The 72,089-nt window shown below is 46.4% G+C and overlaps 1 long non-coding RNA gene across 2 annotated transcripts; it reads left to right on the forward strand.

Annotated features, from left to right (window-relative positions):
- The first annotated feature begins 18,762 nt into the window (after nt 1-18,762).
- On the forward strand, nt 18,763-54,499 carry LOC138288514 (uncharacterized). Of its 2 annotated transcripts, XR_011202426.1 has the most exons (4): nt 18,776-18,895; nt 22,647-22,746; nt 49,458-49,533; nt 53,495-54,499. It is a non-coding gene; the product is annotated as an uncharacterized lncRNA (long non-coding RNA). The 2 variants fall into 2 exon arrangements; XR_011202427.1 differs by lacking the exon at nt 22,647-22,746 and having other exon boundaries at nt 18,763-18,895.
- Nucleotides 54,500-72,089: the final 17,590 nt, after the last annotated feature.

A 72,089-nucleotide genomic window follows, 5' to 3' on the forward strand; every position in this document is an offset into this window, starting at 1 on the left:
TTACCCAAACCTCCTTACCTTCTCAAATCTTGCTGCTGTCTTTAGGGTTCGATTTTCAAGGGAAGGGAAGGGTAGGGCTCAGGAGGGACGGGATGCAGACAGCAATCAACAAAGGGCCTCTCCCATCTCCCTTTGCTCTCAGAAGTGCAGATTGCAGGCGGCTGTGGTAGCAAGGTGAGAAAGAATCCCTTGTGTGCTGCAGCACAACAAAAGGGCAGAGGGCGAGTGTCCTGGAGCCAGGTCACAGGTCAAGTGCAGGGCCAGTATAGGTGGCGCTTTCATGTGCCAATGGCCCTGCGAATTACAGGAGAAGGGAAAATTCTTCTGTCCCCTGGTCCCCCCACCCTTGTCCCCTTTGCCCCCCCACTCCAAAATCTGGGGGGGACATATCCCCGAGTCCCCCACACTTCCTACGCCCATGAGTATGGTAGAATCTCCATGTGCGTAAATCTATTATATGTTTATGTGTTCACCTGCCTGGGCGACTATAAACGCTGGTGGACACGAAAAACTCACAAACATTTGTGCTTGTTCACTAATATTTTGCAGGCGGGTTTTCGACCTAAAAACACTAGTAGATTAAGGGTCAATTAAATGGAACTGTTTTAAGACTACAAAGCCTTCGAATTGCGGTGTGGCAGGCTTTGTGACAATGTACCAAAGGTACTTTGTGAGTCACATTTTTTCCAAATTTCCAAGTTCACTTTACTACTCTTTGCGAATCAGAAGATGGAACGTTTATGAAAGAGGCACCCCCTTCATCTTCTCAATGCATGAATGCTTTGTAGCTGCACATATGGTTACATACAGTTGAAATGTTGCTGTTGGAAAGTGGATTATTGGTAAGGGCATGTAAGTACCTACACTTAGCAATAGGCCACTAACCCCCACTAGGTTCAGTTAGCTCTCAATAAATTAACGCCATCTCAACCATTGGTAGCTTGGCAATGAGCAACAAGACTTAATTTAGGAGGCAAAGGTCATCATGACGAGTCGGACTGCCAGCACCGCCAGGATTTGTCATCCCGGTGGTCTGGCGGTCGCGGCAGTCCTAATCTGCCAGGGCAGCACTGCAAACAGTAATAAAATCCAAAACCCAGTGATAAAAATAGGAAATATTTGTATCTTTAAATTGACACCAAAATGAATAAAATCGGATATGGGGAACCGGAGATATGAATTTTTAAAGAATTAATGTTTTTTAGCACTTACAAACTAAAAGCGCCACTCTGGATATCTGGTCACACCTTGACCGGGTCAAAGTCAAAGTTTGCGGCCGATTGTGATGGAGCCCTGCCTGGCTACAGCAAGCAGGAGGCCTTGGTCAAAAGTTTAATTTCGGACTTAGGCCCTCATTACCACCCTGGCGGTCGGTGATAAAGTGGCGGTAATACTGCCAACCGGCTGAGGTAACTACCACCAAATTATGACCATGGCTGTGATATCTCTGAAAGACAGCCAATATACCACACCGACCGCCAGGCACCACGGTGGCAGCCGCCTACAGCCAGGCAGAAGACAAAGTTCCGCCCACCATATTATGACATGGCAATCCACCACCTTTTCTGGGGCGGTACCAACACCATCAAAAGCCTGGCGGAAACAGAGCTCAGAAGTCAAAAGACTCACCATTGGAGTCACAGGGAAGAACCACGCCGCCATGGAACCAGAACTGCAAGTCTTTCGAATGATCTTCTACATTATGCTCCACCACAAACACCAATGCCGGCGAAGACAACGACGGTGAGTACAGCTGCCTAGCACACATGGAAGGGTGGGAGGAAAACGATAGTGACACACACACACACAACACACACCCCATACACACACCATACACACAGTGCACAAGAAAACAAGTTATCCCCGAAAATTGGCTGAATAATGCAAGGACAAGGCCAACAGGAATTGACTAAAGTGATTGTCATAAGATCAACATCAAAAATAATAAGTCGATGTGGCAATACAACAGATATGTACAAATGTACAGAAAAGGGACACTGCCCAATCCACAGTTCACAGGGGCCACAGGGCAAATTCCAAGGCCCCACTCTATCCCTGCATCAATACGGAGAGAACACTGCAGGGATATCTGTTGGCAAATAGGCAGGCACCTCAGGGGGAGGGGAGCACCTCAACCGGATGTGGAAACAAGACCACTGGTTCTGGAGGGGGCAACATACACTGTGCTTGGTCCTGGGAAGTGATGCGCCACTGTCTCTGGAGTGGGTGACTTGCCCACTGGTTCTGGAGGGGGCAACATGCCCTGTGCTTGGTCCTGGGGAGTGCAAGGCCACAGTCACTCGAGTGGGTGACTTGCCCACTGGTTCAGGTGGTGGCAGGCCGCACAGCAGCCCATGGAGGCTGGATCATATGGTGTCTGCCGGCGGTGACAGCTGCACTGTGGTGGTGGTAGTGGGAGGCTCCTGCTCCACCCGTGCACCCTCTGATGGCTGCACTGTGGTGGTGGTAGTGGGAGGCTCCTGCTCAGCCCCTGCACCCTCTGATGGCTGCACTGTGGTGGTGGTAGTGGGAGGCTCATGCTCAGCCTCTGTACTCACCGATGGCTACACAACCACGGCTGGAGGTGGGGGCTCTGTGACAGCTGCTGGTGCAGGCTCCTTCCCCTTCTTGCTGGCTGGTGCAGGCTCCTTCCCCTTCTTGCTGGCTGGTGCAGGCTCCTTCCCCTTCTTGCTGGCTGGTGCAAGCTCCTTCCCCTTCTTGCTGGCTGGTACAGGCTCCTTCCCCTTCTTGCTGGCTGGTGCAAGCGCCTTCCCCTTCAGTATTTGTGGCCTGGAATCCTTTCCACCACAAGTAGGTGCTGATGAAATTGGGCCCGCAGACTGTTTGGCTGAGGTGCTTGGCTGGGTCCTTGATACCCTGGGCATACGTGCAAGATGGGGGGGGAGGGGTGGGGAAGAGGTCAATCTGGGAAAGGAAAACCGTTTTAGGGGTGGGAAGAGGAGGGAAGTCATGGGAGCGATGAGGGAGTGCTTGTTAGAGGTGTTTGTCTGCTGGATTTGGGTGCAGGTGCATGGGTTGTATGCTGTTGTGAGGTGGATGGCTATTGGGTGTCTGAGTGCTTGCGTTTGTGTACTTTAGGAGGGGGACAGGTATGGTGGGAGAGGAAACAGGGGACATGTGCATGGATGTTGTGGAGGTGTCTGCCAGAGAGTTGTGTATTCCGCTTGGTGTGGTGATGATGCTTGTAGTGGATGTTGATGTAGTGCATGCAGGTGTGAGTGTGGACGTAACTGGGAGAGAGGTGGAGGAGGAGGAGGACGAGGAGGGGGAGACAGTGGAGGCTATGGATGTTGTAGTGTCTGCAAATTAATGGTGTTTGTGTGAGGGCCTGTGGGATGAAGTGTGGTGCTTGTGTTTGCCTGTGACACTCTTGGGTGTTGTCCTGTGTGCATACTCGTCTGGCTGATAGGTTGGGGTTGAGGAGAATGGGACTGGGAAGTGGTAGTTGGAGTGGGGATGGTTGAAACAGAGACAATGGCTGCCATCAGAGAGGAGGCCAGAGCCTGGATCGATCTCTGTTGGGCCACCAATCCACTGTGAATGCCCGCCAGGAATGCATTTGATTGCTGCACCTGGGCTGCCAGTCCCTGGATGGCATTCACAATGGTTGACTGCCCTACAGAGATGGATCTCAGGAGGTCAATAGCCTCCTCACTCAAGGCAGCAGGGCTCACTGGGGGAGGGCCTGAGGTGCCTGGGGTGAAGGAGATGCCCACCCTCCTGGGTGAGCGGGCACGGGCAACTCGTTCAGGGGCTGCTGGGAGGGCGGTGCTGTACCTGTGGCTGTAGTGGGCACAGAGGTGTCCGCCACCACCAGGAAGCTCCCATCGCAGGAGGTATTAGAGTCTGTATTGTCCCCTCCAGTCTCTGCTGTCATGCTCCCCTAGCCCTCCGTCCCACTGGTGCCCACAGCATCGGTGGACTCCGCCTCCAGGGTTCTATGGGATGAAGCTCCCTCCGTCGCCGGTGGCTCTGCTCCTCTGCCAGATGATGCTAATGCACATAAGGACAGGATGACAAAACAAGAGAGGGAGGGAGAGAGACAAAGGATACACTGGGTCAATGACTGCATCAACACCACCGTTGGCATACACAGCAACTTCACACACAGGGTACAGGCCTACACACTATGCTTTGCACTACCAGTGATATTCTAGCCACCAAGGCATGAGGAGGCACAGACACCGCCAACTGTAGCACACCTGGGACCCATGCAGCCCTGACCAGTAATGGATGCTAACAAGCTATGTAGGCAGTATTTCCCCTTCAGACCGTTTGCCACCAGAGAACCTACACTACTATGTCTGGCCTGGCCTAGGGGCACCCACTGACACACACACACCACCCGGATATTACCCCTCCAGCCGTTTCCTTCAATGATGGCCACTGTACTCACCTCCTTGCGGCTGCTGTGATGCCCTCAAGTGCCCATCCAGCTCTGGATAGGCCATCGCCATTATGTGGGTCATCAGTTGGGTCAGGGTTAGACGGGCATCCCTTCCTCGTTGGGAGGCCATCCCCAACTGGGCTTCCACGGTCTTCCGTGCCCAGAGTCTCAGGTCCTCCACTGTTTGCGAGAGTGGGTCCTCTGCCTCCCATAGACCCCCAGGGTCTGCATCTCCTTGGCGATGGCATGCCATATACCCTTCTTTTGTTGAGCGCTGACCTGCAGAGGCAATACAGATGGGAGAACACCATTAGACAAACAGTCCAGCCTGTAACACGAATGACCCACCATACCCGTTTCCATTACTATTGGCACACACATAGCCCAGCACTCAACGTGTGCCCAGCCAAGAGGAGATCCCTCCCCCCTTATGCAATGTCTTCACACACACCTCCATACATTCATGCCACATGCATTGTGCCCACGGTGTACTCACCTGTTGTTCTGGAGGCCCATACAGCAGTCCGTAGGACCCCATCCACCAGTCTCTCCAATTCCTCTGACGTGAAGGCTGGGGCCCTTTCCCCGGTCATATGGGCCATGGTTCCAGACACAGGTCATAGCAGCAAATGCAGTGTAGGTCCTCTCCTATGGAAGGTCAGGAAACAAGTGAGGGATCAGATAGAAAATAGCAGTCACGTCCGGGGTGGTGTATACCGTCACCGCCGCCGTAGATCACCATTGGCCACTGTACCCCATAGGGTCCAATATTAACCAATGAGGAATTGCAACGGCGGGTCCAGACCGCCTCCCGCCATGGCGCACAACATCAATGAGATTACCTCACTTCCACCTGTCCCTCCACACAGGACAGACGGATGCCTTTTCGGGGGGAGGCAGGCCTATGGAATAATGCTGCATCACATAATAAATAGGCACATACTTGACATATCACACTGTCCCATAACATGTTTACAGATTGCAGATTACTGTTGTGGATCCATTGTTCAGTTTGTGACAGCCTCCTCACTCTTTTGTCCCTTAGATACCTACCACTGCGGATGAATAGGAGATGGAGGCATACCCCTGTGTACAGACCCTGGTAGACTTGGCAACACTGGAGGACAGGCACATTATCCCAACCTGTAGACTGGACAGGGCCACAATCACAGAGCTGTGTGCCCAATTGGACCCTGACCTGATATCTGCTATCCGTCACCCCACTGGGATCCCCCCTCTTGTGCGAATGCTATCTGTACTCCATTTCCTGGAAACTGGTTCTTTCCAAGTGACAGTGGGCTTGGCAGCAGGAATGTCACAGCCAATGTTCTCAATAGACAAGAGTGCTGTCTGCCCTGATAAAACACATGTGCAGCTACATTGTTTTCCCCCAGGTTGAAGATTTGGCCACAGTGTAGGCCAGATTCTTTGCAACGGGACATATCCCCAACATAATTGGGGCGATTGATGGAACACATATTGCATTTGTCCCCCCGCCAGAATGAGCAGGTGTTCAGGAATCGTACGAGTTTCCACTCCATGAATGAGCGGATGGTGTGCTTGGCGGACCAGTATATCTCTCACGTCAATGCTAAGTATCCTGGGTCGGTGATGATGCCTTTGTCCTAAGGTATAGTAGCATCCCAAATGTGATGGCCCAACTACAGAGGCACAAGGTGTGGCTAATAGGTGAGCCCTGGTTCCCATCCAGTATATGTTGGTGTATGCCTATGGTGTTGGCCATATAGGATAGTGTGTGTAGGTAAATGTTGTCCCTCAATATTTGCAGGTCCTCTAGTTACCCAAACCTATCATGGCTGCTGACCCCTGTGAGGAATGCCAGGACAAGGGCAGAAGAACATTATAATGAGGCACATGGGCAAGCCAGAAGGATAATTGAAAGGACCTTTGGCCTCCTGAAGGCCAGGTTCCAGTGCCTCCATCTAACAGGTGGATCCCTGTGCTTCTCACCCAAGAAGGTCTGCCAGATAGTGGTGGTATGCTGCTTGTTGTGCAACCTGGCCCTCAGACGCCATGTCCCTTTTCTGCAGGAGGAGACTGGAGATGCCCCTGCGGCAGCAGTGGACCCTGTGGACAGTGAGGATGAGGAGGCAGAGGATGAGGATGTGGACAACAGAACATATGTAATCTGTCAGTACTTCCAATGACACACAGGTGAGACAGTGCAACTTTACATTTTAATGACTTTGATTGTATTCTGTGTGGCATTGGCATGCTGGTATTTCCCACTTCTATGCCCACTTACTGTTCCCTCTGGCTATTCATTTTGCAGATGTTGGTGATTTGACAAATACTCCTGGTGTGATCAGCCAGCTACAGGTCATTAACTCTATGCTCATTCTATGTACAGTTAATTTGCAATGGTTGTACCTGTTTCAATCAATACATATTTGAAATACATGACATACTCAAAATCGATCTATATCAAAGTGTGTTTATTGTAGTGCCAATATATAGAGGGGAAAGTGCAATGGGATGGGGTGATGATGGAGGAAAGTCCAGGGTATTGTTCCAGTCGGATTGTAGCACGGGTGTATTGCCCTGTGTGGCATTGGCATGCAGGTATTTCCCACTTCTATGCTCACTTACTGTTCCCTCTGGCTATTCATTTTGCAGATGTTGGTGATTTGACAAATACTCCTGGTGTGATCAGCCAGCTACAGGTCATTCATTCTATGTACAGTTCATTTGCAATGGTTGTACCTGTTTCAATCAATACATATTTGAAATACATGCCATACTCAAAATCGATCTATATCAAAGGGTGTTTATTGTAGTGCCAATATATAGAGGGGAAAGTGCAATGGGATGGGGTGATGATGGAGGAAAGTCCAGGGTATTGTTCCAGTCGGTTTGTAGCACAGGTGCATTGTCCATAGGGACATAGGAAGGGGACCAATGGCAGTTCAAGGTGGACAGGGTGATTGAGTGGAACACAAGGGGGACAACCAGGAGAGTCTCATTTCCTGGTGGAGGTCTTGGCAAGTGTCTCTGGCTTCTGTTTGGATTGCAGGGAACGTTTGTGGGGTGGTTCACCTTCTGCAGGGGGAGGGGTGCTAGTGGCCTGTGAGTCCTGTGGTGGGGCCTCCTGGCCACTAGCGGAAGCGGAAGTGGAAGGCTGTTAAGATGACTGGCTAGTGGCAGAGGCCCACTGGTGTGACATTACCTCTCTCATAATGTTGGCCATGTCTTCCAGCACCCCTGCTGTGGAGACCAGGGTGCTGTTGAAGGCCAGCAAGTCCTCCCTGATCCTGTCCCTCCTGCAGCCGTCTGTTCTCCTGCACGTTGTCTAGGATCTGGCCCATCATGTCCTGGAAATATTGATAGGCTCCCAGGATCTCAGAGAGCACCTCCTGGAGAGTCGGTTCCATGGTCCTGTCCTCCCCCTGGTGCACAGCAGTCCTCCCAGTGTCCCTGTTGGCCTGTTCCTCTGTCCCCTGAACTGTGTGCACACTGCCACTGACCCCAGGTCCCTGATTGTCTTGTGTGCGAGGTGTGGCCTGGGGTCCCTGTACAGGTGGGCACACTGCTGATTGACGTGTCCTGGGGACAGAGGTTTGGGGACGCTGGGTGGGTGCTGTGGTGTTGTTTCCTGATGGGTGAGGGTCTGTGGTGGTCTGTGACTGGGCTTAGGTAACCGGCTGTCCAGTGGTCCCTGATGAGCCAGGTAGATGGTCCAGATCCTGAAGACCAGAGTTACTGTCATCACTGTGTGCCTCTTCAGTTGGGGGACTGGACAGTGCTGGCACCATTGGCTGGGGTACCTGTGGGGATATAAATGATGTTTTATGGTTAATGTGTATGACATATTGTACATCCCTGGCTTCCCCTCTATGGTTGGTGTTACAAGCTTTTACTTGTGTGTGTTGGTGTATGGTGGGATTGTTAGTTCTCTATGCTGTGCATGCTCTAGTGATGAGTGTCCATGCAGAGCTGTAAGGGGTGTCCATGCATTGGTACAGCATGCAGGGCTTGGAATTTGGATTGAGGAGATGTGATAGTGGAGAGTGTGAGAGGTAGTGGAGTGCTGGGAGTGAGGGTGAGAGTATGTGATGTCATGCAAGTAGGGGGTGATTATTGTTAAAAGTTGACTTACCATAGTCCAGTCCTCCTCTGACTCCAGCCAGGCCCTCAGGATGCAAAATTGCCAAGACGTGCTACTCCCATGCTGTGAGTTGTCGGGGGGAGGTAGGGGTCCACCGCCAGTCCTCTGGATAGCGAGCTGGGGTCTTGCTGCTATTGAATTTTCCTTCCCCGTAGGTCATTCCACCTCTTCCTGATGTCGTACCTTGTTCTAGGATGCTGTCCCACGGCGTTGACCCTGTCCATGATTCTCCGGCATAGCTCCATCTTCCTGCCTATTGATATCTGCTGCACCTGTGCTCCAAATAGCTGTGGCTCTACCCTGACAATTTCCTCCACCATGACCCTTAACTCCTCCTCAATGAAACAGGGGTGTCTTTGTGGTGCCATGGGTTTTATGCGATTTGTGTTGGTGAGGGTGTGTTGGGTAATGTGTTGGGGTGTGTGAAGTGGGGTGCGTGAGGGTTGTATGGGTGTATGTGGTGTGTGTATGTAGTTGTGGTAGTGATCTTGGTGTCAGTCTTGTGCCAATGATTTGTATTCGTAAGGGGTTGTGGGTAATGTGGGTGTGTGTTTTATAGTGGTGTGGGTGTGGTGTGTGTATGGGTGTCAGGTGTGTGTTATTTGAATTGGCCAATGTGGTGGTGTTTTGTCTGTGGGTGCCCATTCTGAGCGCGGCAGTATGTACCACTAATGGTTTACGGCCATTAAATGTCCGCTGTGGTGATTCGTGGGTCATAATGTGGCGGGCGTTGTTCTGTTGGCGTAACGGTGTGGGTTTTGGTACCGGCACTTTATCACTGACCTTTGGTCTTGCGGATTTGTGCTTGTGGCTGAATTCTGTTGGATTGGTGTGTGTGTGTGTCATAATATGGTGAACGGATATCTGCCGCCGCTGCGGGAAGTTGGCAGCCGTCACCGTGGGGGTAAGCGGGATTTACCGCCAGGGTCATATTGAGGACCTTAGTTTTTTTCTTGAAGATTTTCTGCTGCAGGACGAAGTCACCAATCTGATCTGACCTCCCTGGAGCCCTCTTCGTATACCCATTGCAAGAGACCTCGGAAAATAAATCTATGTTCAGACTTAGACAATTTTTTGGGACGAAAATCTTCTTCCGGGCCAAAGCTGAATCTTGATCGAACATCCCTGGAGCCATCCTAGGATGCACTGCGTGGAAGTCCCAGTCAACATTTTACCTTCAGACTTAGTAATTTTTTTGGAGCTTTTTCTCTCTGATGTCGAACGACCCTCCACAGCAAGCCGATATCGAGTCAACGTCATTTGATTGCCTTTCCGGGAGCCCACGGTGAAATCCTGGAAGTCTGGGGCTCTGGAGCTTTTCACTGGGACAAACCTGCAAGTCAGGCCAGGTCAGGGTCAACGTAATCCGGCTTGACTCTCAACAGGCGGGTCAGTCCCTTTAAGTAGCTTTTTACCACAAATTCTCTAATCTTCTCCAAACTTCTGGATCTTCTTCCAGAAGGTCATTAAAGGTCCTTTAGGAGTCCACAACTCACCCCACAGTTCCAAAGCTCTGAGTTGCTCCATGAGGGCTAGGCCTCCAACTCACAGAATGCACCTGGCTCAAACTCCAAAATGACCACTGGACAGTGGTCAGCTGGTCAGTTTCTTCTGGATTTGATACAGGGGACTTTTTTTCACCCGTAGCAAGCAGGGAGTCCTTTATTGAACCATTTGAAGCTAGGCAAAGTCCTTTTAGTGGTAAAGCACAAGTGTGCAGCTGGTGCAGTCCTTGGGAGTGCAGTGCCAAGGTGCATGTAATTTCCCCCTTGGATAACCACTTCATGGGAAGTGTGGCAAAAATCAATCCCAGGGAGCAACATTCTTTAAAAAACCAACATGGCTAAAACAGATTTTTAGAGGTTAGGTCTGGCTGAGCCCACCCACTGGTGAGGCTAAAAATCCTAAACACACCCCTCTACTGCCCTTTGCTAATCTAATCAAGAGGGCACCTAATTGACTGGGGTTTCAGGAAATGGGGAAGGTCGTGAGCTGTTCCAAATGTCCTTCCCTTTCTTTGAAGATCAGTTTGGCTGCTCTCCCCCCAATCCTCTTTCACCATCTGCTGAGGCAAATCTCCTCCCCTCAGTCACATCCTTTGTGTTCACCCCAGGCCACTTCACACCTCATAAAGGCAGCTTGGCCAGGCTGCCAGAGGCTGGCCAATCAGTAAAGGGCACTACAGAGCTCAAGTTGGCAACTTTCAGGTAGAGTTTTAAACCTCTTAACCTGAACTAGTTCTATTAAATCCAACAATGGCAAGTTGTGGGATTTATTATAATAATTCGTTTGATACTAAACTCAAAAATACCTGGCTCTTATGGGGCCTTTTTTAATTAAAAAAAAGTCTCCCCATTTTAGCCTATGGAGGCCATTCACTACAGTGAGGGAAAACGCATTTGGCTATTTTATCTCACCAGGGCTTATGAAACAATTTTTATAAGGTCCCTGCTTATAGTTACATGGCACCCAACCCTAGGGGCAATTAGGGCACACCTTAGGGGTGATTTATATGTAAAAAAGTTTGTTTAAAACTTTAGAAGTACTTTTGATTCCAAAGTCGAATTTGCATATAACTTGAGTTTAAAAGCAGCCAGCAAGACAAGCCTCCTTTAGAATGACACTGGGAACCTCAGCAGTGCACCCATGCTGGGGTCTCTAAACTTATATGCCCTTCCATGTACTAGGGACTTATAGGTAGGTTGATACTGGCAATTATAATTAGCCTAATTTGCATATCCACTTTACACAGAGCACTGGCCCTGGGACTGTTAAGGAGTACCCAGAGCCCAGCCAAAAGTCACCACCAGTATCTGTCCAAAACGTTTGGGGGTGACCAGGGCAAGAAGGAGGACTTTCCCACAGTAATCATCCTTTCGATGGAGGTGGTATTGATTCTCATACCGGAAGTACTCTGTGGCGCAGATCTTTCACTCTGCCACAGGTGGGGGCCTAGGGGAAGGAGGTAGTGGTCCAGCAGACCAGTGCATTTTCTCAATGGGAAGGGTAAAGCACACCCCTGAAACTGATAGCAGTGAAAAAATGCCTTAATGTAGAAAGTACAAAGGCATTCATTTCAGCATACATACTGTACGAATGCATTTGTTGGAAGGATGCAACAATCTCGAAATTCTAGGAGTACTCCTGGAAATGGTAAAGGTCAGAAACTGATTCTTTAACCAGGAATAATAATATGGAAGAGAATGTCTAAATCCTCATTATAGCTTTCTGAATTGGACACTTTACAACTGATTTTCAGCAGCTTTAATATATTTCACTGAATTACTGAAGGAAATAAACGCCACAGCAAGTGGAGCTTTTCTTAAAAGCCTCAAAGTGAAAGGCTAAATGTTGATGTCATTGTTATAGCCATAAATTTCTTTTATTCAGTCATTCAGAGCAACAAAGAATTCACGTTTATTCTGTAATTTAATCTAAGATGGTCACTCTTGATAAAATATATGAAACAATCCAGACTGCATGTTTTAGGGCCAGATGTACGACTGTCAGTGTTTGTGACTCACAATTTGCAATTTGTAGTGACTCGCAAATTGCGAATCACAAACACTGATGTATAACAGTGTCAGTGACACAGTTTGCACTTCCCAAATGGGTCGCAAGGGACCTGCTTCATTAATATTCATATGACAGGTCGCAATTTGCGACTCATTGGGAATGACCAGCAGTCACAGCTTTTTATAAATAAAGCAGTTTTTCTTTTTAATTGTAGCCCATTTTCCTTAAAGGAAAACGGGATGCGTTTAAAAAATAAATTGAAATGTTTTCTATTCATCTTTTTTAGAGTGGACAGTGGTCTGTGAGACCTCTGCTGCTCTGAAAAAATGTTGGTGCCCCCATTCACAAGGGACCCCTTCCCGTTTCCGAATGACCTAATCTGCAAATGTTTTGTGACCGCATTCCCAGTTGCAAAACATTCATACATATCAGTGCAACTCGCTATTAGAAAGGGTCGCCCTTTGCACACCCCTTCCTAATAGTGACTCACAAACCCTATTTTGTGAGTGGGTAATTTTTTACTGACTCGAAAATTAGGGTTGGTACATAAGAAATGCATTTTACTAGTCGTAAATGGGCGATGGGCCGTTTGCAACTAGTAAAATGCATCGAACATCTGGCCCTTAATCTCCTCTGAACGAGTCTTCTTACTCTATGCTACTAAAAATAAATACAGGCACGGCCCAATCTCAGGTTTGAAGACCAATAATGGTGTAGATAGACAAAGCATCTCATTTTTTAATTTCTTTCTATTTTTCTGTTTATTTGATTAACTACCAAGAAAAAGATGATACAATATTTTCAACATTCACACATAGAATTTGCAGACATGATTAGTCCTCATGAAATGTTCTACAATAGTGATATATTTTAAGTTCTACAGCATTTCAAAAAATGTTTTTAAGTTGAATATCCATTTCCACCCATGAACAAATTCTGACCTGGATCCAATCAATGGCAGAAAAATAAAATTCTTTTTAACTTAAAAACCTAAAAATCCTGTGTGTAGTACTGTTAGAGAGCAAACATTAAATAAAAATGAATCACTAAAGTGTAGAGGAAAATAACGTGTATTTTAAGGCCTAACTGAAAAACTTGTGTTAGAAAAATAAACATGCACTTTTAATATGACTGACATAATGGACACCATAAACAATGTGCATTATATGAAATGATAATATCTAATGTAAACATATTTTTGATTAATCATAATTATGTGTACTAAAGAAAAATAATTATTAAGGAATTTTAAAATTAATGTTTGAAATTATTACTAAAATGTTTATTTTATTTATGCCTGTTATCAGTTAAAAGGCCCACGTTTTATAATTTTCCAGAAACACAACGTTTAAATGTGTGCTAGCTTTGCAAAATAATGTTTCTTTAAACATTCTGAGCGACTTGTATTTTTCTGTCTTGTGCTCATGTTTTATTTTGTGTACTTCCTCAAGTGAATTATTATATCTTTTTAACAAATGGCCTTATTCTTTGGCAGGAAGCGACATGTAATATTTTTATGTAGTTTAAAATATAGTTTTCTACTGAAAATGCCGACCGGAGAGAGGAGTGACAGCAAGCGTAAACCAATCCGAAGTATGCTGGAAGAAGAAAAGATACATCTGAAGCACAGATGAAAGTTTATTGGCTGCACAATAAACCCCTTCATAGTCTTGTCCAATAGAGGCTTAGCTAGTCACTTTTTGGGACTTTTTTGTAGCAAAGTTTTAGGTGATGTAAGTCAGGCTTTTATTCAGAGCTATGCAGTCAGTTCTCAATTTTCTGAGCTTCTTTCAGTTCTGCATTTTTAGTGATTCTGTTCTTGTCTATGATTCTATCAGTTCAGATACATTAGGCTCATCATTACTGAACTGTTTCCTCTTCGTATGCTGATGCTGACTAATGAAGATCTGATGTTCCTGTGCTCTGCTGATCAAGACACAACTGATTGCTGATCCATTTAGGAGAGGTATAACCAATGTGCATGTGTCTTTCTTGCAGGTTGTTCTCCCTTAGAAAATCCAACCACATGTTTTTGGTTATCGCCATAGTTAGATGATTTCTAAATACATTTTTGTCCAATTTATATAATTGCATGAAGCCCACACATGCTTTCCAATTAGAGTAATAGTTATGGATGCCTGACCCAATGTCTAACTTTGTTTAATAAATGATTGTGATAAATTCAACTGCAGAAACTAAATGTATGCTGCTTCTATTTTTCATTTGATTCTGTTGTTATTTTGCATTGTTCTCTTGGAGTATCTAATGATAAATGCTTCGTCTAGTTTGAGAGTTTTCAGATGCTTTGGACAATATGGGGGTCATTCTGACCCCGGCGGTCCTTGACCAATGGCAATGGCATGGGCACTGCAGGGGCCCCCGTAAGAGGGCCCCACAAAGAATTTCAGTGTCTGCTCAGCAGACACTGAAATTCGCGACAGGTGTAACTGCACCCGTCGCACCTTCCCACTCCGCCGGCTCCATTCGGAGCCTGCTTCCTCGTGGGAAGGGGGTTTCCCGCTGGGCTGGCGGGCGGCCTTCTGGCGGTCGCCCGCCAGCCCAGCGGGAAACACAGAATAACCGCAGCGGTCTTCTGACCGCGGTGCGGTATTCTGGAGGGGGGAACTCTGGCGGGCGGCCTCCGCCGCCCGCCAGCGTTAGAATGACCCCCTATGTGATGTATCTGTATTGCTACCATTTGTTCTTGCGTATGATTTCCGTGATCTTAGCATTGTTAATCTAAAAGGCGTTAAATGTATAAACTTTTCTAAACTGGGGTGGTGATTCATGGCCACATGGGTCATGGTGTGTATAAATTACTGACTCTAATTTGAATATGTTGATTTGATTTTTGGATGATATATTTGATGTTTATTGGTTCACAGTGTCTGGCTGGATGTTCTCTTAATCCTGTCTGAGTCCAAAGGTCCGAGTTGACCTCTTACGTTAATAGCTGACTTATCCTATTATGTGACACCTTATCATAATAAAATAAAATATTATAAGGTCAGTCATGCCCACACTACCTAATAATGATGCTTCCTTAAAGTCTCTAAGTGTGCAATTTATCAGGTGCTATTAGGAGCACCATGCAGATTTTGGTCCACATGACTCGCTAAGGCCTACCCCCCCTTCAAATTCCAGCAGGTTTGATCTGCAAAGACTGAAGGCAAGGTGCAAATTTGATGATAAACATCACAGCACTTACATCTGTGATTCCTGCTGTAAGAAATTGGGTTGCTAGTTGCTAAGGATGTGAGACCTTCACTAGTAATAAGTCTACAACTTTCTATTTTCTGGGAACCAAGTACTCCATTATAGTACTCAGCTCTTTCGGGGTAGCAAAGCAGAACAGTTCAACGCCTACTCAGGGGAGGGATGTGGTCTGATATTAGACGTGGGTAAAATTTAAATCACATCGGCCTAATTTTGGCAGTTTGTGTAATTACGTGCTATTTATGATAGAAGTTTGTGACAAATGTGTCATTCACAGTAAAAGTTACCTGCGAATGCACAGGAACAACAAAACACAAACTGCTGCCGCTTATGGTGCTTATATTTAAATGCAATCTTGTGCCAAAAAGTGACATGAGGATGAATTTTGCACTAAATTGTAGCATGAAATGGAGGATCTACATTTCATATTATTTTACCTTGTTTCACAGAATTTTGCCAACATTTCAAATGTCAAGTACTTATGTAAAAGCAAATTATGCATATTTTGCACACCCAGCTTGCTTGTACGCAGCAACAACACTCAATAAATCATTGTGCATTTATTGCCTTTTCTTATGCTAGGACCTACTTAATGCCAACCTCAGTGAGGATGTGCAGTAACGAAGGTGCATCAAAGGCAAGCCTGTCTGCGCATGGACCACGCCCAGCACCAGGAACTCGGATCCTGCCCCTCCAACCGCTACCTTGCTGTGACCCTCCGTGCCCTCAGACCTGGCCACTGCTCCACACACTGCTACCTCACCGCACCACTCAAAACTGAGGAACTGGGAAAGTGTTCTCCTGCTACTCCTACAAGTTTTTATGCACTTACCCACACCCAACACTCACTGCACCAAATGCACCAAATGCACCCAACGCCCCAGTCTCTCAGACTCACACAGTCCTGCAACCACCCCAAAACACTCCACACTCACAGGAATGCTCCTCAAAACCCACTCACTCAACAGTCATGCCACAGAGATCTTTGACACGCACTATGACAATGCTCTGGACCTACTTTTGCTCACGGAAGCCTGGCTGAAGCCAGCATCAGCACCTGACATCACCACAGGGATCCTGTCCAGCTACAAGATTGCCAGGCAAGACCAGCTTCACAGGCCCGAAAGCAGAATTGCCATCATTCACAAGAACACCATCGGCTGCATTATCTCCATGGACACGTCCTCCTCCTACATGAAACCCCTGTCATTCAAGCTCCATGTCACAACTAATTTTATTCTAAGAGACACTCTCATCTACAGACCTCCTGCATTTTGGGATGAACTCTTCACACACATTTCTTGGCTGTGATGATTGCTCCTAACAAGAGTCTGTCAACGTCCTATGATTAGAAGCAAATACAGTAATGGGTACCTAGCACCCTATCTATACAGAGAGACAGAGGCTATCTGCCAACGTCTTGTAATCACTGACAATAATAATACATGAAATGATTTTCTATAGGATTATTATTTGGGACTGCCCGTCCCAAGGAACAATCGCAACCTTAAAACCACTAAATTAACCTAAGCTGAACCCCCTTGATAGCTATTGCACAGAGCAGGCAACTTAGGGCAATGCAATGTGTAAAATATGTATGCAATACCAAAACAGTAATAAAGTCAAAACCCCAAGCAATAAAAAACCCAAATCAAATTAGAATCATAGAGTAAAATGTGATACACAAAATGACACCAGCGCAACTAAAATCCAATAAAGGGAACTGGAGATATGATTTTTTAAATGTTTTGAGTAAAAATAGGCAAAACGCGCTAAATGTCAATAATAATCTATGGTTGCATTAGACCAGAACATTGGCATGTTTGCAGGCTAACTGCAGTGGAGTGCAAGTCAGGTACACAAATCAAGTTAGTCCTGGTTAAAGGTTTTACCTTCTGACATTGTCTTTTAAGTCTCAACCTTTAAATGTTTCCTGGACCTCAAGTGCAGCACTTAGAGATAAGGACTCACTCCAGCTGGGACCGCCAGCAAGGTCCAGTCCAGGGAAAAGGCCTCTGGCAGCTTGTTGTGTCCCTGTAGTCACACAGGAGATCAGCTAATCAACATTTGGAGTCCTCTTCTCTGTTATGGTTACAAGGGGGGTGGGCAGGTCAATTCTTTCAGGCCACAGACAGCAAGTCCAGCCCACTTCTGTTCTTCCACATGTCCAGAAATGGTTCTGTCCAGCTGCCTTGGGCTGCCACATTTATGCCTATCAACAACTAGTGGGTGGGATTACTCATGGACACTTCCTAATTAACATGAGGTAAAGGTTCCTAGGGGACACCCTGGCCATATTTTCAGTAGTTCCTGTTTTCATCAATGCAAAATGCCACATGTCCAGACATTTTCAAGATGGCAGAAGTCTTTAGCCATACTAAACTTGGGCTCTGAGTGTTGTAGGTATGTAAAGAAGTACACTTTGGTAATCATTACTGTCTACCCACATCTAACACTGAAATCTAGTTTGAAGCAGCCACTGTACCCACAAAAAACCTAAGACAGAAGACTGATAGGACAAAAGTAGGCTCCTTTAGCAACCACATAGGGGTTGGACCAGAATTTTCCTGGCATCCTGTTCTCTCCCTTTCAAGAGCACCAAAGTGTCACAGGTGGCTCAACAGACCTGTCAAGGATTTGATAGGGTGTTGTCAACAGACTGCCCACAGACCCCTACCCTGCACTTTATATTGAGCACAGAGTAGTCACCACTGGTCAGATCAGCATATTGTGTACTCCTGCTAGAGAGTAATTGCAAATTATCCTTCAGGAACTTAATCCAGGGAAAAAACAACTTTTTAAAAGTTACTTTTCCTTAATATTTATAAAAAATCTGTCTTTACCATTGAACTTGATTTTCAATACCTACTAACATTAGCTGTTTAATGATTTTTCTAGTTGGTCTCATTTCCAAAACACAGTATTACTATTTTTAATCCGTACTCTGATTTTCTGCACAGGACAGTTAAGGCTACCACAATGAAAAAAAACTTTTAGGGCCTTGTCACTGTAAGGACATGGTAATATTATTTTTCTCAAGGTAGAACAAAGGGGGCCTGATCGATTAAATCGGTTCTAGCACACATAGTCAGGAGTGGCAGTAATTTGTAAGATAAAAACATCAAAATGTAATTCAAAACTGTTGCTAAACCTCTGTTATATAAATGTTTACTGTGAAAGTTTAATAATTGTTACATTGTTTAATGTCTGCATATTGCTTTTAGCCAAGAGAATCTCTAAAGGCTTTGTTTCCTTTGAATAATGTATTTCCTTTGGTTATCTCTGAGTTTATTGTAAAAAAAAAAAGTGGCAAAACACTTAACATCTCAAAACATGGACAAGGAAACAAAATGCCAATGACTCATCATGAAAGGCCCCAAATGCCTTGAGCCACGTGCCATGTGAATGACTCACCGCACTGCGACAGGAAATTGTACTAAAAGCCCCACCCAAAACAGCAAACCAGCTTTGTGTTCCAGCTCTTCTTTTCTTGCCTCAAGCATTCATAGAACTCTGAAGATACTTACCGGAGGAGGCAATACAGTTCCCATGAAGTCAAGCGGTCCTCAACTTCTCATGCAAAATGGTACCTGTGAAGAAGGGATAAAGAAAGGAAAAAGAATTGCAAGGTAAAACAAGGCAGCAATGCTGCACAGTGTGCAACATCACGAACAAGACAGAAGTCTTTTGAAAGGCAGAAGCGTGTGTTTGGATTAAAGTGCATGATCACGCCCTTGACTTTTGACAGTTTGCTCGCATTTGCCTATCTCTTTTAGGATCACACGTACTGCATGATAATTCAGAATTGGGTTATATTAGAACTTGCTCCGATGAGTATTAGTCGGATTGTTTCTTATGTGATTGTATCTGTTTTGATGAACATTGAGAACTTATGACTAAACGATTAGTGATGGCTTAATAACTTTTTGTAAAAAACTAATGGTAATGTGATGAACATTGTTTAGGGAGAAAATTAAAAGAAAAAATATTCAAGAAAGTTATGGAAGTGAAGGTTAACTTCAATGCTACCAAAGCTCGCTGGGAACAACAGAAACGTGTAAGATACACCGGCGGACTTAGGTCACTTCCAACTGTCCTGTGCAGCAGGCCAGGCAGCTGCCATTTTATGCACATATCATGCCTTACTGTCCCTAAATAAATGTGTCATACACATTTATTTCCAAACTGCGGAGTAGGCCTATGTAATGCTATCATAGTTTAGCTAATCCATGTGACATGCATGGAACAGTGACGCTTCTGCATGCCCATAAAGGTATGTGTCAGCAATGTAACCAATGCGTACAGTATTAGACGTGTGCAATGATGACATGTTCTACTTATATGTGTGAAGTACTTATCAATTGGTACATTTTCTACTCTCTATCCTAGATACCCTGCCATGAGGATATTGAGAGATGCTCCAGTGTACTGATCACTAGTTGACCTTGCAACCATGGAGGACAGGCATATCATCCAGACCTATCGTCTGAATTGTCAGATCATCATGGATCTATGTGCCCAGTTGGAGCCTGATCTATTGCCTGCCATATGCAATCCCTATCCCATCCCTCCCACAGTACAAGTCCTGTCAGTGCTACACTTTCTTGCCATGTGGTCCTTTCAGACTACAGTGGGCTTGACAGCAGGGATGTCACAGCCCATGTTCAGTCTTGTGTTGAAGGACGTACTGTGTGCTTTATTAAAACACCTGGACAGTTATGTCAGGTTCCCCCAACGTGCAGATTTGGCCAATGTGAAGGCAGACTTCTGTGATATGGGACACATCCATCATTTGATAGGGGCCATAGATGGCACCCATAAAGCCACTCCCAGTGCCAATGAACAGGTGTATAGGAACAGGATTAATGTTCAGGTGGTGTGTCTGGCAGGCCAGTATATCGCCCAGGTGACAGCCAACTTTCCTGGATCTGTGCATGACCCCTACATTCTGAGGAACACTAATGTCCCACACATGATGGCACAACTTCACAGAGAGAAGGCTTGGCTCATTGTTATGTATGCATTTGAATGTGTGTCTCAGTTATGGCACCTATCATGACATTCTTCCCTGTGGCTGTACCTGCAATTGTAACAGTTCCTACCTTTATGCACACATGTGACTCTGTCTATCCTAACCTTACCTGGCTGTTGACATCAGTAAGTCACCCTTATATGCAAGGGGAACTCAGTTTCAATGAGGCCCACGCAAGACGAGGCCAGTAATCAAAATTACATTTTGCCTTCTGAAAGCCAGGTATAGGTGCCTGGATGTCTCTGAAGGTACCCAAAAGGTATGCCAGATCATAGTTGCCTGTTGCATGCTCTACAATCTTGCCCTGAAACATCAGATACCATTGCTAGCTGATAATTACGATGCAGCTGGACCAGTGGCTGGTGATGCAGATATGGAAAGTGATGAGGAAGCAGCTGAGGATGGTGCAGCTGACTCTAGGACTGAGCTCATCAATTAGTACTTCCAGAAACATACAGGTATGCTGACTGTGTATTTGCAAGTCATGTATGTCTACAGTGATTGCTGACAATGGTCCTCCTTATTAGAATCATCAGTGGTGTTGTGATGTGTTTCTATCCCTATTTGTGTTGGGGGAGGTGACTGCTTGGATGTAAGGTGCAGACTTCACATGTATCTTTTCTTACATGTGTACTCACTGCAGGTTGCTTCTTTCACATCTCCTATGAACAGACCTGTGTTCAGCGATGTGTCCTGCATTCTCCTGTTCTCATGTAATTCCACCGACTGACTGTGTGATGTTACTCAATGCCTCTGTAACCTATGGCTTGAGGCATTCATGCTCATTACCCCGTTGATGACTGTTCACAGAATGGAGTTTTGCACATGACACATGACAGATACAATGTATTGTCATGTATTTCCTGTGACTAGGGATATAGAAATGTTATCTGTTGTGCCTTGCTTCGGTGGCAATCTACACTAAGCTGGACAACTATGTACTGCACATGTGCTTTGTGTGGCACCATGCCTTCTATCCTAATATAGCTCTCTGTCATGGTCTCTTTGGAGGTTGGATGCGTGTATTACTTTAGTGTGTGCCTGGAATAGTGACTACCTGACATCTGCCCTCGGAAATATCTGGTGTAGTGTGTCTCCTGCAGTGGATGCCCCCCTGTCCTGTCCATGACACTGCCTGTTGGTTTAGGGGGCCATACCCACATAACATTTTGCATACAACACATTTGTATTTGTTCAAATAAAGACACGTATGCTGTTGCTGTGATCAAAAGAGTTTATTGGGCATACAGAGGAAATGTAATAATAAAATAAATGGTGAATATAGTGACAAACAGTTGATGAGTGGGGTCATGTTAGTTGGAATCATCAGAGTATGTGGCAAAGCTGTAGGTAGCACAGGCCCAATGCCATGGGCAAATGGAGTCATGTACTTGAACAGTCAACAGGGGGTCTCAGTGGCACAGAAGGGAGAGAAATCAGGAGAGTTTCACTTCCTGGCAGTGGGTTTGATCTTCGCATCTGCTCCAGCTGGATGTCTGGATGGGCGTCCACGTTTGTGGGGGGGGTTCAGCTACAGCGAGAGGGATGCCAGAGGCCTGGGGTTCCCCTGGAAGGGCCTCCATTCCATTAGCGGTGGCAGATGTGGAAGGCTCTAATGTGATGTGCCTAGTGGAAGGGGCCTGCTGGTGGGTGGGGAAAGTACGCAGGTTGGTGTTGATGTCCCTGAGCACCCCTGCAATGGAGGCCATGGTGGCATTGTAGGCCTGCCACTGCTGCATGACCTCCTGGTGGTATTCCCTCTGCAGCCTTTGGTTTTCCCCCAACATGGTAATGATCTGGCCCATCCTGTCCAGGGATTGTTGGTATGCTCCCAAGACTTGGGAGATGGTTTGCTGGTCTGTTGACTCCCATGGGTGCCCCATCCTTTGGCCTATAGGTTCCCTCTCACGTCCCCTACCCCCAGTTACCTGGGCCCCTGGCATGGTGTGCCCACTCCCATTGTTACCAGGACCTTCATTGTCTTGGGTGTGAGGGGTCGACTCAAGTCCCTGTACTATGGGGCACACTACTGATTGAACTGACCTTGGGGTGCAGGATTTGGGATGAAGGGTTGGCTGTGATGTTGATGCCACAGAGTGGGGGGGGTTTGATGTTGGCAGGGCGAGGCAGGGATAGGTGGACAGACCAGGTGTCCTAGATGGGCCAGGTAAGTCGTCAATGACCAGACATCCAGAGGCGTTGTCCTCACTGGGGCCTTAATCCTGAGGAGGGCTGTCTGTCTCTAGTAACCTCTCCGTGGTGGCAGTGGTAGGGGTACTTGTGGATGGAGTGAGAGATAGTTAAATGGTGGACATGTGATTGGTTATCTTTTTGTCTGATGCATACAGGGGGCTTGACATGATTCCCAGCAATGCCAATGACAGATGCAGCACTGCAAACATTGTCTGTGGATAGTGGATTGTTACATATATACCATGCTCCATTGAGGTAAGTGTCAATCAGGCTAGGTGACTTTTGCTGGGTGGGTGGGTTCAGGTCCTGTGTGACGGTTCACATGACAGGTGTGCCATGCCAGCTTGTGGCAAATCAGGCTTGCTAGATGTGAGTTGGGTTGGTTGTACATTGCAGCATGGTGTCCAAGTGGGAGGAGGGTATGTGTGTATGCATGGTAGCTTGTCTTGTCTGTGCATTTGGTGCATGGGGCATTACTTCTTACTTTCAAGCCATGATCAGTCCATTTCAGGGTTGTTGATCTGGATAAGTGGCGATTAGGTTTGGTGACAGTGCTGTGGCTGTTTTTGGCCATGTTTGTCATTGTGTAGTGCCGTTGCATTGTTCTCATTGCCATGTAGTGGTCCTCAGTCGAAGCATACAGTTGGTGTAGCTAGTGGAATAGTCATACATGCAAGAGATGTACTGTGAAGAGCACTTTGTAGGTTATTTGGTTGGTAGGCTAGTGCTTTGTGGGAGTCGTAGTGACTGTAATTGGCAATGCTATCCGCGCATTTGCCAGGGATTGTGTGGGCATTGGGGCTGGGTGGTGGTGTGGCATGCAGGAGAGGGCCAACAGGTGATTATGTGGGAGTTGTAGTGGGAGATAGAGTGAATTGGGGAGTGTTTGGGTGGCTTGGAAGCATGCTGGACAGGACGAATGTGTGACAGGAGAGTGGAAATTACTTACCAGAGTCCAGTTCTCCTGGTATTCCAGTCAGGCCCTCTGGGTGCAGTATGTCCAAGACCTTCTCCTCCCACGATGTGAACTCTGGGGGAGGAGGTGGGAGCCCACCACCAGTCTTCTTCACAGCAATCTGGTGGTGTGTACTTCCACCTCTTCCTGATGTCCTCCCTTGTACGTGGATGGTTGCCTACTGAGTTTACCCTGTCAACAATTCTCTGCCATGATTCCATTTTCCTGGCAATGGATGTTTGCTGGTCCTGTGCTCCAAACAGTTGTGGCTCTACCCTGACAATTTCATTAACAATGACCCTCAACTCATTGTCTGTGAAGCATGGGTGCTTTTGTCTGGACATGGTGGTGGTTGTGTTGTGGGTGTGGATGGGTGTTGTGTGCTCAAGGGTGCAGTGTAGGGTGCTTGGTGGGGTGGGGGTGTTAAGTTGTATGTGAAGGTCGGTTGTGGTGTTTGCATGTATTCATTATGTGTGTACTTTGCTGTTCATGCAATTGTAAGGTGTGTGCAGAGTGAGATGTGTATGTGTGCCTATTGTGTAAAGGTGGTATCTGTCAATTTGTGCCTGCTCTCGGTGTATGTGATTGTCGTTTTAGTCGCAAAGGATTGTGGGTTGTGTGGGGGTGTATTATATGGTGCAGTGAGTATGAGTGTCAGGTGTGGGGTATTCGAACTGGCCAATGTGGTGTTGTGTTCTGTCTGAAGTAGGATTGTAAGAACGGCTGTTCACACCGCCAGTGGTTTGCCACCATGGTAGAACCGCTGTGTTGATTTGTAGCTTGTAATCTGGTGGGTGGAATTGTGTCGGGCTGGCGGTGCTGGTGGTGGAACCACCTCTTTCGCGCCCACCTGTGTCCTGGCGGTGTCAGATTTGTGGCTGTTTAGTGGCAGTCTCCAGTGTGTGACTTTTAATTCGGCTGTCTGATTACTGACAACAAGGTGGTCTTTTGGCAGCTGCCACCGCAGCGACCTTCCAAAAAGACCGCCAAAGTTGTAATGATGCCTAATATGTTGGCTTCACAAAAAGGAAACTGAAGGAGAAATGGAAGGAACACATTAGAGCAATTAAGAATAATTACACCAAATATCCAACGGTGGTACATTTTAAAAAAGAACATTCTTTTTCGGAATTGGATAGGATTAGATTTTGTGGTTTCTGACAGAAGAGGTGGTGATATAGAAATACATAATATAGAGAAAGTCAGAGTAAGGGAGATGTTTTGGAACCAAAAGGTAAAAACAGTGCATAGAGAATTATACACACTGCTTTAAGTATTGAATTATGGGTGTTATTGAGAAATGCAGGGATCGAACTGATAAATTTGCAGGCTTGAGAAATAGAAATATGAAAAGCACTGTAATCCTATGGGGGTCCCTCATATTTAGGGTGGCGAGTTCTGATTGTGTTGTACATGCATTTGAAATGTAACATAGAGGAAATACACAAGACTGCTAATCTGACACTTGATGGGGTTCAAGTATTAAATTTGGATTTAAAAATATTAATTATTTTTGTTGGGAAGGTACTGGTATTTAATGGTTATTAGCTGCCCATGAGAATGAAGAAACCGATTAAACAGAGCTTTGCAAGTGTTACCTAGAAATATGACTATGAGAGTTCATGCAATTTCATGGGGCCCTCATATTCATGGTGGTGATTTCTGATATTTTAGTATTTGCAATGGAAGAATGGTTCTGAGGAAATGCAATGATATTACATAAATAGCCTTGAGAGGGTTTGAGTATGGAATACAGACTTTAGAATTAACAAAAACTTTGTGTAGTTACATTGGACGACTATGTTGCTATATATTTTGGAATATTATGAATGTTTATCCCAAGAGTTTAAACACTTTTTTAACTCAGCACAACATAGTTTGAACATAACCAAATTCGTTTTAAATTTTTTTATGGTTAATTTGAACATAAATTAACTGGTTCTTGTTACTAAGTTCTTGCTTCCTAGTAAAATCGGGAGACCTTCTAAGGAATTATTTTTGAAAAAAGTGGAAGATAATAAACAAATAAGAAACTCAACCCAAAGCATTTGGGCCCATATTTATACTTTTTGATGCAAAACTGCACCGCCGCAGTTTTGCCTCAAATATATCACCCCTGGCTAACGCCATTTCGGTGCGCCGTGCGGGTGTCAAATTTATACTTTGACGCCCGGCGGCGCAAACCACAGGTGTAAGTCATTTTTTTTTACGCACACCGCAGCGTCAAGTCGTAAAGCAAAAGAACGTTTACCCAGCGGAAATGACTGTGGGTCGATTTACGACACCGCACACCGGATATGCAGTGTTTTTGACGCAATATCGTCAAAATTCCCCGCAAACAGCCATTTCAGCAGAGGAGAGCCAAAATGGATCCCAGATGCCTGTACAGACCCCAGGAAGATGACAACAGACCAGGAACCAGCCAGGAGGACCCACACAAGACCCAGGACAGTTTTGAGAAGAAAAGAAAGTGTAGCTTCAGTGCAGAGGAACAGGAAATTCTGGTGAAAGAGGTGACGGAACACCAGCACCAACTGTTTGTCACCTCAAAGTTGCCAATCAGTAGGAGAGAGGCTATGTGGCAACAAATTGTTGACAAGATTAACAGTGTGGCAGAAGTACGCAGAACAGTCATCGAGTGCAAGAAACGCTGGCATGACTGCAAGCGCAGGACCAAGGAAAAAATGGCCAGGAACAGGAAGGCAGCACTGTAGACTGGAGGTGGGAGTCCAGCACACCAGAAGGCCCTGGACCACATGGAGGAGATGGTCGCAGCTGTCATCCCTGAGGAGATCGTCACAGGGATTCAAGGACAGGACAACGCAGACTACCAGGAGACAACGCACATGCAGGGTATGTCGCATGAGGAATTATAATGCACTAATGTCAACTGTAAGCAGGGGGGGATACCGACCACAAAATGCATGGAAGTTGTTGGACTTCTTGCCTTGCACAGGGTCATCCCCAGTCTTTTTGCCTCCTTCCTCCTGGTTTTTCTGACCTCTCGCTGTTGGCTCTAGGACTCTGAGCACTTTATCTCTGCTGACCAGTGCTAAAGTGCAGGTGCTCTCCCATCTAAAGTTGGTATGATTGGCTTATACCTAATTGGCATATTTAATTTACCTATAAGTCTCTTGTACAGTGGTATCTCTATACCCAGAGCCTGTAAATTAAATACTACTAGTGGGCCTGCAGCTCTGCTTGCGCCACCCACTGAAGTAGACTTTCAAACCTGTCTCAGGCCTGCTAGCACAGGGCCTGTGTGCGCAGTTTTCTGCCACAGGGACCTGGCATCTAAACTTACTTGCCAGGCCCAGAACTCCCCTTTTACTACATGTAAGTCACCCCTAAGGTACACCCTAGCTAGCCCTATGGGCAGAGTGCCATGTGTGTAGAAAGGCAGGACATGTGCCATATTGCATGGCCTGTCCTAGTAGTGACAAACAGCCTAACTTGGTGTCTCACTGCTGTGAGTGCTGCCTTCTCATAGGATTGCATTAGAAATACCGTGCCTTATGTGTAAGGGGTATTGTCTGAATTATGAGGGGTAGTGTAGGCGTGTTTGGTATGGTTGTGATGGTGATATTAAATGCTGCTTACTGTTGTGGGTGTATTTTTTATTACTATCACAGAAATGCCACTTCTAGAAAGTGCACATTTATCTGTGATTATGACACTGGTGTTTTGCAGCTTGACTCCAATCCACGTCTGGGCAGAGTGACAGTTGGGGCTTTGTGCATACTTTTCAGACAGCCTGTACACAGGGAGGGTGGAGGTGTCACAGAGGTGCATCTGCATACTGAATAGTCTTCCTGGGCTGAGAGAAAGGAGAGGCGGGGCACACCTGCATTTGTAAAGACTGTGCCCTGGCCTCACACAATAGGGTCGTTAACCCCCCACTGATGTTTTGAGCCTGTGCTAAAAGGAGAGAGGGGGCACTCCCAGAACCAGTTGTAACTGGCTGGAACCTCCTCTCCCTACCATTGTAAAACACTGTAAGAACTCACTATAAGTACAGGGGAATTTTCCCCACAATTGGAACACTCTTGGAAATTGAACCTGGACACAAGATGCTGCTGAATGGACTCACCAGGAAACCGCCTTGGACTGCAGCTGCTGTGCTAACCTGTGACCTGCCTGGTCACTAGGAGGAACTGCCATCATCTGCACCCCTTGTGCTGACCTGTAGCTGGACCCACCAGCCTTGTGCTCCTTCCTGCTTCACTGTTCCCAGGGGCAGGGTGCCGTGGCCCCTGACCCCTATAACTTTTCCCTGCATAAGGAGTGCTGCCTTGATATCCCCTTTGCGCTGAGAGAGCGCTCTTCTGTGCCCTCAGGCACTTCGAGGCACCTGTTTCATGCTGGAATCACCACCGCAACCCGGGCTATAAGTATGGCCTTAGCGCTTTGAAAAGCGCTTCCTGGATGGCCCCCAGTAATCACGGTCCCCGGAGTGGCCCGTCAATGGTCTAGAGGAGGTGCGTGCCCCCCTCTTCTCCTCAAAAGGATGTCAGAGGCCCTCATTTTGCACATAGGAGCGCCGGGGGCAGACACTGAAATTCGCGACGGGTGCTACTGCACCCGTCGCACCCTTCCCACTCCGCCGGCTCCATTCGGAGCCGGCTTCCTCGTGGGAAGGGGTTTCCCGCTGGGCTGGCGGTCGGCCTTCTGGCGGTCGCCCGCCAGCCCAGCGGGAAAGCCAGAATGGCCTCCGCGGTCTTTCGACCGCGGAGCAGCCATATGGCGGTTCCCGCCAGGCGGGCGACGACCGCCGCCCGCCGGCCTCAGAATGAGGCCCTTTGTCTGATTTATATGTTGCCTACCTGTTTTTGATGGTGTTTCATAGGCATATGCAAATGTTCCTTTTATGAGCATGACTTGCTAATATGTTTCCCTAACTTGCCATATTTTTTCTAATGTTCCTACTATGGGCGTTTTATGATATACTTATGACAAGTGTTCTAATGTGATAACGTGTTTCCTGACTACTGCTTATGTTGCAGAATACTGAGTAACCTGTGTGTTATGTGTGACTACTGCTAATTTGCAGAGTAACTAATGTGTAACGTTCTGACAACTGCTAAGGTAGCAGGATAGTACTGATATGTGATGTTTGGTCTGATAATTACGTTGTGTACAATACAGTTTATTTTCATATGATCTGGTGTTGTGTTTACTTTGTGGTGGGGATATTGCGTCACATGTGTGTGTGTGTGTTGTGCAAATGCTTTACACATTGCCTCCGGGTTAAGCCTTACTGCTCGTGCCAAGCTACCAAGGGGGTGAGCAGGGGTTATCTTGGACGTGTAACTCCCTTGCCCTGACTAGAGTGGGTAAGTTCTGCCTGGCTGAGGTGCATACCCTAACCAACCAGAAACCCCATTTCTAACATTGGTTGTCAGCGGTGTGGATAGGACTTGCGCTTGCACAATACCATTGTGACTCATTATTTCACTACAAGGATTGCGTTTAGACCATCACATGTTTGGCTTCTCTTAACTTTCTCTCTTTGGTCATTTTTTCTGTTTTCAGTTCTCACGCTTGGGTATTGTGGTTGTCACATTTGAGTTATTTGTACCTTTTCAAGATGGGGCTTACCTTTGATTTAGAGGACCTGCCGTTTTACACGCAGGAGGAATTAGAGGGGTTCTGTAGAGAGAGAGAGGGCTGCCTGTAGAAGGGGACCTCAGGAGATCTCTGAATTTCTTTGAAAGGTTTGTGACATATACCCAGGCAGGGAGTGTGCTTAGGGGGTACCCAGAGGATCCTGAGTGTAGCGAGGGTTCCCAATGGGAGGGCTCCCAGACCTCATCCCTAGAGAGTGGTAGAGAGACTGATCAGGAGGGTGAGAATGACCGGGTGGGGACGCCAGTTGACAGGGAAGGCCCCAGTGATAGAGAGTCCCTTACTGGGTCCAGTGTAAGAAGCAGGGCTACCTCTCATTCCTTGACGCCTTTTGAGCTAAGAGATAGACGGGAAGAGAGGGATCTGAAGTTGCAGTTAGTGCGCCTAGATGTTGAGGAGAGAAGGGCTGAGGTAGAGAAGGCCTTAGTACAGGAGAGGATGGCAGAGGCAGAGAGGGCCTTTGCCAGAGAAAGACTCGCTCTAGAGCGCAGTCTGAAGGTTCTGGACTCACCAGCGCTGCAGGTGGAGTCCAGTGGTGGCAGCAATGTACAGTGCTGTAGCAAAGATGTTCCTCACATACCCATAGATCTGGTACCTAGGTTCCAAGAGGGGGGTGACATACGTCAGTGGTTAAAGGAATATGAGAGGGCTCTGGTAGAGCGCAGGATCCCTGAGAAGGATTGGGGAACTGGCCTAGGGAGCTTTATTCCTAAGGAGGGGAGGGATGCCCTACTGACTGTAGAAGAGAGTGACAGGGAGGGGTACTCCACTGTAAAGAATGCACTGATTGTGAAGTATGGTTTTCCCCTGAGGAATACAGAAAAAGGTTTAGGGGTGGTAAGAAACTGTCCCATCAGTCTTGGGAGGAGTTTGTGGAGGATTGCTGCATTGCACTAGATGGATGGGTGAAGGGTAGCACAGTAAACAATTTTGAAGGGCTGTTTAATCTGATTGTCAGAGAGCACCTGCTTCGTTGTTGTTTTTCAGAGTTACGCCAACACTTGTCAGTGTGTGAGCTCTCTGACCCCAGGGAGCTTGCAAAGGAGGCAGGCTTCTGGTTGCGTACCAGAGGGTATGGTGTGGCATTAGGGGGTGTTCCTAATGAGAGTGGTCTAGGTGTTTCCCAACCAGGTGTGGTGGAAAAAGGCTTGTGTCCAAGGTAGGTCCCATTGTATTGGGCCGGGTAAGGCACCCCATGTCCAGTCTCAGAGGAGAGGGAATGGGGTTGGGCTGAGGCCCAGGGTACCCAAGCTCAATTCCCAGGTCCTGGAGGGTTCCATGAGTGAACGCCAGGAGGTGAGCCTAGCCTGTGCCGTACGGCAAGCTGTTCAGAAGGATCTCATTTTGTCATTAGGACTTGGGCGGGTGGCTGGTGGTAGCGTTCCGCAGGTCCTGGTGTCTGGTAGTCTCACTCTACAGTGGAGGAGGCGGAAATCCAGGCATAGGGTTGAGAGAGGACTGCGGGCCCCAGTGGAGAACCTGGAGGGTCAGGGGTCAGCTCTGAGAGCAGAGCCCCCCAGGAATGACCTTGGTGAGACCATTTCTGGGCTAGGGGGGGATCCAGACTCTGTCAGATGGGCAGAGGTCAGGAGACCTACGCCAGCCAGACTCATGTGTGGCCCTTGGGGAAGGTGTTTCCCTGGTGGGGGGTAGGTGTGCCCCCCAGGAAGTCCTGGTGCACCAGGCAATGATTTAACCGCAGGGTGGTGACTCTGGGTTGGAGGTTCAGGGGGTAAACTCTGACCTGATGGGGAGTAGGTGTGCTCCCAAGGAAGTCCTGGTGCTCCAGGTAGGGGTTCAACCACAGGGTAGTGACTCTGGGTTGGATTGCCAGATTCAGGGGGTAAGCTCTGATCTGGTTCGGGGGTAGGTGTGCTCCCAAGGAAGTCCTGGTTCGCTGGGCAATGGTCCACTCTAAGGGTGTCGTCCCTGGACTAGATAGACAGGTTCAGGGGGTAAACTCTGACCTGGTTGAGGGGGCGGTTAGTGTGCTCACCCCGTGTGAAACTTCTGGTGGCTTTTCCTGAGGTGGGGAAACGCAGGACTCTGGAAGTGGGGTTCAGGGAGGGGGAAGCTCGCCCCGGACCCCGGTGCAACCCAAGGGTGTCGTCCCTAGGTTGGGTGGTCAGTCGCCAGGTAGTGATCCTGGGCTGGCGAGAGAGTTGTGCAGGGCTGCTGTAACCAGCACCCTGGCAAGTGGGGATTCTGGTGATACCCCTCCTAGGAGAGGAGGGCGGGATCCTAGACGGAGGGGTAGAGGGAGGAGAGCCTCGCCTCTAGCCCCTGTAGAACCTATGGGTGCGGACCCTAGGTTGGTGGATCAGTGGCAGGGTAGAGCTCCTGAACTGATTGGAAGTGGAGTGGAGACAGGTTGCTTTGCACCTCGGGCTACCGCCCCCCACTCGTTATGGTTTCAGAGACCAGAGGCTCCTAGATGGCCTGGGGTCTTGTTCTGGCCATCGGCAGCTAGAGAATCCCCGTGGGTTGGTCTAGGCTGCCTGGGAAGCATTGACAGAGAGATCCAAGTGGAGTCAGGAAGGCGTAGAACTGGAACATGCCCCTGCTGTTGTGGGCCTGGGTCCTATTTCTATCGCCCCAATCAGGGAAGTACATCAAGGTATTGATTGTTCTCCCCTGGCTTTTGGCTGGTAGGGGGTTGTGTTGGACTCTTTGCCTTGCACAGGGTCATCCCCAGTCTTTTTGCCTCCTTCCTCCTGGTTTTTCTGACCTCTCGCTGTTGGCTCTAGGACTCTGAGCGCTTTATCACTGCTGACCAGTGCTAAAGTGCAGGTGCTCTCCCATCTAAAGTTGGTATGATTGGCTTATACCTAATTGGCATATTTAATTTACCTATAAGTCCCTTGTACAGTGGTATCTCTATACCCAGGGCCTGTAAATTAAATACTACTAGTGGGCCTGCAGCGCTGCTTGCGCCACCCACTGAAGTAGACTTTCAAACCTGTCTCAGGCCTGCTAGCAGTTTTCTGCCACAGGGACCTGGCATCTAAACTTACTTGCCAGGCCCAGAACTCCCCTTTTACTACATGTAAGTCACCCCTAAGGTACGCCCTAGCTAGCCCTATGGGCAGGGTGCCATGTATGTAGAAAGGCAGGACATGTGCCATATTGCATGGCCTGTCCTAGTAGTGACAAACAGCCTTATGTGGTGTCTCACTGCTGTGAGTGCTGCCTTCTCATAGGATTGCATTAGAAATGCCCTGCCTTATGTGTAAGGGGTATTGTCTGATTTATGAGGGGTAGTGTAGGCGTGTTTGGTATGGTTGTGATGGTGATAATAAATGCTGCTTACTGGTGTGGGTGTATTTTTTATTACTATCACAGAAATGCCACTTCTAGAAAGTGCGCATTTATCTGTGCTTATGACTCTGGTGTTTTGCAGCTTGACTCCAATCCATGTCTGGGCAGAGTGACAGTTGGGGCTTTGTGCATACTTTTCAGACAGCCTGTACACAGGGAGGGTGGAGGTGTCACAGAGGTGCATCTGCATACTGAATAGTCTTCCTGGGCTGAGAGAAGGGAGAGGAAGGGCACACCTGCATTTGGAAAGACTGTGCCCTGGCCTCACACAATAGGGTTGTTAACCCCCCACTGATGTTTGGAGCCTGTGCTGAAAGGAGAGAGGGGGCACTCCCAGAACCAGTTGTAACTGGCTGGAACCTCCTCTCCCTACCATTGTAAAACACTGTAAGAACTGACTATAAGTACAGGGGAATTTTCCCCACAATTTGAACACTCTTGGAAATTGAACCTGGACACAAGATGCTGCTGAATGGACTCACCAGGAAACCGCCTTGGACTGCTGCTGCTGTGCTAACCTGTGACCTGCCTGGTCACTAGGAGGAACTGCCATCATCTGCACCCCTTGTGCTGGCCTGTAGCTGGACCCACCAGCCTTGTGCTCCTTCCTGCTTCATTTTTCCCAGGGGCAGGGTACCGTGGCCCCTGACCCCCGTAACCTTTCCCTGCACAAGGAGTGCTGCCTTGATATCCCCTTTGCGCTGAGAGAGCGCTCTTCTGTCCCCTCAGGCACTTCGAGGCACCTGTTTCATGCTGGAATCACCGCCGCAACCCGGGCTATAAGTATGGCCTTAGCGCTTTGAAAAGCGCTTCCTGGATGGCCCCCAGTAATCACGGTCCCCGGAGGGGCCTGTAAATGGTCTAGAGGAGGTGCGTGCCGCCCTCTTCTCCTCAAAAGGATGTCAGAGGCCCCCATTTTGCACATAGGAGCGCCGGGGGCCCCATTGTTCATCTTCTAGGCACTGGAGGTGCCTTCATCAAGCCAGGTACTGTTAAAGGAACAATATATAGAACACAAGTTCTTACTAGAGACTTCGTCTGATTTATAGGTTGCCTACCTGTTTTTGATGGTGTTTCATAGGCATATGCAAATGTTCCTTTTATGGGCATGACTTGCTAATATGTTTCCCTAACTTGCCATATTTTTTCTAATGTTCCTACTATGGGCGTTTTATGATATTCTTATGACAAGTGTTCTAATGTGATAACGTGTTTCCTAACTACTGCTTATGTTGCGGAGTACTGAGTAACCTGTGTGTAATGTGTGACTACTGCTAATTTGCAGAGTAACTAATGTGTAACGTTCTGACAACTGCTAAGGTAGCAGGATAGTACTGATATGTGATGTTTGGTCTGATAATAACGTTGTGTACAATACAGTATATTTTCATATAATCTGGTGTTGTGTTTCCTTTGTGGTGGGGATATTGCGTCACATGTGTGTGTGTGTTGTGCAAATGCTTTACACATTGCCTCCAGGTTAAGCCTGACTGCTCGTGCGAAGCTACCAAGGGGGTGAGCAGGGATTATCTTGGACGTGTAACTCCCTTGCCCTGACAAGAGTGGGTAAGTTCTGCCTGGCTGAGGTGCATGCCCTAGCCAACCAAATCAAATCAAATCAAATCATTAACATTTATAAAGCGCGCTACTCACCCGTGCGGGTCTCAAGGCGCTAGGGGAAAGAGGGGGTTACTGCTGCTCGAAAAGCCAGGTCTTTAGGAGTCTCCGGAAAGCGGAGTGGTCCTGGGTGGTCCTGAGGCTGGTGGGGAGGGAGTTCCAGGTCCTGGCCGCCAGGAAGGAGAAAGATCTCCCACCCGCCGTGGAGCGGCGGATGCGAGGGACGGAAGCGAGTGCGAGGCCAGAGGAACAGAGGAGGCGGGTGGGGACGTAGAAGCTGAGGCGTCGGTTGAGGTATTCCGGTCCCTTGTCGTGGAGGGCTTTGTGTGCGTTGGTGAGAAGTCGAAAGGTGATCCTTTTGCTGACTGGGAGCCAATGCAGGTGTCTCAGGTGTGCGGAGATGTGGCTGTTGCGGGGTACGTCGAGGATGAGGCGGGCCGAGGCGTTTTGAATGCGTTGCAGGCGATTTTGGAGTTTGGCTGTGGTTCCAGCGTAGAGGGTGTTGCCGTAGTCCAGGCGGCTCGTGACGAGGGCGTGGGTCACGGTTTTTCTAGTGTCGGCGGGGATCCAGCGGAAGATCTTGCGGAGTATGCGGAGGGTGAGGAAGCAGGCGGAGGACACGGCGTTGACTTGCTTGGTCATGGTGAGAAGAGGGTCCAAGATGAAGCCGAGGTTGCGGGCGTGGTCTGCGGGGGCCGGTGCGGTGCCGAGGGCCGTGGGCCACCAGGAGTCGTCCCAGGCGGACGGGGTGTTGCCGAGGATGAGGACTTCCGTTTTTTCAGAGTTCAGCTTTAGGCGGCTGAGCCTCATCCAATCTGCGACGTCCTTCATACCCTCTTGTAGGTTGGTCTTGATGCTGGCGGGGTCCTTAGTGAGGGAGAGTATAAGTTGGGTGTCGTCGGCGTAGGAGGTGATGATGATGTCGTGCTTGCGTACGATGTTGGCGAGGGGGCTCATGTAGACATTGAAGAGTGTCGGGCTGAGTGATGAGCCTTGGGGTACGCCGCAGATGATCTCGGTGGGTACTGAGCGAAACGGAGGGAGGTAAACTCTTTGGGAACGGTTTGAGAGGAAGGAGGCGATCCAGTCCAGGGCCTGGCCTTGGATCCCGGTGGAGCGGAGGCGGGTGATTAGGGTGCGGTGACAGACGGTGTCGAAGGCAACCGAAAGATCGAGGAGAATGAGGGCGACTGTTTCACCGTTGTCCATCAGGGTTCTGATGTCGTCTGTGACTGAGATGAGGGCGGTTTCCGTGCTGTGGTTGGTTCGGAATCCAGTTTGTGAAGGGTCGAGCAGGTTGTTGTTTTCCAGGAAGGTGGTCAGCTGTTTGTTGACGGTCTTCTCTATTACCTTGGCTGGGAAAGGCAGGAGAGAGATGGGGCGGAAGTTTTTCAGGTCGCTCGGGTCAGCCGTATGTTTCTTTAGTAGGGCGTTGACTTCGGCGTGTTTCCAGCATTCGGGGAAGGTAGCAGAAGAAAAAGAAGAGTTGATGACGGCCTGGAGGTGCGGGGTGATGATGTCGTCGCCTTTGTAAAAGATGAAGTGAGGGCAGGGGTCCGAAGGGGCGCCGGAGTGGATAGAGTTCATGGTGGATTTGGTTTCTTCAGTGTTGATGTGGGTCCAGTTGTTGAGGGTGATGGTCGGGGGTGCGGGTTCGGTGGTGTTTGGTTGGGTCTGGTGTCCGAAGCTGTCGTGGAGGTCGCTGATCTTGCGGTGGAAGAAGGTGGTGAGGGATTCGCACAAATCCTGTGAGGGCGTGACGGCGTTGGCTTTGGAGTTGGAGAACTCCTTGACGATGCTGAAGAGTTCTCTGCTGTTGTGGCTGTTTTTGTCCAGTCTGTCGGTGAAAAAGTTCCTTTTAGCAGCGCGGATCAGGTGGTGGTGTTCGTGGGTAGCGTTCTTGAGGGCGGTCATGTTGTCAGCTGTGTGGTCCTTGCGCCAGGCCTTCTCGAGAGCGCGACAAGTTTTCTTTGATTCTTTGAGGGTGTCAGAGAACCAGAGAGGTTTTTTGGTGTTGGTCTGTCGATGCGTGCGTTTGAGGGGAGCAAGGTTGTCTGCACAGTTGGAGATCCAGTTTGTGAGGCTGAGGGCTGCGTCGTTGGGGTCGGTGGTGAGGGTGGGTTGGTTGGCGGCGAGTGCGGAGAAGAGTTGCTCTTCGGGGATCTTGTTCCACTGTCGACGAGGGATGGGTTGAGTGCGGAGGTGGCGGGTCTCGCGTCGGAATGTGAAGTGGACACAGCTGTGGTTGGTCCAGTGTAGAGCGGAGGTGTGGCTGAAGAAGATGTGTTTGCTGGCGGAGAAGATAGGGTCGAGCGTGTGTCCGGCGATGTGGGTGGCGTTGTTCACCAGTTGTTTGAGGCCGAGGTTGGCGAGGTTGTCGAGCAGGGTGGTGTTGTTGGGGTCGTTGTTTTGTTCCAGATGAAAGTTGAGGTCGCCTAGGAGGATGTAGTCCGGTGAGGCGAGGACGTGCGGGGAGATGAAGTCGGCGATGGCGTCGCTGAATGGGGCACGCGGTCCGGGAAGACGGTAGACGAGGGATCCTCTGAGGGTGGTCCTCGGGTCGGTGCGAATCTGAAAATGCAGGTGTTCAGCGGCGAGAGGGGTGTCTTCGGTGGAGGTGGTGACGCTGATGGAGTCTTTGAAGACGATGGCGATACCTCCTCCTACTTGGTTGGTGCGGTCTTTTCTGGAGATCTTGTAGCCTTCGGGGATGGCGGTGGCGATGTCTGGAGCAGAGGAGGCGTTCATCCAGGTCTCCGTGATGAAGGCGACATCCGGGGCTGTGGAGTCCAGGAGGTCCCAGAGTTCAACGGCGTGCTTGTGGACGGAACGAGCGTTGACCAGGATGCACTTGAGGTGGTTGATGGCGCGTGGGCTTGTGGTCATGGTAGTTGCGTGGTGGAAGATGCGTTTGCAGGAGTTGCAGGCGAAGGGTCCATGGGTGCGTTTGGGGTGAGCTTGGAAGCAGGTGTTGGAGCGTCCTGGGTTGAGGGCGTGGAGGGTGGTGGGGTCGTAGCGGATCAGCGGGGCTTGGGAGAGCTGGGGACCAGGGGTCGTGGCGCTGGGCGCGGGCCAGGCGCCGACGGGCGCAGACGGGCTTGCCTTTGGCGCACCTCCGGCCGCCATATGAGGTAGGAGGGGGGGAGGGGTCAGCTGGGGGCGAATGGGAGCTGGGGGCGGGGGCGTGCAGGAGGTCGCGGCGGGAAAGCGCGAGGGAGGGGGGAACAGGTAGAGTGAGAAGAGCTGGGGGAGGGGGGTTTAATGGTGGAGGGGGGTAAGTGTTAGGAGGTTTAGGAGATTAGGGAGAAAGATAGGAGTAGGGTTGTGAAGATAGGGGAGGGGGGTTGTAGAGGTGGGTGAGGGTGAGAGGTAGAGTGAGAGGATAGGAAGATAGGTAATAGAGGGGGTGGCGGGAAGGGGGGAGAGATAGAGAAATAGATACAGAAAATCGATAGATAGAGAAATAGATAGATAGAGAGATAGGTAGATAGGAGGAGGTGGAGAGTGAGGGAGTTAGATAGTGGGATAGAGAGATAGAGAGATAGGTAGATAGGAGGAGTGAGGGAGGTAGATAGCGAACGGGTTAGATAGGGGTGATAGAGAGGGGGGAGGCGAGTGAGGGAGGGGGATGAGGCAGGAGCAGGAGGGCAGGCGCGGGGAGAAGAAGACGGAGGAGGCAGAAGAGCCGAAGGCAGAAGATAGAAGACAGAAGACAGAAGAGCAGAAGACCGGAAGAACAGAAGAACAGAAGAACAGAAGACCGGAAGAACAGAAGAAAGGAAGACCGGAAGAACAGGAGACCAGAAGAACAGAAGAACAGAAGAACACAGAAGAACACAGAAGAAGATACAGAAAACGAAGAACAGAAGGCAGAAGACCACAGAAGAAGATGAGGAAGAAGAGAAGAAGAGAGAAGACGGGTAAAAGAAGAGTACAGAAGAAGATTACAGACGAGGAGCGAGGAGGAAGAACAGAGAAGAAGAAAAGAAGAAAAGAAGCAGGAGCAGGAGAGAGGGTGAGTAGCGCGGGGCAGAGCGAGGGGCTGGGAGGTGGGGGGTACTTACTGTGAGGTGGGTCTCAGGAACTCAGGAACCTGGAGGAGCTGGAGGAGCTGCAGCGGCAGGGGGAGCGACCTACCATTGGGTCAGGAACCAGAAACCCCATTTCTAACAGAAGTCATCATATACATGGAGTGGCATGGGTAAAGGGGTATGGCATGGGAGCATGGCCTGCACAGAGAGATGCTGGAGCACACCATTACACTACACCAACAACAGTCCCATGGGGGCATGCTGCCATGCCAACGATGGACCAAAGGTAAAGGCACGCTAGGAGGGAAGGGCACAACGTAAAACTTACATCCCGGCACACATCAGCCACTATACCCCCTACATTAACTAGGGCCCCATTAACAACCTCTAGCCATACCGACAACTGGAATGTAACAGTGACAACAGTTGCCACTACCACCTCTACTCTGTGTGCAGCTCAAGTTGCCAATGGCAGTAACGTCCCCATGGATCATACACACCTAAATGAGTGGGTTGAGGATGACAACTTTAACAATCCCCTGAAATAAGACAAAGGCTCCAGTCCTGTCAAATGTGAATGCCCATAGTTGCCACAAACATCAGCCAATGCCATCAACAGTAGGAGCTACACAGCACTAAGGATACACCCATGCTGCATATGCCAGGGTCCATCCTGTGCCTGGGTCACAATGCAACATCCCAAATGTCATACTGCTCAGACAACAGCATTGAGGGGGAGGACACATGTAACTGGTCACTGACATACACCTGCACAGTCAGAGGAGGAAATAGGACACTGCTACGACTATCAGGGCAATCCAATGTACCACACATTCCCCAACATCAGCTGTACACATTGCCAATGCTAACATCCATATCGTGCCATAACAATGCTATGCATAGGATACGCTACATGTCAACTACATATAAGTGGATGTGAAAGATCAGAGACTGGTGCAGGTCCAGATTGTTAAGTGTGTTGCTAGTGCCATCAGAACACCCACAGCCAGTGAAAGGCCTCACCATTAGAATGGATGTAGACTGAGGCTTGAGTAGGACAAGAAGGTGGTAATTCACGATTTGGCCTAAAACAACACTAGAGGAGATGATGGTGACAAGTCTAATAACTTAATACAATACATGTAACATGCAGGTGGGCCATAGGCCTGGGAGAATGCCCATCTTAAAGACTGGAGCAATGAACAGGAAGCAAGATCACAATGTGAAAACATCACAAGGCAGGCATGTCACATCACCAACGCCACAACACAGACATACTAATTGTACCCTCTTTCATTGCAGAGGATGATGGATCTCCTGCGGATATGCCTGTCCAGGAATACCCTGATGACATGGATGATGAGCTGACACACATCAGCCACCAGACCCTCAAAGATGTCCTTGGAGCCCTCCAAACCCCACCTTCTGTCACAAGGAGGAGCTCAGAACAAGCAGCCATCACAGAGGACCCACCCACAACACCAATTGTAAGACCTGCCAGCTCCAATACAGCTGAGGACTCAGACAACACAGGCACCAGCTTTGAGAGAACTGTAGTCGGAGTACAGCGGGAGCTGGCCAAGGGGGTGCGGGTGGGGATGCAAACTATGTCAGCCAGCCTAGAGGGGGTGCGTTGGTGCATGATGTCATCTGCAGGTCAGATGGCAGCCATGCAAGCCCTAAAATCCATCCTGCAAGGACTACAACAAACTGTCAAGGAATTCACCACTGCAGTAAGGGAGTTGCCACAACACCTTGCACCCCAAACCTTCCACTGCATGCACAAATACAATCATGACCCCCTCAGGTCCCAGCTGGCTGCCTACCATCGTGATGTGGCTGCTATTCTTAAGAATCAGCAGATCCTCCTTGCAGCAGTACTGCCCTTAAGACCTTCACAGGTAGCAGCAACCAGGATGTCTGGCTCCACGTCTTCTAACACTGAGGTGTGTGTTGCCCCTTCACAACCACCACCACCAAGGACAGAGGAGGCAATACATACATCAGAAGAAGAAGGCATGGAACAGATCACCTTCACACGGAAAAGTACCCGGAAGCACTAGTCTCTGCCACATGGCCAACTATTACCAAGGTCCAGCGCTTTGTAACATGCCAGTCTTACAACAACTGTACTCAATGACTGTTCTGCAAACCACTGTTTATCTTGTCATCCTGCCCAGTGATTGTCTCTCACTTACTCATTGGCAAATCCTGTCCCTCTGCACTGTCTGACACATCACCCCAGCATTTCAAATGCATTTTCCTTTACCACTTGTGTTGGATCACAATGGAAGATGTCACTATAATGGACTCACAATCATGGACAATGTACATATACCACTACAGCACTTTTGAATAAATAGCACTTACACAACCACTTTGTCTCTGTGTAATGTGACACATCAACTGTGCAGGAGGTAACTGAAATGTGCCTACTGTCAAATTACGTAGCTTGTCAATACAAATGTCCTGACATTCTGTCGTCTGATAACTATGCACAGTGGCCTGGATTGCACCATACTCTGCCCTTCCTGAGGGTAATATCTAATGAAAAGAGAAACCATACACCATCATGCTGTGTTGGAGGACAGAATAATGCTTCCTCAAGGGATATCTAAGCCATCAAATAGTGGCAGCAAAATGTTGTCACCATGCAATTCTAACACATATAACAGTGCCCACAAATCTATTAAACAGTAAAAAATGCATGAATGAAGGTGTCTGAGTTAACATCGGAATAAGTAATCATGCTGAAAAGTGTCACAAATGATGTCTGTGAGTCATGAAGATGATACTAGAAGAGTGCTTACGACCACTCACCTTATATGGGTTTCCTTGAACATCACACTGCAGTCAGACATAAGTTTTCCCAATACCAAATCTGGAAGCACTGTTTGTTACTTTGAAAACATACATAATGAAAAAAACACGTTGGGATCCATAGTAACTGTGATTGGTGGTTGAAATTAATGGTGGAATCTTTGCAAGGTAGCTCTGGGGTAGCTGCCAATCTTACAACTCAGTTGAGATTTGTTCGTAGCATAGGACACATATGTAATAGAACAAATTTCATGTACACTAATGCCAAGGCCCTGATCAACAAGCATTTAACACATACTGTAAAGGGTTCACTATATATTTATTAAACGTAAATAACAGAAGAGGAAACTCGGGGAAAAGTCTTACCTACCCTAATCTACCTTAACTACTCATTACCCACAACTGTCCCTAACTAACCAAAGCTAAACTTACTTATCACATGTAACAAAATGTTCTAAACATCAACCCCCCTCCACCCCCCTTATGTGACGGGCACATGGAGGACAAGAGATACTAGCCTAAACACATACTATCCTATACTAAACAAATATATATATGTTTTTCTAAACACACAAGAACCCCAACATAGCCCCCCACCCACACACTCAAAACGAAAAAATCGAAATAATCAGGACTCCCCACCCACTAACACTAACTAAACTAACAGCCTGTACTAATCTAACACTAATCCCCCTAAGCCCACTAAGTATAAGAACAAGGAAAGAGGAGGGAGGGGAGGGAATCATGTCCATTAACAAAGTCTAGAGGTTGTCCTTCTGGAGGGTCCGCTTAATGGACCGCACACGCCTGTTCATATGGCGAACATCCCGGCTCAGGTGACTAATTTTACGGAGGACACGGTTCATTTTGCGCTGCATGTCCTGAAAAGCTGCAGGGTCAATTGTAGCAGCTGGGGCGGTCTGGGTACCAGCTGAGGACGTGTGTGGGCGTGTATTGTCAATGCCTGTGGGCTGCCCTGAAGGTGGTCCACTACTAGGGCCTGGAGCACTTGCAGATGTTGTTGGGACAACAGTCCCAGCTGTGGGTAGTGCCACCTGGGTGGAAGTGGTGGCGTGCTGGTGGTGGCTGTGGTGGGCAAAGTATGGCCACCCTGTGGGAAAGCCCTCCAGGCTCCAGAGGCACGTTCGGTCCTGTATCTTCGGGCCATCCTTCTGTACCCCGACTCTACCAGCAGGATATGCTGGTAACGCATTGCCTGCCTCTGGAGCTCACGGTCCTGGATGGGTGTCATGTTAGAAGCTGTGAAGACAAAGGCAAAAAATTACATTAGGAACTGCATTGTGTGAAATGGCACAAGAAGTAGATCAGACAGTACATCTACTGTACTTGTAACAGCTCCTATCATCATGCAGATTATTGAATGTCCCTGAGGAAGTACATGGCAGGCCAGCCTACAAAGGTCGTATCACACATAGCACATCCAAACCCTACAAGATGGGTAACAACTGGCATTAATTTGGCATCAGAGTTCTGACAGTTGTCAGCTAACAATCATGCAGCACATCCTCCGCCAATGCCAGGGCTACAAATGTCAGTGTACGGGATGGAAATGTAGGGCCACATGATCTACAAGTTGTAAATGGACTTGCTAGTATAGTACTCGTGCTATACCTGAGTGTGTATACTAGGTTCCGACCAAAGATTCACTGATTTACATGTCTGTGTAACATACTTGTATCATCAGTCCTAGGTACACTATTCACAAACCCATGCCTGTGTTTGAGGGTGGGGGTGGAGAAACAACTAACAATTTCAAACAACATGGACACCCAGGAAGCTTATGAAAGCTGGACATGTGTTTGGCTCTACACACACACCACAGGTAAGGTGTATCTACACATAGGAGACAGCAAACCCTTGACCAATCCCAGTGCCACACATGTCTGGAAATGCAGACCTTTGTCCACATCATATACTTCCAGTAAGGCATGACTTACATCAGACACAGAGTTGCAAGAACACCCCTGGCCATGATTTGCATGCACACCTAGGCCATTGCACTCAGGTGCCACATACTTGTAGCACTACATGTGGAGCTACATGCTGCTAGGAAGTTCACCCCACAGTTTCATAAGTACATTAGTGATTAGGGAAGCAGAAGTCTGTGGGTAAGCATTTTGTAGCCCCCTTCTGGGAGAATGTGGGTCTGACAGGCAGACTAAATCTGAGATTAGGTCCAGTGCTCAAAATCTGTGCACTGACCAAAAATTCTAAAGACAAAAACTATGTGTAAGATGACATAAGTAAGTAAAGCCACTCAGACATGATGATACTGCATCCGATATAGCACGGCTAATATGCACATAGCATGGGTCTCCTATGACAATTACACACATATCTGCACACATGCAGTGGCCCTAACTATCATGTGGTGGCAAACATGCTCCTTCATTGGAGTGAGCAGACATAATAATGGCATGTGTTCGTCTCATCATGTGCATCCAAGAGAGACATCCAAAGCCTGTTTACTTGATGAGTGCATTACCAATCAAACAGCCATTGTGGCGATGACACGTTTATGACACATAGGTACAATGTACAGAGGGGCAGGGAAATTTGTAAGCCCTCATGTTGTTAAAGTTTCTTCATTTGATGTGGCCCAGCTATGGTGATTTTCACCAACCATAGAGATATGAACCCATGTGCATACCCTTGGCCTGCCATCCCTGAACGAAAGGTGGAACACCAAACACCAAATACCAGTGTAAGATGTTAGCTGAGGGCACCTTACACTTTTTCCCTATGTTTCCAAATCCAGATCTGACATGTATCCAAAATGATGAAGGACCACAATAATCCCTAACATTCATAGAACTTCCGTGAACGCTTTCCTTACACACTCACCAGACACACATGAGACATATGTCTGGTCACATTGCTATCATCAATTGACGTGAAGCCTGCACTCAATTTCTGCATCATGTAGTGTTTCTAAAGTCTGTCTAGCTGTTGCGTCAACAAAGGTTGCCAATATTTTGGAAAATCTATACTTCACTGGCAAATGAGACTTATATAGAAATGATTTGCTCCTAATTTGTGTTGCTGTCTGACACAAAGGCGGCACCAAATTACATTAAGCAAAAGTATTCAGTAAGTTTGCAGAGCACTTGCTTCCTGACAGCTAGCAATTGTGGTCCTTCACATAGTCCATCAATGACCCTGTATGTTTCCGAAGCATTCCACACACTCAACAACATAGCCGGCAGATATTGTACAAATCATCTGATGTCACTACAGAGCTTTTAATTGTGCACATTTACATGATTTGTACTCACCAACAGGGCCACCAATCACTATTCCCAGGAGGTCCAGCAGATCTTGCTCCCTGGTGATGAGGTCAGTCCAGCGGTGCTTCAGCTGGTGGTCATTCTTCTGGCTCTGATACACGTGCTGCAAGTGATGCAGGACCTTTCCCCACCGGATTCCACGTGCCTCGGTGTGATACCCCTGTATCACCCTACCCCCTGCCTCAATCATCAGTGGGAGGAAATGGCACACCAGCCATATAAACCCCCCAAGCTCCTTCTCACCCATCTTGCCAAGACGTGGCCTACCCAACATCTTAGCACCGAAAAGGGGAATAGGGAATAAAGAAGAACAAAGAAGAAAAGGGGGAAAGTAGAATGACAAAAACGTAAACGTAACAACTAAAAGAGCCCAACTATCCCCAAACTAGCACTACCCACAACAGACTCCCACAAAAAACAAAGACAATACAATACTGGACAATTGTACACAATAAACACTCAGACAGTATACAACAACAATTTTAAATAACAAACTAACAAGTAATGGAGCACACAGAAGACAAAAACACAGTTTCACTGGACAAAACTCAGAACACAGCCACACAGTCTAGAAGAATCACAGACTGCAAAGTGAAAGTGTAAGAACACCCACTATACATATTCTGTAAACAGGATATCCTATTACATCACTTCCTGGATAAAATGGCCGCCATTTTTATCGTTATGCGTCATATAATATGTGCGTATTTATTTTCGACGCACAGGAGTAAAAATTAGGCCGCATCCATATATTTGGAAATAGTCTTAACAGTTAACCAATTTTAAGGGCATAATGCGTAGTTTTTCGGGCATGAGCATCATTTTTTGACGCGTGTGCATCATTTTTTTTCACGTATGCGTCAAAATTTCAGGGCAGTAACTGGGTTTGGGTAATTTTGCCTTTTTAATGTAATGCTACATTTGTGACACAACTGAGATAGGCTGATTGAACCCACTTTGATGTTGACGGTGTATGGGCACATGTGAGACATCATACTGCTACAGACCATGATCCGCTACTTCCTTAACATGATTCTCACGCTTGGCTGATGCACTAGATGGCCATATGTGTGGCCTACATATATGTATTGCACAAATTGGGCATGTTTGGTGTCAGGCGAGGATAGCAAGGTGACGCACATAAGTACAATACCTCAATGCCTATGGCTCAATGTGTGTGCATTGGCTACTAATGTAGTTGTTTTTTTAGAGGTGTATGTTGTCACAGTTATGTCCAGGTCTCATCATGAGTCAGTTGTGCCTATTCCTGTATCTACTGAGTATCCTTTTGAGATCAATGGAAGTAAAGTCGATGAGGATATAAGAACCTACATGGTGATGGTCCCACCCTGTCACTGCAGCCGTGTTATGAGACTGTCAACAGGACAACCTTGGTGTGCTGAGTGAGATCATATGTCAGGAGTCATGTTCCAGCAGGTGTCATTACAACATTTGTACACAGGTTGGCCTGTAAACTTCCCACTGCATCTGGGAACATCATAGCCCCTGTGTTGATTAATCTTGCAGCTATTCTCTACGCACAGCCCATCAATATTTTGTGAGCAATGTGATTCTGCATGTGAACTGTCGGGGTCCTAACATGTGTGGACTTTTAATGCACATTATCTGAGGTTGCTGCTTCTGCTGGAGGCACCATACCCAATCCCTGCATACGGCCCTGGTATACTGTCACACCTTGTCGTTCATGCATTCATGAGAGCCAGACAAGGGATAGGCCATGATGTTGGTATTCAAAGACAATTTTACTAATATGGTACAGTTAAAAAGCAGATGATGCTACACAATGTATTTGGGTATGCAATGAGGAAGCACCTGACAAAATACCCCCTGAGGAATGTGAAGTTTGGTAACCCAAGTGTGGTACATATGTAGCCACAAGGGACCTTTAGGGTAACGCACAGACAGGTGCCAGTCAGGCTGACAGGATGCAGGATCAATCAGGATTCTGCAATTTCACCAGGTACATACTCAGTGGTCTGACTAAGAATGATCGGAGGAAGAACAGGGCAGTTGACAAGGAAAACTGTGTTTGTCCTGTGTTTTTGAAGGTGACACATAAACCCAAGGGCTGTGTTACTAGTAATGCATAACAGTGTATTTGATAAAATGGCAAATTCTATGCTATTCCAATCATCTGCATGGGCAGTGCATGTTGAAATGGGTGGTGTGCATGGAGGTGATCACAGGTGTGTGCTGCATCAGTTCATCACAAGTTCTGTAGGTGAGATCCGAGTTCAAATGGGCAACGGTACCTTTCACACGGGAAGCAATCTACAGGTGATAACAGGGCATAGAAACTACAAGCCAGTGTATTAATTGACCTGACGTCCATGCAGTCAGGTGTACTATGACAATGGCATAACATAGGAAAGGGTGTAGCACACTGGATGACTATTGTTAGTCTGTGTGTGTGGAGGAGGGAATATCAGGGTACACATATTACTATTCCAGGGACCTCTTCAGACAGGTGGGTTGAGACCAGGGGCATGGGTGTGTCAGGAGTTAGGAAATGGGCTGACATGTACATGTAATGTGATGTGCGCAATGCTTGTCATAGGTGTGGCACTTGTGCTGACTATGTTCTGCTTCTATGGAATTCTAGTCACAGATAGTCCTTGCAAAGATAGGTGCTGTATGACTTACTGCTGTGAAGGGTCTGGTCATACATTCCTGTTACCGATGCAATAGCACATCCACTGCATCATGTATGAGGCATTTTTTGACATTTAGTGACTGATGGTGTCTTAGTTGTGTGCCATATGCTGCGATGAACCATGTTGCCAACATGTATGTGTGAAATAGATGTGGTCCTCTGCTATTGCCCTTCAAAGGTAAAACGTACAGGATACATGTCATTTACATTGTGTGTATATGTGACTGGTGTATGATACGCATCACAATTGCTCAGGAAATTTCAGTGTCATGATCGGTATATCAGCAATGCTCCATGAGGCTACACTATTATTATGATAGTTAGAAATAAAGGTGAGCAAAAATGATTACCCAGACCATGATATGGTGATTATTATCTGTGTTTCTTTACATTAGTTAATGCAGTGGTGATGGTGAGTTGTTTTAAAAGAAATTGTTCACAATATGTTGGCGCCTACGCACTCCAGCAGCTGTGTTTTGTTGTTCCCCCTCATGTTGCAGGCCAGCATCCTCCTCTTCAGGCATGTGTGGCTCTGGTTCTAAGAGGTGAATGTTCCTTCGTATGCAAATGTTGTGCAGGATGGCACATGTTAGAATGATCCTACAGACCAGTTCTGGGGAATATAGGAGGCTGCCACCAGTGATGTCGAGTCACCTGAATCTCGACTTGAGGATGCCGATGGTCCTCTCGACTATGCTGCGTGTCCTCCTATGTGCGTCATTGTAGGCACGCTCTGCTGCAGTGCTTGGGTTGCCAAATGGTGTCATAATCCATGGCTGGATCCCATACCCCTGATCAGCTGAAAAAGAAAATGAATGGGATCATGTTGATGTAGCTTGCCCCATTGATATCAGATTGCATGGCAGTAGTTGTCTGTGACTCTTTTGTGTTATTGTGTTGATTCCTAGTCTTCTAGGATGTACCATCTGCATTGGGTTGTTCCCTTGGCTGAATAATTGTTTGCCTACTGACTGGTTGTCAGCAGTATGTTTTGGTATTTGCAGTACAGTGTGCACTCCCTCGCATTGTTACTTGTGATACAGGTGTCCCTGTGTCTTCACTGGGGGTGAGATGATAGTTCCATACACAGATTCAAATTGACAGTGGTGGTAACACGTTAGCATCTATGTACCCTGGACATCCCATACCTTTAGACTCATGCAATGGATTAATTTAAACATCTGTGAGCCGCTTATATTTTGCAAGGTGACAATTGGCCAAACCTCTCCATACGTTGTGATCATTGACGTCTTAACATTAGACTGTACACTAATTTCAGATGTGTGACAGGTTCACTGCAGACCTATAAAACATGGCTAGTGATGTCACGACCTCAGTGTGTTCCTGTCCACATGTTGCTGTCATGGTGTATGTGTTGTGAGTCCTAGAGGGTTGCAGTGCTGTGTGTATATAAGTAGGTTTTTGTACTTACCAACAAGTAGTCCATTGCCATGTCGTCCATCCTAGAAGTGTTGATTGATGGTACAGTGACGGAAGATGAATGAGTCATGTACACTCCCTGGATACTTTGCCACGATGTTGGTGAACAATCCTTGGTGATCCACAATGGCCTGCACATTGATGGAATGTGTGTGCTTCCTGTTGCGGTAGAGGTGTTCAGTTGCAGCAGGTGGCACAAGGCGTACATGTGTGCAGTCGATGGCACCAAGGACATGTGGGAAGCCACTAATGAGGTAAAACCCCTGTTTTGTCTCCTGCTGCTTCTGCTGTGTGTTTGGGAAGCAGATGTGGCGGGGTGTGAGACCAATGATGGCATCCAGTACTTTGGGCAAGAAGGCAGAAAATGATGGCTGTGATATTCCGCCAACCAGGGCGCCAGTGCTTTGAAAGAAGCCACTTGCCAGCATGTGAAGTACAGCTAGCAGCTTGGTTTCTGTTGGGATGGTGCGGGTGTCAGCAAGGTGGGTGCCAACTGTGGCTCTATGTTGCGCAGCAGCTGCTGAATGGCCTGCCAGTTCAACCTGTACCTCTGGATGATGTCATGTTCTCTGAGGCCATGAAGGGTTGTTCTGGTGTGGAATATTCTCTCCTGCCTTCTGCGCTCCCTTTGGGGTCCCTGATGGTTTTGTGGTAGCTGCTGTTGTTGTTGCTGGTCTCTGCGTCTGTGTGCACGCTGGATGAGAAGCACCTCCATGTCTCCCTTTTGCTGCTCTGCTGTTGCTTCTGTGTGTTCTCATTAAATACAGGTGTGTTTGCCCCATTTTAACGCCTGCCCTGACCCAGGCATTAATTATTTACACAAATCAGGCTGTGCGTCATTTTACGGCTCCTCCTCCCAGCCGTGCAGCATTTTTGCCCTGAAGCATGAATACGACGCACTGCCGTTTAAGTCATTTTTTGGACGGGAACACCTACCTTGGTTTTACTTCTGGGGATGAACCATGTGGAGGTTGTTTGGAGTGCAATTTTGAATGTAATATATAAGGAGGGCCTTTGAAAAGGCTTGGTTTACCATGTAGGGGTCAGATCATGATTTTACTGCTTAGAAACAAAAGTGAAAGATAATATATGGTATCTGCCCATCTGAGGTTCGGTTAGATTGGATGAAGTTTCGGTGTGGCATTTATTTATTGTGCGTTTTCCTTTTTATTTTACAGCTTTCCCTGAACATGAGGTCGGCATATTATATTGAAGACTGAACAGAAATGGCTAGATTGAATAGTAAGAGATCGGGTAGGTGTTTGAAAAATCTTTTTAATTTAGCAAGAATAAATGGTGAGATTTCAGGTATGGTTTTGAATAATCCTTTTAATTTAGCAAGAATAAATGGTTTTCAAAAAAGTTAACTAGTGAATGCAGATTAGGTGTTGGCGTGTTTTTTTTAAATATTACATTGCAATCAAGATTATTTTTCTCAGTTATTGTAATTAGGAAGCAGAATTAGGTTGTTTCAGTGTACTTAAAAGCTGTTTATCAACCCTGAAGAAACAATGGTGTCATGAAACATGGTTGGCTGTATTAAGTATAAATGACTGTTTGAAGAAATTATATTGAAATCATCATCCTGGATTTGAACACTAGATGCTCAAACAGAGTAAATGATATCTATAGAATGGAAGTGGACTGAATTAATTTTCAATCAGTGAAATGAATGAACAGAATAAGTAGAGATTAACTTTTCTTTTTCTCATACATAATTGTATTATTTCCATATATTTATTAAACACAGTGGCAGTTGCCACTGTGTAGTTATAGTTAGGTCAGAGGTGCCATAGGAAGAGTGATTTTTGTCCTCTGATGAATCTGCACAAAACTTTACAAAAAGGTGAATCCACTGCAGCTTCTTCCTGGAAGGTTTTGCACCAATCTGCCAATCATGGCCTTAGAAAAACCTGGGGTCCCAAAACATTGGCTTCCCAAGTTAACACCACAGGAAACTTTGCTCTCTGTTACAGAAAAAACAGCTGAGCTGAATTACACCAAATTAGGCAACACATTACAACTTTAATCAGAAGGTGAGCTTTTCTGGAGTTAGTGTAAATCTGTATAGCTGTTTTTGAGAAATTCCCTACTAAAGGGGTGCTCAAGTTGGGTCAATACAGGGCTCAGAGACTCTGTCTTGGTGTCTTGAAAATATAAACAATAAGGTATAAGGGGCAGGTATGGTTAACCTGAACCCTTCCTCACCCTCCGCATGCTCCGCAAGATCTTCCGCTGGATCCCCGCCGACACTAGAAAAACCGTGACCCACGCCCTCGTCACAAGCCGCCTGGACTACGGCAACACCCTCTACGCCGGGACCAGAGCCAAACTCCAAAATCGCCTGCAACGCATTCAAAACGCATCGGCACGCCTCACCCTCGACGTACCCCGCAACAGCCACATCTCCGCACACCTGAGACACCTGCATTGGCTCCCAGTCAGCAAAAGGATCACCTTTCGACTTCTCACCCACGCACACAAAGCCCTCCACAACAAGGGACCGGAATACCTCAACCGACGCCTCAGCTTCTACGTCCCCACCCGCCTCCTCCGTTCCTCTGGTCTCGCACTCGCTGCCGTCCCTCGCATCCTCCGCTCCACGGCGGGTGGGAGATCTTTTTCCTTCCTGGCGGCCAAGACCTGGAACTCCCTCCCCACCAGCCTCAGGACCACCCAGGACCACCCCGCTTTCCGGAGACTCCTAAAAACCTGGCTATTCGGGCAGCAGTAACCCCCCCTTTCCCCTAGCGCCTTGAGACCCGCACGGGTGAGTAGCGCACTTTATAAATGTTAATGATTTGATTTGAAGGCACATATGGGGGTCCAGAGGGACTGTCCCGATGAGCTCAAATAAAAAAAATAACTCAGCAGGTTCTACTGCACTCGTGGGAGCATGGGCGATCTTCCCATAAGGTACAATGGTACTCCCTCAGGAGCCACCTTACAAGCTTCAACCTACACAAGCTTCACACCCTATGGTTCTGTGGTTAAAAAATATATAGAGTATGAAATGTGGGATGGGTGTCTGCCAGAGGACAGGCTTCATTGGGGGATGGGTACAGGCGCTGTGGCCATGCAGTGTGCAGTGGGTGGATAGCTACAGGAGTTGAGTGCAAGACCTCTCATCATCCAACCCCCTGCTGTGCACAGCCTTCTGCCATGTAAAGCGAGGCTTTGACCACATGCAGGGAGTTGGCTGCTGCTGGTGGTGAGGTTGGGTGTGGAGTGCACACAAAAACATTTTTCTTCAGCTGCTGGCACTGCAGATGGCCCTTTCACATGAATACTAAAGAAAGTGAAAGCGTTTCTTCCACAAAATGACTTCTCTTCAAACCCTCATACTCTTGCTTCCAATGATGGAAATGCTCTGCTCCATTGCTTCACAGACTTCACACTAGAATCCATTAAGGGCATCCTACGAACTGTGGCACATTTCATCCAGTCATCCAAAGCTTGAAGAAATATGATCACATCACTCCTGTCCTGATGGAACTGCATTTGCTCCCCTTGCTGGCACCATCTTCAAAACATGCTGCATCATTGCAAAGACTCATGACCAGCAACCCTGCTTATCTTTCCTAGAAACTCACCATTGTTGGTCGTTCTTAGCACTTCAACAGCCAGAAAAAAGGAAAACCTATTCATCCAAGACCTGGAACTACATGCCTGTATCCATCAGAACCACCCCAACACTGCTTTCATTTTTTAAAGAGCTGCAGTTACAACTCTCAAGGATCACTACTTCACAATGTATTAACAGTATCTCTTATATTAATCTTAGTTTTATACTTGTTGACCCTGTACAATGCTCGGTTGGCTTTTGATTAAGTTTCTGCTACAGAAATACCACATACATACAAACATAATTCCAGTGCTTAATTTGTATATGAATAAGTGCCAGAGCTTAATTCTTGCTCAGAAGTCTAAGGGCAGTGGTTCTAAAGGTTGTAATGCTGAATACCTGGACTTCAAAGTCTTGGTTTCACCTCATACCTCTTTAATCTACCACCAGACACTTCTTGCTTCTTTATATAAATCTTGCATGCTATTTTTCAGGGGTGGGTGGTAAATTGCGATCCAGCGGCAGATTTCACAGAGTTTTATCCAATCGAAGCTCTGCTTAGAACACAGATTTCGGCTAAAACTCTGACATCTGCCTCACGGTGGAGTTTATCGCCCACCCCAAGTAACAAGATGGCCTAGACAGGGGCAAATGCGGATTTCATAGCAAATCAGCACTTTGCAATTCTCTGCGTCTTCAATCTGATTGGTTGAAGTACTCTTGGTGTTCCAATCGTAGGTCACCTTAAACATTATTATTTAACAGTACCACCCACTCACAGATGACTCTGATGATACCTTCAGCCACAAAATTGGTTGATGCACGACTCGGTAGTGCCCACGTAATGGACTAGTGACATACACTGAAAGATTTGGCACGTAGAGCACAAATGGTTTTACAGAACAGCAGGTGGCATAGAGCGGAGCCAGGGGGGATTAGGACAATTAAAAGTGAGTACTGCTGTAGATTGATTCTATCTTTATTCAGCCCTGTGTCAAACTCCAAAGTGAAAAAAAAACCTTTGTAATGGCAGCAGGTCTACCTTGATTGTGCAAACAGAGCAATGTGCACATGTGCACCGGAATTTGTATTCTGTATGTTTGTAGTGCTTATGCTAGCTTGGGGAATAAAAAGAGTGTACAGATATCTGAGGCTCAGCATGAGACATTACACAGAGTCGCAGTACTAATAATGTGCACATTTGCATTCATGTAGAACAGACACTGCAGAACTACAGATTTTGAGTTATGATTTGGTTATGTTGTAGTTGCTTTAAATTGTTTACTTTTTTCCGAAAGCTGGAGTTTTGTTCTTAGCTGTTTTACTTCATCTAGCTGTCGGTGCCATTGTGAGGCTGTGAATGGAAGTGAGAGGGCGTAGTTTAATATTACATATTATAGACGTGAAATGCTTATGATTAACAATGCTGCATTAAATAAAATATTCATTGAAACACATTCATTAACGTAAAGGATTTTCATGTGTGTAAACTAATGTCAACTGTAAAAAATAATCGTTCATAGATTGCCAAAGCTGTGCACATTAAAACGCATAAGACTGCATTCGTTAGAATCATATATCTTAAGTTAGCGTGAGTCAAAGGAAAGCTGTGTAGCTCTCATATTAAAGCGTATTTTTCTGTCTCTTCAGTGTACTGACTTGCAAAAGACCATGACCCAGCGATTGTTCTTTTCTTCACTAGTTTGCAACATCCTCCAATTCTCCCATCCGCATGTTAGTAGCTTCTAGCATAACAGATATATACTTCGAAACATTAATGGACACTTCCAAGGACGATGAAGCGAGAAGAAGAGAACTTTTGACCTGATATGTGCAAAGTCGATGAAGTAACCCCGGATGAGCCACCTACGAAAATACGTCAATTATAAAGACCAATTAGAGTTTAGGAAAGTATCAAGAAATGACAAAATGCATTACTTAATGTATAATTTGATAGGTTACCATTGGTGGGGTGTATTGACTGACCAATAGAATTTTGGGGGAATGTATCACGAAAAAGGGATAAAAACCCATGACACAGGAGACAAACGACATTAGGTAGGGAATGATATCGATTGCATCCCGAAACTCTGTCACTCTATTTGGTGATTTGAGACCTAGATAAAACCATCCTTGCCCATAGACTGCCCCATTACACTTTTCTCCTTATGAGGAAAGTGACCCTTGCCTTTAACTTAGATAGACTGACGGTGATCTAACTGATGTCCTGAAGACGAAGACTGATCCTGTATGCTGACCTATCTTGAGGAGGGTAATGATAAATGTTGCTAATGAAATCTACTTACTTGCTTTTCTTTCTAGGTACCAACTGCTGTATGTTTTTTAATTAGAGACCTTAATTAGATGTTTTTCCAAATTGATGTTCTAAATTGTTTTGCATGAAGTCCAACATGCTAATGCTAATTAGAGGTTAGATGAGGCATCCATTTCGACTGACAAACTGACGTGACTGACTTGGTGCTATGCTGAACTTGTATCGCTAGAAGGTTCTATGTATTACGATCTGCTTATAGCCAACTGATTGTTTATGTTTCTGATCTTCTCAATATTGAAAGTCTATCATGATTGTCATCTTGTGATTATGCTTATTTGCTTCTTGATTTTGAGATTGACGCATTTGCTATTAGATTGTAATCAATAGGGAATAAAACTCATAAAACTTCATTAAGGTGTGATTATTCATGACTGAAAGGTCATGGTTGCGCCAAAGGTTTATTAATGTCTAAAGTGGGATATATTTTGGTACTAACTATTGATAATGTTATTGACATATTAATCGATATATTGATCAGTTGTCTCGTCCTGCGGTGTCTCACCACTGGGTCCAAAGATTCATCGGCCTAAAACGAGTCCTGATGTGTAAAAATTAACATAGACGGACGCGTTAACAGTTCTGGTAGCAGAGTACGGTTTGGCCCTTGGGGGGGCACTAGGACGGAGTTTCATTGTTTAATTTGTTTTTCAGTGACAATGCAATTTGGAGAGATGATGAGTTGCTAGATTCGCCATGGCTTTCCCGGGATCTCGGAGCCTGCCTAAATGAGTTGGGAATGTTCTCGGCGCCATAGTATGTGTGGTTAGGGTCTTTGCGCTTATTAAATCTTATGCATTCTGCAGGTGGTTGTGAATAGCGATTAGGCCAAATTAAGTGTTGTTTAGAAGGAGTAGGCGTACTCCACAGTATGAGAGTAGGGAAGTCGGCGTACTTCATGTGAATGCAGCGCTTATTGCTCAAAATTATCCACGTGGTTGGTTGTTGTATACGGGCCTATTGAGGTCTAAGACTCCGGAGTATGATGTTAAATATGGTTTATGTTGTAATCTGTGCGGTTTAGTAGGTCAATCGGGCGTGGTTGACAAGTCAAGTTTCGAGTTATGATGCATGTGTGAAACCTTCAATGGAGATTTGACAACTTCTAAAGTGCACTAGAAGGAGTCATTGACAAGTCGAGAGTAGGATTTGCAGGTCGAATTCTGCTTGCGTATCAGGGAACTGAGAAGGAGACAGTAGCGGCCGAGGCTTCAAGTGAAATCTCTGTAAAGTTCTGAAGCGAATGTGTTACCCTTCCTGTAGTAAACCGGCAGATTTGTGTTGTCATTTAAGTGCTGGCAATAATTCGCATTAGTTTGTATGAGTTGTAAAGAGTTAGTAAGGTGTGGACAAGCCGCAAGACTTTGGGGGTCATTCAGACCCCGGCGGGCGGCGGGAGCCGCCCGCCTGGCGGGAACCGCCGAATGACCGCACTGCGGTCAAAAGACCGCGGCGGCCATTCTGTGTTTCCCGCTGGGCTGGCGGGCGACCGCCAGAAGGCTGCCCGCCATCCCAGCGGGAAACCCCTTCCCACGAGGAAGCCGGCTCCGAATGGAGCCGGCGGAGTGGGAAGGGTGCGACGGGTGCAGTAGCACCCGTCGCGAATTTCAGTGTCTGCTATGCAGACACTGAAATTCAAAGTGGGGCCCACTTACGGGGGCCCCTGCAGTGCCCATGCCATTGGCATGGGCACTGCAGGGGCCCCCAGGGCCCCCACGACACCCCTCACCGCCATCCTGTTCCTGGCGGTCGGAACCGCCAGGAACAGGATGGCGGGGAGGGGGTCGGAATCCCCCATGGCGGCGCAGCAAGCTGCACCGCCATGGGGGATTCCTCAGGGCAGCGGAAAACCGGCGGGACACCGCCGGTTTTCCTGTTCTGACCGCGGCGAAACCGCTGCGGTCAGAATGCCCTGCTGGGCACCGCCACCCTGTTGGCGGTGCTCCCGCCGACCCCGGCCCCGGCGGTCAATGACCGCCGGGGTCGGAATGACCCCCTTTGCAGTGTGTGTGAGTGTGACGTCAGTGGTGCCGCGCTGAGATAGGTCAGATGCCGAGAGGGGTCGCGCACGGATTGGCTGCCATCCGTGAGAGGCAATAGGTTGAGCAAAGGGTAGGTGAAGAGTGTCCTGGGAACTAAGCCGTTTTCTGATTAAATACAAAATAAAATGAATTTCGTTAAGGCATTCAAAAGCGCTTTGAAAGGAGATGTGTATATTGTTGCAACTGATGGGGAACCTACACCACCTGAGGGTACACCAGCTTATACGGTTATGGAGGAAAAGGGTGTTGCACCATGTTTATGGATAAAACAATGGCGCAAATTAACAGAGAAAGAAGGGTGTCTAGCGTTTCCGGAACATGGAACATTTAATCTAAAGGTGTTAGAAAATTTGAGGTGGATGTTAAGTACGCAGAAACCACCTCCAAGACCGGCACAATATGAGGCTTTGGCGATTTGGGACCTGATGGCTCTTAAACATAGACAAGAAAGATTTCACAGAAGATTGACAAGGGCAGAAAAGTCCTATGCAGAGGCTAGATGGGATAATGAGAACAAAATGTGGAGACGAGGAATAGTGGATGGGTTAAAGCTGTTTCCGGCAATAACACAGGGAGAGGAGACACAGGGAAAGAAAGCTTCTTGCAAAACTGACAAAGATTCAGGCAAAAATCAAAGAGAACAAAAGGCCCTGGGAAAAAGAAGATGATTCAGATGATGAGGCGTTTATGGATAGATTGTTACATGATCGTCCGCCACCGTAGGCGGTGAACGACAGTGCTCCAAGTACTAGCTTGGATCCTGGGAACCAGACGAAGAAGAAGGGCGTTACTGATACGGTGCAGACTAGTGATACAGCTTTGATACAGAATGGTGTCAGTGTACCCACTGCACCAGACTCACCGATACAGTTGCAGCCTCCACCGCAGATAAAAAGAATTTACCCCGATGTCCCAGTACTCGAGACTACTACGAACTTAGTGGTGCCGCCGGACCCGATATATACAAAGCCTAGGTTAATACAGATTGAGTCAACTCCACAGTTAGTGTCACAACCGCCACAACTGATACCTGGGTATAACCCCGTAGCGGGTCCTTTGAAAGAACCTGCACCAGGGACATTAGAGCAGACCTAAGGTGTCGCCGCTCCGAGAAGCTTGGGACCAGGTCAGACACCTGCCGCTATATCGCTACCTATTACTGTTGGTCCCCCAGTACCATTATATGCACAGGAGAAAACAGGGACATGCGAACAGGGGGTTATGACTCATGAAGCGATAAGAGGAGGGCCTATTAGAACTCCACAAATAATGACCCAGGGAGGACAGGTTTGCGAACAATCAAGACCCTTAATGGACCTCAGTCCAATAGGGGCACCTCTTGAGGCAATGCGACAAGCAGGGTTGGGAGTCCTGACTCCCCAAACTATGAGTACAAATACCTCATACACTCCAATGATACATGCAGGGAACATTTCACTGCGGGGTTTTACAGTACAACAGTTGAATGAGTGGTTAGAGAAAACTTGCACTTCACAAAAGACTACAGTGACTACGGTCGAACCTGAAAAAGAAAAACAAGATGAATATCTGAATCTAGTACGACTAGGAGCAGAAGCTGCTGAATTGGTGGATGGAACAATGGGAGTAAATAGGTTGGAATCTTACACTGAGGCAGAATTAAGGTACTTATGCCCTAAGATTACCAAAGAGGTAGGCAAAGTACACCAGAAATTAATGAATTTGGCAGACAAATACAATATCGACATTGGAAACACGAAACATTTGAAACGGAGTTACAGATTCGATTTTGGCACGAAAGATTTTGAACACATGAGATCTGCAGGCATGAAGACACACTTGAAAGAGTTGCTGCAAAGCGCACAAATTTGGGGAGCACTAGAGAAATGGGAAGGCCGATGGGCAAAGAAAAGAGATAAGGGAAAAAGAGATAGCCCAGGATCTAATGAAACAACAGTCACACCTAATTTAGACACGGTAAAAATCCTACCTATGAGAGAAACAGCTGGTGGTGTCTTGGTGCATGTGCCTTGGTCCAGGGGAGAAATTTTTTCCTTTACGAATGATAATCCCAGGTTAAGAGAAAAACCAATTGAATGGTATCAACAGACAGATAGATTCGTGAAGCTTGCGAAATGTCTCTGGGAAGACTTAAATACCTTGTTTGAGATTATTGTTCCACCAGACTTGTGGCTCGAGTGCAAGAGAGGGGTAGATTGGCCCACAAAGGAACCGGCAAGGGATACAGTGACTGGAGCACCTTCTGAAGAGATGATGAAATATTATCATAAAGTAATTGAGTTTTTGAAACAAAAGGTGTCGCCGAAAGTGACTGATTGGCAGAAAATCGACCGGACCTCTCAAGAGGTAAAAGAGTCAATACATGCATATTATGAAAGGTTGTTGAAGGCATTCAAACATTACAGTGGTACTGAAACAACTGAACCGAAGGACATGAATCATCTTGTGTTCAGATTCGTCGAAGGGCTGAGACCGGAGGTCAGCCAAATGATTAAAAATCATCTGATTTGTTGGCAAGCTAAACCGATTGATGAAGTATTACAGTATGCAAAATACTGTAGTGACGAAATTGAGTTGAAGCAGAAAAAGTTGAAGGAGAAAGTGATGGTAATGCAGATAAGGGCTGCACAGGCTGGAATACAGGGAAATGGTGTTCAGCAAATGATACAGCAACAACCGCAATTGAATGGTGTGTTTTAGGCACAGCCGAGAGGTAGAGGTCGAGGGTTTGTGAACCGTGGTTCGGACATGAATAATGTCGTTATTCAAAATGATGGTCAAGGAGTGAAAAAGATGTCACCATGTCATGCGTGCGGGGGCGTGGGGCATTGGAAACGGGATTGTCCGAATATGATGCAGGATGGTACGGTTCAGCAGAGTATTAATGCCGGTACACTACAAAATTCACGAGGTCCAAGAATGAGACACCAGAATCAGAATTATCAAAATAATTTGGTGCAAATGTCAGGGGTGCAACCCATGCAGCAAATACAAATGCCGCGTTTCCAAACAGTGTCAGTACAACCAATACAACAGCAGATCCCTATGGTGCCTAGACAGCAAATGCAGTTACCCCTAGCTCCGATGGGACAGCAACAGGTGACGCTTCCTCAGCAGGTCACAGGCCAGGTAACAAACCAAAACAACACTGTACAACAATTCCCATTAAGAGGTGAAAGTGATATGAATGAAGATTGGTCAGATGACAGCTCAGACAGTGAAGAGTGCAGGCTTGCAGCATCCCTAGAGGTAGACCAGAGAGGCCCATATGTGGAGGGAAAAGTAATGGGCTACAAAGTTTCATTTTTAGTCGACACAGGAGCAACACGCTCTACGGTTCGCAGTGCTGAAGTACCGAGATTACCTCTCTCGGGGCGCACCATACGAGTGGTCGGTGTGGCTAACCAGTACCTGACTAATCCAATCACTGACCCAGTGCAGGTTGAAATCGGAAATTTTCAGGGCCTGCATAGATTTGTTGTGTGCGACTCAAGCCCAGTTTCTTTATTAGGAAGAGACTTATTATGCAAAACCAAATGTTCGATTACCTGTTCCAATGGTGGAATAGAGGTACAGACAAACAGTGATGATGAGGGAGATGAGGGTCAACTCATAGAAGAAGGAGGAGAGATGAATGAAGATTACCCTCTAATTACTCTATTCCCAGTGTTTACCTTGATCGATCTACCTGCTGATCTACAAGGATCCGTAACAGAGAAGGTGTGGGATTTGACTGGAAAAGAGGTCGGATTAATCAAGGGAGTAGGTCCAGTCAAGGTGCAGATAAAGCCAAATGCAGTGTTCCCACAAGTGCCACAATACCACATGACTCAGGATGTCCTTATTGAAGTGACACAGATAATTGCAGACTTTCTCAGACAGGGAGTCTTGAAAGAAGTCCTGAGCAGTCCGTGTAACTCTCCTATTATGGGTTTGAGGAAGCCATGTGGAAAGGTTCGAATTGTGCAGGACTTGAGAAAAATAAACGAAATTGTGATAAAATGCTGCCCTGTGGTTCCCAACCCAGCGGTAATAATGTTCCAGGTTCCTTGTGATGGTGAATGGTTTACTGTAGTAGACAATCACAAGCATTTTTCTCGATACCACTTCACGAAGACAGCCAGTTTTTGTTCAGTTTCAAATTCCTGGATAAGGTGTACAGTTGGTGCAGAATTCCTCAGGGGTTTTCTGAGTCACCATCCATCTTCAATCAGATATTGAAGAAAGATTTGGAACCTCTTGTGCTGCCTTTCAATTCGACTCTTGTGCAGTACATTGATGATTTGTTAATTGCATCCAAAACCAGAGACAGCTGTAAATATGATACCATTGCATTGTTGAATCATTTGGGGAAGAACGGACATAAGGTGTCACCTAAAAAGCTGCAGTACTGTCAAAAAGAAGTGAAATATTTGGGGCATCTGATTGAGAAAGGGTCCCTGTTGGAAAATGGGTTATTGGTAGGGCAGGTAGGTACCTACACCTAGCAACAAGCCACTAACCTCCACATAGGTACAGTTAGGTCTCAGTAAATTAATCCCAGCTCAACCCTTGGTAGCTTGGCAACGAGCGTCAAGGCTTAACTTAGGAGACAAAGGGGGTGATTCTGATTCTGGCGGGCGGCGGAGGCCGCCTGCCAGAATTCCGCCCCCATTATACCGCTCCGCGGTCAGAAGACCGCGGAGGGTATAATGAGTTTTTCCCTGGGCTGGCGGGCGGTCTCCAAAAGACCGCCCGCCAGCCCAGGGAAAAACTCCCTTCCCACGAGGATGCCGGCTCGTAATCGAGCCGGCGGAGTGGGAAGGTGCGACGGGTGCAGTGGCACCCGTCGCGTATTTCAGTGTCTGCAAGGCAGACACTGAAATACTTTGCGGGGCCCTCTTACGGGGGCCCCTGCCGTGCCCATGCCATTGGCATGGGCACGGCAGGGGCCCCCAGGGGCCCCGCGACCCCCCCTACCGCCATCCTGTTCATGGCGGCTTTCCCGCCATGAACAGGATGGCGGTAGGGGGGGTCAGAATCCTCATGGCTGCGGAGCGCGCTCCGCAGCCATGGAGGATTCAAACGAGCAGCGGAAAGTCAGCGGGAGACAGCTGACTTTCCGCTTCTGACCGCGGCTGAACCGCCGCGGTCAGAATGCTCGTTGGAGCACCGCCAGCCTGTTGGCGGTGCTCCCGTGGTCGGTGGCCCTGGCGGCCACCGGCCGCCAGGGTCAGAATGACCCCCTAAGTGTAAAGCATTCAAATATCACAAAACAGTAATTAAATAAAACACAGGAAACAGTTTAAAAATCCAAAACCAATTTATAAAAATAGTTTATATTTTTATCTTTAAAATGACACAAAAACGATTAAAATCGGTTCAGGGGAACCGGAGATATGAATTTTTAAAGAATTATTACTTTTCTAGCGCTTAGAAACAAAAAGCGCCAATCGGGTCATCTGGTTGCACCTCGACCGGGGCAAAGTCAAACTTTCAGGCCGACCGCGATGGAGCCCTGCTCGGCTACAGGTCGCGGGAGGCCTCAGTTAAAAAGTTACTTCTGACTTAGTCTTTATTTTGAAGTTTTTCTTCACCGGGACGAACCTGCCAGTTGAATCCGACCTCCTGGAGCCCTTGTCCGGATACGCGATGTGGGTTTCCTCGGTGGAGACTTTTACCTTCGGACTTAGTTGTTTTTTCGAGATGAAAATCCTTCGACCGGGGTAAACCTGGATCTTGATCCGACGTCCATGGAGCCCTTCTCGGATACGATGGCTGGGAGGTCCCGGTCAACTTTTTATGTTCGGACTTAGTCTCTTTTTTGGATGTTTTTCTTTACCGGGACGAACCACGAAGTCAGGCCGGGTCGCGGTTGAGGCAAGCCGGCTAGAATTTCCGCGGCGGGTCGGTCCCTCTCTGGAGCTTTTTTCCAAAAATTCTCAAATCTTTTCCAAACTTCTGGGGCTTCACCCAGATGTTCTTTTAAGGTTCTTTTGGGGTCCACAGCTCACCCCAAGGGTCCAGAAGTTCTGTGATGGTCCTTGGGGGGTGCGGACTTCAACTCCCAGAATGCACCTGGCGCAAACTCCTTTTTGGCCACTGGACAGTGGTCAGCTGGTCGCTTTCTTCAGGAGTTGGTGCAGGGGACTCTGGTTAGCAATTTTTCACCTGTAGCAAACAGGGAGTCCCTCCTTGAACCAGTTGAAGCCAGGCAAAGTCCTTCTTGTGGTGAAGCCCAAGTGTGCAGCTGGTGCAGTCCTTCTGAGTACAGGTTCCAGGTGCAGGCCAGGGGTCCAGCAGGGCAGTCCTTCTTCTTCTTTAGTTCCTTTCTTGTTGATTTCTGGAGGGGATCTGAGGTGTGGGTGCAGGTCTGCCAGTTTTATCCTTGCTCCTGGGTGAAAAGCAGGGGGGCCCTGGTTCTCCAATCAGGGACAGGGTCGTCCCCCTGTGATGACCACTTCCTGGGAAGTGTGGCAAAAATCCATCCCAGAAGGCAACAGTCTCTAAAAATCCAACATGGATGAATCTGATTTTTGGAGGTTACATCTGGCTGAGCCCACCCTCTGGTGTGGCTAAAAATCATAAACACACCCCTCTCCTGCCCTCTCCTAAATTAATCAAGGGGGCACCTAATTGTCTGGGGTTGCAGGATGTGGGGGTGTTGCTGGGTGCTGCAAATGTCCTTCTCTGCCTTTGAAGACCAGTTTGGCAGCCCTCCCCCTTCCTGCCTCACCATCTGCTGAGGGGAGATTCTCTCCCCCAAGCACATTCCTTTGTGTGAAGTCTGGCCACTTCACACCTCATCAAGGCAGCCTGGCAGAAGCTGCTGCAGGCTGGCCAATCAGAGCACAGCAGCAAAAACAATGCAGAGCTGAAATTGGCAACTTTTTAGGTAAAGTCTAAACTTTTTACCTGGACAAGTTATATTAAATCCCACAACTGGAAGTTGTGGGATTTATTACAACAATCAATTTGATACCAAATTCTTGGTATGTAACATTTAAGGAGACTTAAAATTAAAAAAAAAGTCTGCCCATTCTAGCCTATGAAGGCCATTTACTTCTATGAGGGAAAAACGAATTTGCCTGTTTTTACCTCACCAGGGCTTATAAATCTATTTTTATAAAGTCCCTGCTTATAGTTACATGGCACCCAGCCCTAGGGGCACATAGGGCACACCTTAGGGGTGACTTATATGTAAAAATAAGGTAGTTTAAGACTTTGGAAGTACCTTTAATTCCAAAGTCGAATTTGCATATAACTTTAATTTAAAAGCAGCCAGCAAGGCAGGCTTGCTTTTAAAATGACACTGGGCACCTCAGCAATGCACCTAGGTGTGCACCACCTATGCTGTGGTGCCTAAACCTACATGCCCTACCATATACTAGGGACTTATAGGTAGGTTAACTTAGCCAATTATAATTAGCCTAATTTGCATATCCATTTTACACAGAGCACAGGCCCTGGGACTGGTTAGCAGTACCCAGGGCACCATCAAAGTCAGGAAAACACCAACAAAAAGAGGAAAATGGGGGCAAAAAGTTATGGGGCCTCTGCAATCAGCCCTGTTTTCTCACAAGAGAGAATAACAGCTGTTTTACAAATGAATCCCCCAACAACAAAGAGAGATGTCAGGATATTTTTGGGAATGGTGGGCTACTGTCGCCAGTGGATACCCAACTTCTCGATCATTTCAAAGCCCTTAATAAAACTGACAGGAAAAGAAGTCAAAGATGAACCATACACAATCGCTTTGACAAAAGAAGAGCTTGAGTCATTTTTAGAGCTGAAAGAGTGCATGTGAAGGGCTCAAGCATTAGGAATGCCTGATTATGAGAAAGCTTTTCTGTTGTTCTGTCATGAACGTGATGCTTGTTCTTTGTCTGTTTTAACACAGGTCCACGGAGATGCAAATCGCCCTGTAGCATATTTTTCAGCTACTTTTGACCCTGTCGCAGCAGCCTTACCGGGTTGTTTGCGAGCAGTCGCAGCAGTTGCTCAAAGCCTTTCACAATGTGAGGGCATAGTCATGGGATACCCTTTGACAGTATTGGTTCCACATTCTGTCGAAATTCTGTTGACACGAACTAAGACACAACACATGACAAATGCACGACTTACCAAATATGAGACAATTATCCTGGGGTCACCAAATGTTACATTAAAACGATGCACTGCGCTAAACCCGGCAACTCTACTTCCCAATGAGAATACAGAAATCAAAGATGGTGAAGAATTTGAGCATGATTGTCTGGAGGTGACTGAGCTCTGTACCAAACCTCGCCCAGATATACAGGATACCCAGTTAAAGGAAAACGATTGCATTATGTTCGTTGATGGGTCCTGTTTAAGAGATTCAGCAGGGACATTGAGACCTGGTTATGCAGTATGTACCATATCTGGCATAGTCGAGGCCTCCTGGCTCGAGAAAGTGTTTTCTGCACTGGTGGCAGAATTAATAGCTCTCACAAAGGCCTGCCACGCTGCTGTAAATTTGAAAGTCACAATCTATACTGACAGCAGATACGGATTTGGAATTGTACATGATTTTGGTCAACTCTGGTCACAGAGGGGTTTCATGACATCCTCTGGTTCACCAGTGAAAAATGGAGAACAAATAAGAGATTTGTTACATGCGATTCAGTTGCCTTTTGAAATTGCCGTGGTGAAGTGCAGTGCTCACACCAGATCACAAGACTTTGTGTCAATGGGGAATGGTTATGCAGACCAAGTTGCAAGATTTTGTGCATTAAACTGTATATCATTTAAGGAGCAGTGGGAACTGTTACAATAACCTGAGAATGACATGACCTTAAGCCTAGCATTACGAGTGGTTGATACCCTCGATGAATTAAAGACATTACAAAGCCGCGCTAGTAAAGAAGAAAAACGTTCCTGGCAGAAAATGCAGTGTGTACAAAGAGCAGATGATATATGGGTTTCAGAAGAGGGAAAACTGGTTTTGCCAAACAGTCTTCTGTCACAATTTGCCCGATTATACCATGGGCAGGCACATTTAGGAAGAGATGCCATGATCAGATCCTTTAAGATTGATTGGTTCAATCCAAAATTCAGATATGCCGCAGAAATTACATGTCACAGGTGCGTCATCTGTCAACAGATGAACGCTGGAAAAGGAACCGTGGTAACTTTGAGCCACATTGGGAGAGCTGGAGGTCCATTTAACAAAATGCAAATGGATTTCATTGAAATGCCTGTTTGTGGAGGTTTGAAGTACGTGTTAGTGATTGTGTGTGTTTTCAGTCATTGGATTGAGGCATATCCTACTCGTATGAATGACAGTCTTACAGTTGCAAAACTACTACTCAGAGAATTAATACCAAGGTTCGGGTTTCCGGTTTCTATAGAATCAGATAGGGGGAGACACTTCGACAATGAGGTGATTAAACTTCTGTGTGCCGCACTCAACATTGAACAAATGCTGCATTGTAGCTATCGCCCTGAAGCATCAGGACTAGTTGAACAGATGAATGGTACTTTAAAATCAAGAATAGCAAAAATGTGTGCAGCAACAAACATGAAGTGGCCAGATGCATTACCTCTAGTGCTGATGTTTATGAGAAACACTCCAGATAAGGAAACGGGACTGTCCCCCCATGAAATCCTCATGGGCAGAGCAATGAGGTTACCAGCGGTACCTGCAAATGCACTAGTGAATATTACAGATGATATGGTGTTGGATTACTGCAAAAGTTTGGCTGACGTGATTCGCTCTTTCTCTCACCAGGAGGAAGCTAACACGTTACCACCAATCGGCGAACCAGGACACTCTCTGCAAGCTGGAGAATGGGTGGTTGTCAAGAAGCACGTGAGAAAATCGTGTCTTGAGCCGCGTTGGAAGGGGCCATATCAAGTAATATTAACGACCACTACTGCTGTGAAGTGTGCCGGGGTTCCCAACTGGATACATGCCAGCCATACAAAAAGGGTAACGTGTCCTGTTGAAGAGGAACCTGAAAAATCCGGTACAGCAACTTCAGGAGGAGAAGTCTCAGAGTCAGAGATCAGTCAAGAAAGATCTGAGACTACAGGAGAGACCACTGAGAACAGCCTTGTCCCTCAAACTATCAGTGAGTTCGAGAGAGGTGACGGAGTGCCAATCTCAGTGGAGGCAGCAGGAGAACAAAGGCAAGAAGAGGTTCTCCCAGAAGCAGACGAATACAATTCAGAGCCTGAATACAGTGTTGAACCGGAAGACAACAGAGAAGGAGAAGTGGTAAATTCAATTCGAAACGAATCAGAGTCTCCTGAACAAGTTGCAAGCCTATCAGGAGAAAACACCATATCACAAGAGGAGGGTGCTGTCCAAGGTACCGAAGGGAAATGCCGAAGCAAGACACACAAAGGTGACAATTGGCCAGACAAACCACACCTTAGAATAAGAGAAATAGCAAACGAGACAATATTAGAGGAAAGCGATACCTCACAAGCAGACGATCTGAGTGAAGGAGAACAACAAGGTGAACGAAGATTAAAAAGAAAGAGAATAGCAAACAGAAGATATACAGGTCCTGAATGGGCATATGCTACAACCTCTGAATGGCAACAAGAATTCTTAGCATTCTGTTTTGATCGAGAAGTACCAGGCCAATACTACGGTACCTGAAAAATATACAACAGGAAAACTGAGATAAAGATTGAAATTGTGAAAGCTGAAGAAAAAAATAAATAATAATAAAGAGTCTTAAGAAAAACTACCGGAAAGTGACATTAAACCTGAATTTGACTTATAAAAACCTGATTACGACAAGCTGCTAACCTGAATTGACGAAAAGGGGTCCTGGAGTGAGTTAAGACGCTGTAAAATACGCAGAAAGAGTTTACTTCTCAGAGTTGATTGTTGATCTGCTATTCTGATTCTATACAAACATGGCTTATTTTAGCAAAGGAAGTAAAGTGTGTGGTTGGTTAGGACTTATGATAGGTGTTGTATGCGCAATAATGATTGTGGGAGTGATTGTAGGAATGCCATGGAGAGAGAGTGAAACTATTAATGCAACTTCAAAACCTGAGATTACTACTACGACTAATAAACTATCACCATGGGAGAAATTCGAGCAAGACGCAAGACATCTGCATGAGGGAACTAATGCAAAAGGGGAACTTTCTACTAATGTTTTCTATCGCTTACTAAATGAGTATGTGGAAACTATGAATGCGAAAGATTGTTATGTATGTACTAAAATTCCTTCATCTGTGCAGGAGGGAGTTACTTATAACAGCCTCCCTCTTACGTATGGAATCAGCTGTAGCTTGCTATTAACAAGATTTTATGATCAAGAGCATGTGCAATACTTTTATTCAAATTTAGATGTTGTGTTTTCTTTTGTGCCTGTTATTGAATTCTTAAACAAATTAGCTAAAGAGCATGATATTAAAATAGTTAGAGGATTCTTTGAGCCAACACTCACATTTGGAACTGCTTATGCACATCGCAATAATTTGACCTGCTTACTATCTCCTGTAGAGAAAAGCTTTTTAGATCACACAGATGATAGACGCAAGGCACTAAAAGAAAGATTAGAAAAAGGATTAGAAAAACGCACTTATGCAAATGATTACGCTTATACTGCAATTAAAACACAAGGCAAATTAGCTATAGATGCATTACACGTAGGTAGACTCTGCATATATAGACCAAAATCCGATCAAGACTATTTGTTTGTGGGAACGAGTGAATGTAGGCATGTGTTTCTGTTTCAGAGCAAATGGACCTTTATGTTAAATGGACAAGACCCAGCGATTCCTGGAATATATTACATCTGTGGGTTAAATGTATATTACCGTCTCCCTAAGGGATGGTATGGGACATGTTATTTGGGAATAGTATTCCCAAAGATTTATCAGATTGATGACTTAAAACAAATACCTAAAACGTCTGAATTACAACATACCAGACAAAAACGAGAATCAGTGGCGGCTGTCATTGGTGACATATTTGGAGCTATAATCCCTTCAGTAGGGGTTATCCTAAATTCTATGAAAATTCAAAAGTTGTCTACTATTGTGGATAACATGCTGACAAATTTTACAGGAGCTATACTTCTGATGGATACTGAACTTGCTGCAGAAAGAGCTATGACTCTTCAAAACCGGCTTGCTTTAGACATTCTTTTAGCAAAGAGTGGAGGTGTGTGCAAAATGCTTAATGAACGTCATTGCTGTTCATTCATACCTGATAACAGTAAGAAAATTAGAAGCATGCTTACTAACCTTACTAGAGATAGTACAGATTTGAAGGATCTAAAAGAACCTGGTGTTTGGGAGAAATTTGGGAAAGGAATTGCCCGAGAGGGAAGATGGTTTACCAACATTTGGAATGGGGTACTTGCAAAAATTATGATGGGTCTATTAATTGTTTTGATTTGTTTATTGGGATTATGGGGAATATGCAAAATTAATGATAAAGTGAAAAGAAATTGGACTAAAAGAACCAAAAGAAACGAAGAAAGTGAAAGAGAGAAAATGTTCAATGAAATATGGGAAAGCTCACATAAAGGGCAGGATGTTGAAATGCGTATTATGCGCAAGGTGAAAAATTAAGATCAAAAGATTTTGTGATGACGAGCGTCATCAGAGGAGGGACTGAGAGAGCGTAGTTTAATATTACATATTATACAGTAGACGTGAAATGCTTATGATTAACAATGCTGCATTAAATAAAATATTAATTGAAACATATTCATTAACGTAAAGGATTTTCATGTGTGTAAACTAATGTCAACTGTAAAAAATAATCGTTCATAGATTGCCAAAGCTGTGCACATTAAAACGCATAAGACTGCATTAGTTAGAATCATATATCTTAAGTTAGCGTGAGTCAAAGGAAAGCTGTGTAGCTCTCATATTAAAGCGTATTTTTCTGTCTCTTCAGTGTACTGACTTGCAAAAGACCATGACCCAGCGATTGTTCTTTTCTTCACTAGTTTGCAACATCCTCCAATTCTCCCATCCGCATGTTAGTAGCTTCTAGCATAACAGATATATACTTCGAAACATTAATGGACACTTCCAAGGACGATGAAGCGAGAAGGAGAGAACTTTTGACCTGATATGTTCAAAGTCGATGAAGTAACCCCGGATGAGCCACCTACGAAAATACGTCAATTATAAAGACCAATTTGAATTTAGGAAAGTATCAAGAAATGACAAAATGCATTACTTAATGTATAATTTGATAGGTTACCAATGGTGAGGTGTATTGACTGACCAATAGAATTTTGGGGGAATGTATCACGAAAAAGGGATAAAAACCCATGACACAGGAGACAAACGACATTAGGTAGGGAATAATATTGATTGCATCCCGAAACTCTGTCACTCTATTTGGTGATTTGAGACCTAGATAAAACCATCCTTGCCCATAGACTGCCCCATTACACTTTTCTCCTTATGAGGAAAGTGACCCTTGCCTTTAACTTAGATAGACTGACGGTGATCTAACTGATGTCCTGAAGACGAAGACTGATCCTGTATGCTGACCTATCTTGAGGAGGGTAATGATAAATGTTGCTAATGAAATCTACTTACTTGCTTTTCTTTCTAGGTACCAACTGCTGTATGTTTTTTAATTAGAGACCTTAATTAGATGTTTTTCCAAATTGATGTTCTAAATTGTTTTGCATGAATTCCAACATGTTAATGCTAATTAAAGGTTAGATGAGGCATCCATTTCGACTGACAAACTGACGTGACTGACTTGGTGCTATGCTGAACTTGTATCGCTAGAAGGTTCTATGTATTACGATCTGCTTATAGCCAACTGATTGTTTATGTTTCTGATCTTTGCAATATTGAAAGTCTATCATGATTGTCATCTTTTGATTATGCTTATTTGCTTCTTGATTTTGAGATTGACACATTTGCTATTAGATTGTAATCAATAGGGAATAAAACTCATAAAACTTCATTAAGGTGTGATTATTCATGACTGAAAGGTCATGGTTGCGCCGAAGGTTTATTAATGTCTAAAGTGGGATATATTTTGGTACTAACTATTCATAATGTTATTGACATATTAATCGATATATTGATCAGTTGTCTCGTCCTGCGGTGTCTCACCACTGGGTCCAAAGATTCATCAGCCTAAAACGAGTCCTGATGTGTAAAAATTAACATAGACGGACGCGTTAACAGAAGCAAAGTACAGGAGTCCAGTATTTTCTTCATTTAAAGTTACTTCTAGCTTTAAAACAGTACTACTGTTATATAAATGAAGGCTGACTTTTTATGGGTTTATAAGTATAAAGTGCAGCCCACAAGTCTTTGAACTTGGTGTACGGTGGAACGGACCATCTTAATCATTATGGCAGCAGCGTCCGCCACAAATCTCAAGGGGAGTAATGGGCTGTTGGAGGCTGGGGGAGGGGGTGGCGGGGGACAGGGACATGAAAATAAATAAAAAACTTACCTTCTTGGTTGACTCCAGCCACCTTGTGCTCCTCTTCTCTTCTGGTGTTCCAGCATTCACTGGGTCACCAGCACATGCTCCCCAGCAATCCTGGTGCTATTTTCATGCTAAACCTCGCATGAAAGCAGGGTCAGGGTTGGTCTGAGCGGCTTGGACTGCCACTCAGATACAACTCTGGGGTATGTGCAGTTTCTCCAGCCCAGCAATTTTTATGGAGAAAGGAGAGGAATGATTGGCTGGATTACTCTTGGGTGTAGGTCTGAGACTAAGAATATACTGGGCCTGAACACTTCTGATAATTTTGCAAAGGAACTGTGCTGCGTCTTGGTACAGCTTCTTAATATACTATATTTCCTATGGGTTTTTGTTGAGTATTCCAGTGGTTGCAATATCCTGTTTGAAACCTGTAATAGTGCATGCATCAGAAAACAGTTTGAGTATCACTATCAAAAATTAAATGTTAGGAAAGGCAAGTTCACTGAAAAAATAGGGGCAGATTAGGAAAATAATGAAATAAACAACCACTGATCTGCGATTTCTCTATCCTGGACATTATTTCCTCAATAGGAATGGCCACGCTGCAATGCTGCGAACGTCAACGGGTGGTTTCCAATGCTCGACAAACTCTGTGGAGTTTTTAAGGAACTCTGAATTCCATGGAGTAAAACTCTGTGAGTTTTGCCCCCCACTACTATTTTGAAGATTTGCTTTCTTCTTTTGACACAATATCCCACCTTTTTTCCTCCTCGTTTCCATTTTTTGTGATTTTCTTTCTCTTGCTTTAAATCAAAATCTGTTAAGGAATAATAAGTGAATGTTGGGTGAGTGCCAGGGTGTCCTACCTACAGCCACTGGCTCAAAATAAGGACTTCATAATTCTCTCCTTGCCCCTTTAAAGTGAAGCTTGTGTTTTCTAATATCTGTGAGGATAATCTCAATGCCTTAATTAGACCTTCTGCCTGTGGCCTCACAGTAGGTGGTCAATTTAATGGTGACAATTTCAACTTCTGGATTCCGTCTACCTGGATTTAACTGTGCTTTCATGTTTCTTATCCTAAATAACTCTGCGTCTCGGTATACCACAACCTTATCAGCAGTAAAACAATCATGTAAACATAAACCAGAGCCTAGAGCCACTTATGTAGGGGCACTCAGATATTCTATAACAAGAAATAAAATCCACAAGGGGCTTTCCAAGTTCACACCTCTTAGTTTCTCAGTAGTGGTAATATTTGGCAGAACATTTTTAAAATGGTAAAATAATTTAGCAAAAAGTATTTTCTCAACTGGCTTCATCTCTGTTCCTCCCTCTCTGCAAATCGTTACTTCTCAAAGATAAGATCTGTGAATCATTAACTTCTGAAGATAAGATCTGCATCATCCATCAGTCTTTCCCTACACATCTGACAATACTCAATGCTCCCACAACCATTAAAATAAAAGAAGCCTCACATCCTA

This window comes from Pleurodeles waltl, chromosome 4_1, assembly GCF_031143425.1.
Source record: "Pleurodeles waltl isolate 20211129_DDA chromosome 4_1, aPleWal1.hap1.20221129, whole genome shotgun sequence".
NCBI classification, from domain to species: domain Eukaryota; kingdom Metazoa; phylum Chordata; class Amphibia; order Caudata; family Salamandridae; genus Pleurodeles; species Pleurodeles waltl.